We start from the raw sequence: 72,089 nt of genomic DNA on the forward strand, positions 1-72,089 counted from the left end.
TTGAGACAGTCACACCATAGGAAAATTTTGAGATTTGGCTCAAAAATAAAAATACAATTCAAAGACTAGGCCATTTTTATAACAACAGATCCATGTAAGACTAAGAAATGTTTAACATTTACTGCATTTTAAATGATGACAAAACTAATTATATATTCATTTTTATCTTGTGTGACAGTCAAAATGCCATGTCATGTCAACAACCCACTTATAGTGCTGCTAACTATAAGTAACTTTGCAGTCAACTAACTATCGAAATAAAATGTTACCTAATTCTTACAATTTAGACAACAATATAAAGATAAAAGTTCAACTCTGACTGTGAGATAATTTGGAGAAAGGTGCTTTTTGATCGTAGGTTTTTGACATTTAGTGGATGAAATGCATTTTCCTGCAATACACAAGCCTATGTGAAAATAATGACTGTATATTTACAGCATTTTTCAGCACATGGAGTGTCTGTTACAGAGTGATCGGTTCATATGGACCAGCAAAACAGAACGTGCAGTCCTGGTGTAGCCAGCTAGAAAAAAAGATACAGCCTGGCAAAACCAAGAAATGTTTTTCCAGCTGTGACAGCTCAGCCTGGGAAAAATATGTAAGCATTGTTTGAATAACTATGAATTTGTATGGACATCAGTATAATTGACTATTATATGGTTGTATCATAAAAACAAATCCACACATTAAAACAAAAACTAAAAAGTGACTTGGGAAACTTGTGTCTCAGACAGACCTATAGGGCATGGGTTAGGTTGTGCACCTCTAACAGAGATTTAAGAATCAGGGATGAGAACAGCCTTAGGATGGGAGCATCACAGAAAGATACAGACAAGTGAAATAATGACAGGCAGGCTCATTAGACAACAGAGCTGAAACCCGGACCCCCACAGTCGATCCCCTGGGAAAGAGCCAAAGCGAGACATGTTCATTTCGTATCTCTATAGATATAAATACAAATAAATAGAAATGGGACGACTCTGAGAAAGACAAAGAGCAAGAGGTGACGGACAGAGACTGTGAGAAGAGTGTGTGTCTGCAGCTGGGACCGGAGCGGGGCCCGGGGTTGAAGGATCTGACGTCATTGCGTCCTATTTGTCTGTGAGATTTCTCTTTTGATGCGGTTAAATGAATTTGTTTATCGAACTCATGCTGTCTTATGGTTTCCAATGCTTACTGTCTGTATTCACACACATCAACAAACAAGTTAAAGCTCTATACATTTAGGGACACACAAAAAAAATCATATTTGAATTGGTCCAAATAATTTATTTTAAAAAAAATGCCACAGAAATATTGTGTCTTGGAGGAGAATGATAAAATGAAAGCTTATAAAACACAACAAGACTTACAGCAACCAACACCGAAGCTGCCTTTTGTCAGGTAATTAAAGTAGTGAGAATTAATGCATATGCTTAGGGAATATGAGTTTGAATAAAAGATCTGATTCACAATTACATTTACATATTATAATCTTCTCTGGGGGAAAAAAAGGAGGTAACTTAGGTCAAGAGGGTCTATTAGAGCATTGCACAAGTGTTTCAGTTTAGAAGTGTATAGCTCTTATAATGGCTCCAAATAAATACCATAAGTAAAAACTACATAACATAGGCTAAACCAGAACATATAGGCCCAGTTTCACAGACAGGGTTTATTAAACCAGGGTTAGGCCTTAGTTTAATTAGGACAATCTTTTATGTGGTTTAGAAACAAACATTATTGGTGTGCATCCTGAGACAAAACAACGGCACTGCTTTGATTTAAGATAGCCTATGTCAGTGAATCAAGTTGCTTTCAGTTAAAACAGCTCTCAAACAGGCATTTTAGTCTGGGACTATCTTAAACCTGGTCTGTGAACACGCTAATAAATCATGGTAGCACAAACTCACCACTGACCACGAGAGGGCGCCAACGAGCACGTTCGGGAAGATAAGAATCATGTCAATGGCACGGTCGGCAAGGCAACTTAGTTTAGTGAGGAGAAAAGTTTGTCGGTGTTGTGCCGAATTTCGACCCCCCGCCGCCAAATTATTTACCCCCTCATTGAAATCACTACCTGACTGCCTAATCCTAACCCCTCCCCTACTCCTAAACCTACCAATACTAGGGGGGTAATAATCCGACAGGGGGTAAAAATTTGGCAGAAGTAATGGCATTTTGTATGGAATAATATAGACACATCAGCGTTATGGACGAGTTAAAGAGAGTGTTCAATATTGTCGATTAACAGTTTATTAATCAGCTTAGCTCAGTGTGAACTAAACGTGCAATGGTCCCGAAGAATCCAGCAGTCAGTCAGTTTTGACAAAGCTAAGCATGCAGTGTAAATCATATTTCCAGGAAAACTAGCACACCAGACTGCACTGTATACTCCCATTAAAACTACTTTAATAGTTTTACAGCATTTTGAGTAAAATGCTACATGGATGTTTTAACCACATTGCAGGTTTAATCTGGCCAGTTATGACGTTTTTTTTTGCGTGTAAGTGTGATTCTATGATTGCATGAAAAAATACTATATTATAGTAAAATTACTCTGGTAAATACTAGTGTTTTTGAACCGTACTATAGTAAATATACTAGCCTACAGTAAATTAAGTGTAGTAAATACTATAATTTACTGTAGTATAGTACGGTTCAAAAACACTAGTATTTACCAGAGTAATTTTACTATGTTTTCATGTGGGGGATACATATGTCCAGTCGTTTTTCGATGTATTTTTCTATCATGCAATCAACATATCGTATGTAATATTTAATCTATAAAAGCACTATATTAATTTTACATTAGATTGTTTAAATGTGTTCCCATAAGTCTTGTCAATACTGTTGCCATACCATACTTTGTCTATAAATCTTGTTACCAATGTTATTTATACACTGCCTAATTTGTATGTAGGCTTATGAGTTGACATATTACTATTAAAATAAACTCTTTAAATGTAGTGTTTAGCCATCACTGAATTAAAATTGTTTGCAAGATTCTGCCTCAACTTTTTGAAAAGCAGAATATATCTCCAATTATAGAATCAATCATAAATATAATTTTTCATTGCTATAAAATATGGCATCTACACAACGTAGAAAGAGCAAGGCTAACCCTTGCTAAACAAATAAGCTACACATTTGATGACAGCGTTGATGAAAAGATGCGAAACGCAGCAAAACGACACAATCCTGCCATCTTGTGGTGGAAAAAGTCAACACGAAAAACCAGGCAGCTTTACAGGAATAATGACTTCCTGTTTTCAACTAATAAAACACTGACACTGCAGTATAATAGCCCTCATTTTAGTACAACTTAAGCCGTACAATTAAAAGCCAGAATTAAAGCATACGAAAAAAAAAAAAACCAACACCGATTTGAGGTAGAGTAATTTTATTTACAACCCAATGATCAATGTAAAAGATGCGTGATAAATATTTTAAGCATGCAACTAAAGCGGCTTCACAATGAGCTCTACAATGGTTAATCTAGACACTCACTTTAAAAACCTGAGTCTGTAAGGAATGCTTTACAAAATGACTCCAATGTACAAATCCATTGCTTTTACGTTGAGTGTTTCTCATTAAAAGTAAGAAAAAATAAAAACAAAACAAAATTAATTTAGGCCCTCTCTCCTCTGATTCGCCTTGCAAGCTGGATATCCTTGGGCATGATTGTGACTCTCTTGGCATGAATGGCGCACAAGTTGGTGTCCTCAAACAGACCGACAAGGTAGGCCTCACTTGCTTCCTGTAAAGACAAGCAAAAGTTAATATTGGATCAATAGTGAAAATACATTAAAATAATAGAAATATAATCGTAATAATACAGTTTGTGTTAGTGTCACACACCTGAAGTGCACCAATGGCTGCACTCTGGAACCTCAGATCAGTTTTGAAGTCCTGTGCAATCTCCCTAACCAGACGCTGAAATGGCAACTTGCGGATGAGCAACTCTGTTGACTTCTGATAACGACGGATCTCTCTCAGAGCAACAGTTCCAGGCCTAAAATGAGGAAGAAAAACAACAAAAACAAACCCGTTATCATCAACTGTATTAAACATGTGTTTTCAGTTAAAAACAGAACAGTCTCTCAATAAAACCCACCTGTATCTGTGGGGCTTCTTGACGCCACCGGTAGAGGGCGCGCTCTTCCTAGCGGCTTTGGTCGCCAGCTGTTTTCTTGGCGCCTTTCCTCCAGTGGATTTACGCGCGGTCTGCTTGGTACGAGCCATTGTTTCTCAAATCTCTAGATTAAAAAAAACAAAACAAGAATGAGTGTTTAAATACGGAATTCTTCCCGTTTTATAATTAAATTCAAACTGTAACGTAAAATGGCGGCATCATCCGGGTCTTGCGGCTTGTCTTTACCACTTCCGCTCAAAAGCTGCAGCTACCTGATATGAAATGTTTTATTTTATACGGATGTACAGGGTTAAATTCACACAATATGGGAATTTAAACATAAACAGACTAACACCCATGCGTAATTAGTCTTGAACACAACAAAACGAGCATAGCAGGTGTACGTTATATTTTGCATCATACGAAAGGAGCTGCTGTAACGTTAACTATAACAGCCGCTCCGGTATCAGCCTCCATCTGCAGCAGGACCCGGTTCACCCCCTCTATGCAGCAGATTAAATACCACCCCCACAATACAACTCACTTTCAAGCGGGAATATAGCAATTGTATAATGTAGAAAGAGCGGCAAAGTTTGAGCACATGGGAAAGTTAATTGGATGCAAACCCCGAACAACCGGCAACTGGCCTCGATCTCTACAGGAACAAGCTGAACAGACCATTGTCCAAAATGGCGGGCAAAACCATAGATTAACAAACCAGCTCAAAATTATCAAATACCACTTATACTTCAATTAAAAGCCCGCCTAAAATATTAATTTAACGAGTGTAAAACGCCAATGTTTACATTAAACATGTTCAATGAAAATGAGTGTTAGAAATATTAATTCAAACCGCCAAATTTGCCAGTAAATGACCCACCACTAAGCACGAGAAACTGAAAATCTGATCAACTCTGTAAATGGCTCAAGGCTGTGTTTTAAACTAGCACTAGAAGAACTGCGGTCTAATTTCGAAATATCTCACAAATAATTTAAAGTTTACTCACATAAACCTCGTTGAAGCACGATCTTTCTCCCACGGCGGATCTTGTATTTGAAAATGTGAGGGCTGGGTTTCTATTTATATATTTCTGTGGCTTGCCGCGTATACACGCCCATAAATGACGTATTCCTTTATGATTGGCTTAACCCAAAACAAACTCCTCCTCCTCTTAAACCGTTTCGCTTTCTTTGCGGTACATTGTTTACCTTTTAGAAACATTTTTAATATATATTTGTCCCACAACTGAGAATGTAATAATAATAATAAAAATACATTTGGGAACAAAAAGTTGATTTTCAATAGATAAACCGGGAACTGGAGGAATAATATGTACTTGAAGTAGGCTACTTACGACGTTTCCGATATCACATTCAGGGATTTGTTAACGTATTTTTTCCAACTTCTAAAACATACATTTTAATCGCAGGTCAAAGCACAGCGAAAAATAGTCTTAAACCAGAAAACAGTTAATAATATAAGCATCAGCACTGCTCTCGAAATAAGAAATATAGATGCCTTATAAATAAATTAGCAGCAATATTTTGTTGTTTGGTTTTATTTCTGATTAATTTGGTCGAACAACACGTTGCAGTCTAAATAAACACTTGGTTTGCATTACAGCACTGCTGCTATGCAGCATTATGGATATCTATGTGCAGCATGGCCATTGTCTCCTATTTGTTTGTCCCGCCAGTTGCTCATATTGGCCTTGCAGCGGCGCGCGAGAGCATGAGTAGACGAGAGGGTCCCCGCGCACGCGCTATTATTGTTTTGACTGAAAATGCCGTCGGTTTCGAAAACGGCGGCGAGCGCTTCTCCTCAAACCGAGAAACCAACCCACTATACGTAAGTAAAGTAAACATTAAACGGTGGAAAATACGTTTCTGTGGACCGTGATGACTATTCGACAGTCGGATTTATATTTGTAACGCGTGCTGTTTCCTCTCCCCCTGTGCGTTTTAAAATGGTGCTTTTCCTTTTGTAAATTCCTCCGAATGAACGCGCCTCTTAAATCTCAATGTTGATCAAATCAGCAACCCCGTCTCAGCTAAACATTGCATTGTTTTCCGTATGAACGCGTTGGTCGCGCCGTGTGCAATTTAAAACTTGAGAAAGTGCTCTTCGCTTATTTGCTCAAAGCCTGCTTGTGTGTGTGTAAAGGCTTGAAGACATGTACACTGCACAGCAGCAACGCGAGTCGAGACGCTCGCTAGATGTAGCTAGCAGGCTGGTTTGTTAGCTGCATCCGCCTCCTTCGTTCCTCGGCCCGTGTTTCTTACTCTACGCTCTTTTCCTTCCGTACGCACCGTTGGTTTGAATGGAATGTACGTCGAAGATTGTACGTAACTCTGAACGCTAATCGCGGAGTACTTTGCGTAAGCTTCTAATGTTGTAGTGGAGAGCCTTGATCAGTGGCTACAGTTGATGCAGTGGGTTTTTTAAACGCTATAAAACACACTCCGTTTCCATTTAGCTGTTTTTTAAACACATAAAATGAACAATATATGTTTATAGTTGATGAAAAAGGTGGTTTATCACCTCACATATGTATCTAGGGCTTGTTTTGTTGTGGAATGGTAGCGTATGAGAAACTACGCAGTGCAACAGCCATCGCTGATCCAAACTTTGAACGTAGTTTGACATTACTGTGTTTGTTTACATCAGTCAAGCGTAGAGGTGGTTGATTTATGAAGCTTTTGACTATGCCTTTTCCATTTTAATTCTAGATATTTGAAGGAGTTCAGGACCGAGCAGTGCCCATTGTTTTTGCAGCACAAATGCACACAGCATAGACCCTTTACCTGTTTCCACTGGCATTTTCTAAACCAGCGACGACGGAGACCCATACGAAGAAGAGACGGGACTTTTAATTACAGCCCAGATGTATATTGCACGAAGTATGATGAAACAACAGGAATATGCCCCGATGGAGACGAGTAAGTAACTTTTTTTTATTACTATTTGGGAATATACTGCAGTCTGCAGTTGAGAAATCCGTTGTAAATGCGGAGACAATGTTACTGTTTGTGCCTGGGTTGCTCAAAACGAAGCGTGTTTTGTTTCAATATTTGTAATATATTGCGTCACTGATTTCAGTTGGTCTGTAAAAACACTAGAGACATTGGGGCTTTTCGTTAACCATGAGTATGTTATATATTGTGTAGCACACGCCCTCTTTCATAAAACATGGAGTTGAGCAGATCGTTGTCTTGTGAATTCACTATAGTGTTTACTTTATGTTATTTTTTTACTCCAACGTGTATATCGGAAATTGCCTGATGGCTTTCTCCTGTAACGCTAGTTTTTGCCATTCGCTCGATGTGTGTGTTTATCTCGAGTTTTACTTCCACTTTTGACTGATGTCTCGTCTCTCAGTTCCCAGTTTGCCCTGTGTGTAACAGAAACGTATAGATTCAGTTGGGAAATGAAGGCCATGCTGATGTGTGTGTTTCTTGCCATCCTTGTGTTTGTGTGTGTTGCGCCTAGTGAACCCAAAGACACGCCCCCCGTTCTCTGGCTTGTGATTGGCTCTCCTGTGCACGTACTCTTTATTTGATTGGTTCATGTCTGTTACAATGGTCACGATTCCCTCTCTCTTCACAAAAACTCATGTGTTTACAAAGCATAGATGTTGTTCGGAGGATATTTAAACTCATGCCTCTCATCATGTCTAAATTTACGCCAGCTATATATTTTGTTCTCGGTTGATTTGAGATGTTTGAAAATGAACTGAAAGCATTGTGCACAAAATAATTTCTTAAATGAATATTATCGTGTGCTGTTTAAATCTGTTTGTAGTTTAACTGATGTTAGTTTCTTATTTACTCGTTGAAGCTGTATTTTTAACTTTGCTGAGGTAGTACTACAGTGAGTTCAAAGGCTCATTAAAAGTGGATGATACTACTGTTAGTCAGGTGTGTCACTTGTGGATTCTTGTAAACAAGTTTTTATTGTAATGATGGTTACACAATACACTATTGTGCCAATATTAGAGACTTGATAAAATATTGCTGTTCAATATTTTAATATGGATGCTTGTTTCAGCATTTTATATTCCTTGCTTTTGCCTTTATGTAGCTTTAAAGTACAACTTTAGTTTGCGGCTTATTAGGGGTGTAACAATATATTGCGTCACAATATATCGCTTTACAATAATGCAACAATATGTATAATGGATGGTGACGATCTGTATTGTGTGTAGTTTACCCAAAATGAAACATTTTCTGGGTGAGGAAGAAATTCAAGTTTTCTGCGTTTTAGTGTCAGTACGTTAAACTACTATATATAATGTCTTTTAAATGTCTTATGCTACCAGTAAAAGGTGGCCTACAGTAAAATATATCTAAAAATATCTAGTATATGAGAGTGCATATTCATCTAAAATAATTCTGTATTTTCAGCTTCAGAATCATGAATATGTTTATTCTGTGTCGCATTTGTCCTGCGCATTGGGTTACCAGCACAAAGTCCAAGCCTATTAATTTCCACCCCCAATGTAATACCAAATTTAGCATTTTAATCTACAGTAGGGTTGGGTACCGAAACCCGGTGCCAATATAACCGCCTGGTATGTACCGGACCGAATCTGAACGCAGATTTCGGTGCCACTTAAATTCAAACGTGCTTTCGTGCTTTGGCTGGCGCTGAGCCAGAGACAGACGCGCTCAGTGCTCGTCACATATCCCAACTATTCAGTGTTTTCAACCACATCATGTTCATTTTAGGTTTCAGACATTTAAATGCTCATTGTCTATGGAAGCGGCAAAAAAAATCCTTTCAGACAATTATAACTTGAATACGTGTTTTATTCATATCAGATACACATTATATAGTAACTATATAGTTTACTCTATTCTTCTCCCAGTTCAGCGGTCACTTACTTTCATGTATTTCGTGAGACGTGAATTAATTTACGTGATCGTAAATCCGACAGATCCGATTCTCTTAGGTTAGATATATTGTATATATATTCTCTCAGGTTAGATCAACTAACACATATTTGAAAATCAGATAGTTCTTGACATAGTTAGCAAGTTTGTGAATATTTTGAATAAAAAGAAAAAGCGAAATAAACCCGATACAGCTGAGCTGTCATACATCGCTATTGCGGCTGCTGTGTGTCATGTGAGAAGCATGATGCGTCGCCATGGAAACAATAAGGTGATGCGTTCTAAAATATTTAGCCAGAGAATATGGTCATATTTATGCAAAATAAAGCTGAAGCTTGAAGCTGGTTTGTAGCAGACTAAGAATACAGACGACTGCTGTTATTACTGTAACTGTTATTTAGTGTTAAATTAGTTGTAGTTGGGTTAGGTGGCTTTAGTTTTACTGTGAATTTGTTAAGTAAACTGTGTTTTGTATTTATATATTTAAATATACTTTAAACTTGTAATAAAGTTTTAAATTTAAATAATAATAAAACAAATCAATAAAAAGCCATTCTTTAATCTCATCCACCTCGTTTTGTGGCTCTCTTTTTTTTTTTTTTTAAGTATCGGTTCAGGCACAGTTTGGGCACCGGTACCGTTTTAAAAGTATCGGTTTGGCACCGTAATCGGAAAAAAACCCAAACGATACCCAACCCTAATCTACAATAACATTTTTGTTAACCTTTTACCATGTCTTGGAGGATTGCAATAATATTGTATCATGATATTTTTCGAATCGCGTCATGAGCGTGTCATTACACCCCTACGGCTAATATTTAACCTTCTAAGCATATGTTCAGACTGCCAGCAAAAATCTGATTTTATATCCCGATGGGTTTTTGAAAGTCTGATCAGCAAAAAAAACATGAAATCTGATAAAAAAATTATTTTTTTTAAATCTGATTCAAACTAACCATTTTTGGAGATGGTTTAAAATGCGATTCCAATCAGATTTTTTTTGTCCCAGTCTGGGATGCTATGGCTGCTCAAATCGGATTTGAAACTATCTTTTGTGTCATTCGACACAATGCGGCACACAACAATAATGCCAGAACTGGTGACAGAAATGCCAGAAGTATTCATATGGCGTTCAAACGGTATGTCCAAAGATTTCGGCCATGACATACAGCATGGCGTTTTTAGTTCTGCCACTGCAACTCGACAGGGCGCTGTTTAGTGTACGTGTTTAGAGTGCGATAGATAACGCACCTCCAATTTTTCCTGCATCCGTTTTGAAAGCCTCGTCACATACATGCATGTCATTACTAAAGCTACCCATGCAGATAGGTTGGTTATGTTTGGACACACAAATCTTATTTAATCACTTGCAATTGATACTGTAGTGCGGACAGCCCATCTGAAAAGATCTGTTTTGAGAAAGAAAGAAAAAATCTGATTTGCCTGATTTGTTTGAACATAGCTGAAGAGACCCAGAGGAGCCACATTTATTATAGGAATTTTCTTATCTCATTCATTTCAAAATGAGTATTTATCCATCCATACATCTCATACCTTACATAGCAATGTTGTGATCCCTACAGCATTTACATTACATTATTTGATATTTATAAAAACTATTTAGATGTTTATTTTATTGTATTTTTTGTTTTGTTTGTTTGAGCAATTTTATAGTTATCGACCACAACATGAAAATAATGCTAATGCCAGTATTTCTTTACCTACACCTGAATTGAAGCGCATTGGATTACTATTATTATTCTTTGTCTTTTGACACGCTTTGTGTTCTGTCTGACTTTCTCAAAGGAAGCTCCATGGTATGGCTCAATGGTTAAATAATTACAAAAACGATTTGTCCTGTGTCTCTGCCGAATTGAAATGTATGTCACATAGTTTCAGTGTAGGCATAAATCACACATTCATTTATCCAGTAGCAGCCGTCCTATGGTGACATCATTGCTGTTGCCATAGTTACTGTTGCTACCTGAACAAGATGCAGTTGCTATATTTGAGAAGATTATTGGGTATGAAGCATTTTCAGTATAGATCTGCTCTCCTCCAGGCTGCTGTTTGCATTGTCACAGCCCCATTTTCTGTGTGCCTTAAATCCTGTCTTAAAAAATTAAACACATATTTCTTATTAATACCTGCTTCTCCTTACTGATCATTTGTTTTGTGTTGCCATGTATCAGCAATATGCATTACTCAGTCAATTTTAATTCATAAAACTAAAAAGTGCAGTTGTCTGTGAACAGCCCCAAGAATACACATATATTTCATAATGTCATAATGTAATGTACATCCACTGTATACCAACATATCTTGCAAAACAACTTCCATTCGGGAAGTATTTCACAAGTGTTTGACTGTTTTAAAGTTGTGAAAGAGGTTTGCAGTGGCATTGGTGCTTGTTGCTCTTCATGTCGCTTTGTATTAAATGCTACATTTAACATTTATTTAAGTGAAGGAAAAAAAACTGTTCAAATACATTTGTTGATGAATTTTAAAATAATTTGAATATAGTTCTAATTATATAAATGATAATATAGCTGGTTACAGTAAACAATTCTTACTAAAACCAGCAGTAATTTAACTACACATTTGAACAATGATAGCAAGTGTACTTCCTTTACTCTAATCAAACTCATTTTGCCTCTGGAAATGGTAGATTCAGTACTAATTATAGTGTAGTTTGCAGTTGCTGTGCTGGGAATAAAAGGAGTTCTTGCACGTGCTTCCACACATTTTTCCCAACCTGTCATAGCAATGAAAAAGTTTTGTTGTCTGTTTATATCTCTCTCTCTGTTGCTCAGGCACATTGTGGTAAGTTAGAAATAGTTGTAGGCCATGTAAGTGCAGTTACAACACAATCACAATATTTTGTAACAACAAAACTCAATATTAATGAATGTACAGGATGTATTTATTTAATCAGCTGGTGCTTTTCTCCTCACAGTTGCCCTTACTTACACCGGACCACCGGTGACACAGAGCGCAAGTACCATTTACGCTACTACAAGACCGGCACTTGCATCCATGAGACAGATGCCCGTGGACATTGTGTAAAGAACGGCCTCCACTGCGCCTTCGCTCATGGACCACATGACCTGCGGCCCCCAGTTTATGACATTAGGTAGCATTTTTTCCCTTTGTGTCCTTGGCAAATATCCCTTTATATAAATATATATGAATTTAAAAAATGTATGCAAATGATCATGTCCCTTGACTAATGCGTACATTTTTCTACAGGCAAATTAATGTAAATGCAAATTTGTACTCTGTGGCGCTTACAGCAAAACAGAAATACCCCAGCTACTCTGGTGCACAAAAGCGCTACGCAACTTTCCGTTTCAGACACCCGCTTGTCACAGAGAGAATTGGAAGTATGCATTCAGAGTATTTACGTGTTTTCAAATAGCCACTCAAGATTTTCGCATTTGTTACACCAAATACAAGTACAGAGAAAAGAGAGACGGAATCTTCTTCTGATTTTTACTGTCGCTTAGCAAAATAGTCTATTCATGAACGCGACCAAGTGTAACATCAGTAGCTATAAGGGTTGCACGATATTGGACAAAAATTGATATCTTGTTTTTCTGCGATATGAAAAAAAAAATTCACCAGTTGACTTGAATAGCTCTTTTTGAAAATAATTAATAATTCTAGAATGATTAGGGAGATTTTGTAGGGGAGTGAATCTGCATAGAAAATAATAAACTAATTACAAGCATCGATAAACACAATAGAACAAAGATACAAATGAAATAATCATCTCTTTATGTTTTTCAGGTAAATCTAACAGTATTCAGGTACAGAAATTGAATAATCAAATGTAAAATAAATATCACTGCATAGTGTTTACTGTAAAAAATGAAATATAATTGATATTTGTAATATTTAATACAAAAGGGATTTTCTGTTTGTATGACAGCAGCAGGAATATTAGGTTGCTGTCACTTTAAGACCGAATGCAAGGATTCAATATAATGATAATCCATAAGCGTCCATGTTTACAAGGATATTTGCAGAGATGGGCATTTTGAGATAATTTTGCATGGATGTGTCCGTTTAAGCACAAATAGACCCAAAAGAGAACGGAATTCAGTGGTTCGTGTGCTGCCTGCGTCGGCTTTGTGTGTGTTCACTGACAACAGCACGCAAGTTCAGAATTGAGATCTCTTTCGCATCTTTTTGCACTCAAATGGTTTAAAATCATTTGAATGTTTAAACTGACGGGACCTAAAACACGTGCAAATGATAAACTTTCGCTTTGTGATGGTTAAACTTTGCAATTAATCAGAGAATCACGTGCAATTTTGAACCATGTGGTGCCTTGTCCACATGGATTAACAATCGCTATATCGATGCTAAAAAGGATATTTCATGCAGCCCTAATAGCTATGTTTCCATCCACCTATTTTCATATATTAGTGCTGGATGAAAAAGAGCAAGATGTGCATAAATTAAAAAAAATTACGCCAAATAACGGCAATAAAAATAACGCCAATTTCCCAGGAAGTAACAATTTTGTTCTCTTGAACACGAGATGGAATTGCTGCTTTTTGCGCAAATGTTTTATGCGATATTCCAGTTTTGTGCAGAACTTAAATTTGCAACTTTAAATTGAAACATAGCTAGTGGCTCTGTGCATGTGACCAAAAGTGTGAATCTGATTGGTCGGCAGTGCGATGGAAAAGAGGTCTGTCACATGCAAATGAATCTGAACAGACTCGTTAACAGCCGTTCATTCAAATTAAAATGTTAATTGCACTGAATTTCTGGCACAGAACAATCATCTTGGTGTGAATAGGGAACCTTTAGAGAACAAGGAACCCTCACACTAAAGGGCAGGAGTTGGAAAAGGAAGTTCTTTGCCTTATGGCAGGATTTCCAACCCCCAACTAACTAAAGCTGTGAATCCCAAAATAGCAGCAGTTTGCGCTAGACATTGTTTTGTTATGACAATTGCTTTCAGTTGAAAAAAGCTGCTGTGGGCGTGGCTGCACACTGTTTCAGTGGATTAGCACCATATGTATTTGCATATGTATTCAATTTATAAGCGAGCAGTCGCAGCACTTATTAGGGTGCTTAATCTAATTTGCAGATATGTACCTTATTTGTTTTGCTAATGGCATTAATTACACTACTTGCATTGCCGAGCAGTCTGCACAACATAGCCACAAACAATATGATTTTGGCCTGGAAATGTGGCTTACCAGTGATTTTAAATAACAAGAAATATGCCATCTCAGCAGTTGCCTAGCAACGTGGATGTGGAAATAGCTGTTGCATCAAGACCAATCTTGGAGGATTTTTTTTGTGGTGCTTCTGAATGGGTGGGCTGACTTGTGTAATCATGTTCACAGAGAGATCCAAGCACAGGAAGCTCTGCAGAACGGCCAGTTGGGATCTGGGGAGGGGATTCCTGACCTGCAGCCGGGTGTGCTGGCCAGCCAGGCCATGATTGAGAAGACCCTAAATGAGGACCCACGCTGGCAAGGTGACACAAAACCTTCCCACACTAATGCAAGCCCAGTATAACAGAAATAAGATCTATGTGGCAATGGTCACAAAAGTACACCGTATTTCAATCATATTCAGTTTCTGTTCCCCTTTTTTTTTGCAGACACCAATTTTGTTTTGGCCAACTACAAAACCGAGCAGTGCACCAAGCCTCCACGTCTATGCAGGCAGGGCTATGCCTGTCCCCACTATCACAACAGCAGAGATAGGAGAAGAAATCCCAGAAAGTTCAAATACAGGTGGGCTATTGCAAAAACAAATAATCCTAAACAAAACAGAAGTTGACACTGTGTCGCCTAAAACACATCTGAGTATGTAAGATGGATAGCTAGTGGTTGAAATGGGTTCTGCAGTCCAAATTCAAAATATTGGAGAGAGTAGTTTCCCCGCCCCCTCAGACTCAACACTCACGCGAGTTGCCAGTTAGAGGACACGCAACAGGAATGAGCGCAATTGACAATCCAAGGCGAGAAACTATATATATATATATATATATATATATATATATATATATATATATATATATATATATATATATATATATATATATATATATATATATATATATATATATATATATATATATATATATATATATATATAAATATATAAATATATATATAAATTGAGAGAAGGCATCAGAGGGCCGAAATCATTGACCAAAACAGCTTCTCTGATGACTGGTTTTGACTGTCAGTGTCTATTTCATGCACACAATGTGGATAAGCTACAACCGGACACTAGGCCTGCCCCGAATTTTCTAGTCGTCTAGTAGTTGTTCATTTAAGTCATTAGCCGACTAATCGCACATTTACATTAATTAAATTACCTAAAAGGGACATATTATGCCCCTTTTTACAAGATGTAAGATAAGTATCTGATGTCCCCAGAGTGTGTATATGAAATTTTAGCTCAAAATACCCTGCAGATCATGTTTTATAGCCTGTTAAAGTTGCTCCTTTTTGGGGGTAAGCAAAAACGCACCTTTTTTGTGTATGTCTCTTTAAATGCAAACAGGTGTTTTTTAGTTTAATTCTGGTTTTAACTTATGTTTCCGTCTTGCTTTTATCCACTATTAGAAGTGTGCATTAAAGTCTTATCCATTAGCATCAATCATACACAGCGAATTACACAATAACACTCTTTACGACTAACAGTAAACAAATGTATACAGACATTATGCCTTTTCAGGGTGTGCTTGATAAACTGGTAAACTTTATATCCGTAAAACAACTCCAATGAACTGTAATAAAGTGCGTGCTCTCCCTTTCGTTACTGCCGTGACCAGTATCGCTCCGGAGACTATACACTGGATCACGAATAGTTGGTACTATCCATCCTTAAGCTTTAACTTTTTAGCAAAACCTACCTTGAATTGTTCCTCGTTCAGCACCTTCATTGCTTACAAGACAAAAGTAATAATTAGGAATGTGTCTGAAAAAATAGCAAGGAGACATTTTAATGATTTATTATTAAACTAGTGTTTTCTGAGTCATTGTCGGCTATAAAGATGAAGATTACGATGCTGCCTCGCCTTCTCTGCGGTAGCCTAGGCTATAGTGAAAGCACCTATAGAGAAAAATGCACATTTCTTACGGATTAAATAATTTGAGCGTATTAGTTTTCAATTTGATTAGTTTCTTTTTAAAATAGACATTTCAAGATTTCTATAGTTATACAGTATTTCTTTGAGTATACGCTGAGTTTTGGTTCATTTTTGTTAAACGCTCCAGTTCACGGAGACCGAGAGGGCAGAAAGCACATTCCTGTTTGTTTTCTTTATTTACAAAAGCACAATGTTTCCTTGCTATTGTGAGTTTACACAAATATCAGTTTCGAATGATGTATTACTCCTATCTGTATGACAATGTATTTTAAGTTGTTTCCGCTGATATCAGGAAGAAATGCAAGTGATCACGTCTGCGCCTCCATGTCATGCAATAAAGCACACAGAGTAGGAATATGTATAATTTGTTTGGCTGTAATATCAAGAGGAGAACTTTACCATGACAAGTTTATTTTTGGTTTCAGGAGAAAAACACATTTCTGTGCATTACTATTTGTAATTAACATAACACTCAATCCCTGTTGGATTTAACATAAAACTGGATCTCTTTTGGCAGGTCGACGCCCTGTCCGAGTGTAAAGCACGGCGATGAGTGGGGCGAACCCTCCAAGTGTGAGAGTGGGGACAGCTGTCAGTACTGCCACTCTCGCACCGAACAGCAGTTCCACCCAGAGGTGAGACTGCCACACCTTTACAACATTGACTGATTGACTTTGAGTTTACTTTATTTATATTATTTACTTTTTATTTTTATATTATTTCCTCACCAACTTCTATGTCTGTTTCAAGATTTACAAATCTACTAAATGCAACGACATGAGGCAAACTGGATACTGTCCAAGGGGACCATTCTGTGCTTTTGCACATGTGGAAAGTAAGCATGATTATAACGATGACTGATTGCAATGTGTTTGTGTGTTATTAAATACCAGAAATCCAGTGATTTCCTTTAGTTCAAGCATGGCTTATTGTGATTATCAAATCGCAAAGACTGTGATTTAATTCAATAGTTAGGTAAGTGTCCTTTTTACATGTACTTAGTATAGTAATAACTGTAAATTATGCATAATGGCATGCAACTAACCATAAACCAAAAGCTAATCCTATCCCTTATACTATAGTAAGTATATGTTGTTGATTAATATTACTCCGTAGTTAAATGTATAATTACACTTTAACAAGGACACCTTAAAATAAAGTGTAGCCAATAACTTATAACTCGCTTATAACATGCATTTGTGAACGCAAAATGCACCAACCGAACTAATAAGTGCTAATAAACCAGCTGTTGTGGTTTTACGCAAAAATAAAACCTTGGTTAATGGGGTTATATTGTATATTATATTTATTATATTATATTGAGTATGTAACCTGGGTTTGATGTTTCAAAATCAAGAAATTAAGACAGTCATAAATATTAGTATTGTAATTTTGCAGTAATATAAAATAAAATGGTTAAATAACTACAAAAACTACAATAGTAATATTATTATTTATTTTACATTGATATGTAATTACAGCTTTTTTGCCAAATTGTGCAGACCTACAAAAACAAGCACGCAAACCAAAAATACATTTTAAAAGAAAATTTTAATCACAATCAATGTTTTTAGCAGAACAATCACTTTTTTTTCATATTGTGCAGCCCTAAGTTGATGACTCTATAAAGAATATTTGTGTGTTTGTGTGTCTGAAGGAATTCCTTCCACAGAGGAGACCATGAGCACGTTTCTCACAGCAATGCAGTCGGGTTCTCAGTCCAAGCTGGGCTCCCAGCAATATCCAGAGTGTCCAATCAACGAGTGGAGCGCCAACACGAATTGCATCACCAGCAGCGCGAGCAACAATGGCCAGACAGGAAACGTATGTTTCCATTCACCTTCTCACACCTGTCTTGCATCTGTCTTGCATCTGTGGTAGAGAAAAGGTCCTTAATTTAGGAAGCAGCTGATTGTTTCGTTGTTAAAGCTACTGTTTTCCTTTTCATTTCCGCAGTGTCTCATTTAGTTTTCTTTGCATTCATTTCTACGTAATATTGCAGTCTGTGTTGGAAAGCGAGCATACCTCAAATTCAAATCAGAGCTTTCTACTCAAATGCTTCTTGATTCACGGTACACCCAAAATTAGGCCTGATTGAGCTATTTTTTTCTATTTTTGGAAGCTAAATCCTCTCACATCTGCATCCACCTATTTGGCTGGCTCCAAAACCACATTTTTTAAGCTCATTTGTGCTTTTCTCCTTCAGGTATCATGCTCTAATAGTCCGACTGTAACACCAAGCTCAGGGAGCAACAGTTCTTTGTCCCCAATTGGACCCATCGGCAGGCCAAAATGCTTTACTAATGGTAGCTTATGTTCAGAGTCCACCACGTCCAGTGTTTCCTCTCCGACGTCTAACTATCCCAAAGCTCCGGGTTTTGAACGGGAGGATCAGGTACACATGACCGTTTTCTCTAGCCCTTTTTAAAGGGATCTCCTGCAGGACTGCAGGCATGACACACACTGCAAGCTTGCACTTTGATTTGTTTGCCCTTGGGTCATTTTCATTTCACCACTTTCCTCTTGTGTTTTTCAGTGATTTGTTGTCAAGTGAAAATCACTTGTCTTTAGTTGTCAGTATTCAGTTGTTGTTGTTGAAACTTTCACGTCTGTCTTTGAGATTGAGGGTGTGGTATCATTGTGTGCGCAGGTATTAATACTTTGACTTTGAAATGCCACATTAACTTTTTTATATTGTTCATTTATCGTTCATGTTCTGAGGTCTAAAATAATCTTTTTAAATGTTGTGGTAGTCTGAGAATGACATCCAGAGGCCACATATCCATGTTGTGGTCATGGTAAAATATCAAAACGAAGCACGTTGTCATGGCATACTGTAACAAACAAAACAACTTTTTTTTTTTTTGTGGTCTTCTTTTCCTGAGCAGGTAGCAATTCCCTACATAATAACACTGCCTTAACAACATCAGGTCACATGATACGATGTATTATCTGATTTCAGGCAAAGAACCAGAAGAGCCAGTCTGGGGAAAATAATCAAAAGTTAATGGACCAAGACAAACAGGTAAAGCAACCTAGTCCTTGTATTCACTCATTTTACAACCTTACAAGCAACGATTGTCAAGCAAAGCAAAGACATGAAGTGGTTAGAGCAGTGGATCAGGTTATCTGTTTTCATCCTCATTTCCAAGAAACAATATAACATTACATATCATCTGAACATAATACCATAAAAATCATTGTATTTGCATGTGGGTTTTTTTATGCAACAATGTTTAAAACAGTGTTATCACTAACTAAATCTTAAATCGTTTTCCTTAATTGAAATAAAGCTGAAATAAAATAAACTATACATTTATTTATGAAATGCTTAAAATTAAGCGAAAAATTTAAATGTTGCCTTGAAAATAAACTGAAATAAACAAGTATAAGTTCTACGACTACCAACACTAAAACCGAAATATAAATAAATGGAAGCTAAATTATTTATTTATTTTTATTTTAGGTTTATTTGACAGGGTCAATGCACATCAATAATGCATAAATGTACAATGTGCCAATGGACTAATATTATATATTACTAAAACATATGATCAATGAGAATGACAGTAGGGGTGTAACAATAGGCTACATCATTAATCGATATATCGCGGTATAAAAATGCAACGATGTGTGTCGTTGATGTAAGTTGTTTTATCCAAGGCTCTGCTTTCTGTATTTATATGGCATAATTCATTCAAAAATGTAAATTCTGTCATGTACTCACATTCATGTCATTTTGTTGAACTTCCAAACACAAATGATGTGTTTTATGAAAACCAAGAGATTTCCGTTTCTCCATTTAAATTCCAAAAGATCCCAAAAATCTGTAGTAAACACAGACATTCAAATGATTGTGTGACGCACGAAAACAACACGAGTGAGTAAATGCGGAATAACATTTTTTGGAAGAGCCAAACATTTACAGTTTGAGAGTGGTCCTTTTGATATGCTTTCTTGCAATTAGAACTGTGACTGATTGCATTGATCATCTGAAGCGCGCACTCCTCAAAGGCAAAGCGCAAACATTTAAATCACCAGATCACATTTAGTTTTAGTAGCATGATTAGGATCAAATGCCTGCATTGAACGCGCAGAGACTGAGTGAGGGAAAAAATACAGTTTACGGAGTTTCAGTGACATTACCACATTGACTACATATATAATGTTGAATAATGCAATGGGGGAATATTTGTGGGTCCTGATAATACAATGATAATAAAAAAGTAAAAAACCTCTTCTTTATTTTGGCTTAAAATATTGCGATACGTATTGTGAGTTCAGTATCACGATTTGTATAGAATCGTGACTGGGGGTGTATCGTTACACCCCTAAATAATAGTATAAAAATAATACAAAACTTAACTGGTTTTTAAATGTTTTTTTTTTTTTAAAACAAGACTGGTTTTTAAATGTTAGGTTACACTTTTTTAAGGTGTCCTTGTTATAGTGTAATCATACTTTTAAGTACTTTTAAAAAGTACAATTAATGAACTACTTGTACTTACTACATTATTAGGGTTAGCTTCTTGCAAGTGTGCATAATTAAAATAGTAAATTAAAAACAAATAATATTAAGGCAGAAATGTGATGCAACTTTCCTGAACTCAAAATAAAAAAGCCTTATAATGTAAAGTAGTTTGCTATAATCTTTTACATAAACTGCTTAATGTTTAAAAACTTTTTTTCATTTATACCTTAAATAAAACCTTATTAAACCAGCATGAATACAAAAGAGTACATTTCTAAGAACTTGTCACTTGTGTTTTAAACTGGATTTTTCCTACTCTTCATCATGGACACTCTTATTTGACATTGACCCATGTCGCGGCTTATTTATTTATTTATTTATTTTTAAAGGGACAGTGTACATTAATCAACATTCATGAATGTACATGTACCCAAATTACCCCAAAGGCTAGTTTTCAACCATGTAGGAAGACACATCATGGCCGTATTCCAGGTGGACAATGTCAAGACTCAATGACAATTGTCTTCCTACATGGTTGTTTAAAGGGATAGTTCACCCAAAAACGAAAATGTGATGTTTTTCTGCTTACCCCCAGGGGCATCCAAGATGTAGGTGTCTTTGTTTCTTCAGTAGAACACAAATTAAGATTTTTAACTCTAACCGTTGCCGTCTGTCAGTCGTATAATGCATGTAAATGGGGTCCAATTCTATTAGGGTAAAAAAAACATGCACAGACAACTTGAAAATAAACCCTGCGGCTCGTGGCGACACATTGATGTCTGAAGACACGAAACGATCGGTTTCTGCGAGAAACCGAACGGTATTTATGCTATTATTTCACCTATTATCAGATGAATGTCATCAGCTCTCCAGACCGCCATAACTTCCTGCGAGTAAGGTCAAAATACTGGCGCGATCATAGAAATATATACATAGACTATGACTATCTATGACTGCGCATGTATTTTGACCTTATTCGCAGGAAGTTATGGCGGTCTGGAGAGCTGATGACATTCGTCTGATAATAGGTGAAATAATAGCATAAATACTGCTCGGTTTCTCGCAGAAACCGATCGTTTCATATCTTCAGACATCAATGTGTCGCCACGAGCCGCAGGGTTTAATTTGAAGTTGTCTGTGCATGTTTTTTTTACTCTAATAGAATTGGACCCCATTCACATGCATTATACGACTGACAGACGGCAACGGTTGGAGTTAAAAATCTTCATTTGTGTTCTACTGAAGAGACAAAGACACCTCTTGGATGCCTTGGGGGGGGGGGGGGGGGGGGGGAGGTAAGCAGTAAAACATCAAATTTTTGTTTTTGGGTGAACTATCCCTTTAAGAAATGAAAAGCTACACACTCCATCAATTAGCATAGGAAGAACTGTTGCCAAACATATAACATGCTAGAAACACAATAATCACTGCAATAATGATCTAATCATTGACTCTTAAGCATTTGCCTATTTAAATCCAAACAGTGACTTTTTTTGACCGGGCAGTGTATAATATTAACTATAAAGACAAAGTATTGTTATGGGTTAAAAAATAATAATAATGATGATAATAATAATAGTAATAAGAAAGTAAAATCAACATTAATGTTCACATTGTTGATTATGAAGAAGCCATTTCTTAAAATTATACAAATGCTTTTTAAAATGATTATATTGCTTCCTCCCACAGGCTCACGGCGGTGTGTTCTCGGTGGTGAACCCACTAGCGTCCAGCATAACATCAAGCATTACGTCCAGCTTGGCCTCCAGCATCGGCTCTGACAGTTCGTCACCCACCACTTTATCAACCATGAATGCAAAAGCCACGCCTTTCTATCCAGGCAGCAATACTGTGGAGTCAGTAATAGGTAAGGTCCATTGCGGCACTCTTTCTTTCTTTCTTAGAGCCGTCTAGCCAAGGGCTACATCCAAGACTAAAAGTACATGAGACAGACTCAGCCCAGATAAGGCAGTGCAGATAAATGCAGAGCCATTAGTGAAGTCGAAGGAAGTGCATTTGCTGCAATGCATTAGCCACAAGTCAGGGAGTCCACTAAAGCTCACTAGCAGCAGCAATGACTCAGCAGCAGTGGATGGTAAGTGCTTTTGCCTTTTCTTTGAGCTAATTCAAGTTAAATATATGACGGCTACCCAATCACAGTCTTTGATGTATGGTTCTATTATAGACTCGGATTTGGATATGAACTGAAATGTATTGTTTTGCAGGATGGATAACTAAATTATTAAGCCTTTTATCACTTCATGTTTCTGTTTTAGATATACATAACATAACAAAACATCATTAATAGCTTTATGCAGCATTGTCTCTGTAAGTAGCTTCTTTTTTGTATCCACAATAAGGAATCACACAATATTTCTTACTCTTAGGATCTGCACTTGACCTAAATTTTAGTGACATCAATGTTGCCTCCCTCGACAAAGATCTAGAGGACCAAGACAACAATGGCCTTGGTTTAACAAGTAAGACTTTGTTAGTTCGTTTTTGCTTGTATTAGGTGTATGATGCAGTTAATGTTTAAACACTTTTTGTCCACCATAGGTCAGAGGTTATTAGGAGGCTCTGCTCCTGTCAATATTCCTGGCTCTCTGGCTCGGTCTTCCTCTCTGCATTCCTCGTCGTCTCTATCTGCCTCCCCGCTCAGCTCGCTGTCTCAATCCCTGTCTCAGTCTCTCCTCACTGGAATGGCCTCGCAGCAGAGCCAGCCACAGGCACCACCCGTTAAAACTGAGCATGGCCTTCTAGGAACCCCGACGTCTACGCAGAACTCCTTAGGTGAGAACTGAGAGGTTTCAGAATACTGAAGAATATTAGCTGAATAATTAATGAATCTGCTATAAAGCTACAAAACTGATGATATCAAGGCCACGTTTATTTTATTTAATACAAAACAGCAAAAAACATTCGTGGAAAATGCATTTTGTGACTGACTTTGTGCTCAGTCTGTCCTAAAATAAAGTATTTAATGGACATACAAACAAAGTGGAACTGCTTTAAACAAAACTTTGGCAAAACCAACAATACAGTCTCAGGAATAGTTAAGTTGATATAATAATGTTTTGGCTTAGGTCTGAATGGCGGAGCAGGGAGTATATGGGACTTTATGAGTGGCAGCTTCTCTCCCAGCCCGTCTCCAGTGTTCAGCAGCCTTACTTCCAGCACGGTCAGCTCCAGCAGCGCAGACATCGGTCGGCTCCTCCGAGAACTGGACGAAGCCAAGCGCAAGATAAAGCAATGGGAGGAGGCCTGGCACCAAGTCAAACAGGTAAGATGTGCTTGCCTTTTTTTTATGGGCCTTATGAGATGGGTTAAAAAAATGCTTTTGTCAAATAGCCAATTAGATTCTCCTGTCTCAGAGATTCATGCCTAGTTTTATTGTAGAAAATATAGTATGGCACTGCCTTACTTCGCTTATTGATGGCCATTATTTTACAGTGACCCCTTAAAGCTATTGAGTGCTGCAGTGATGATAGGCCCTGGTTTCCTCAACAAAAACCCAGTAGGATTTTTCCATTGGCTTTTGGATTATTGCAGAAAATAAGCTCTATGACCAACAAAAGTTTATGATTCTTACCTATTTTGTTTATCACGATAATCTTCACAAATGAACGCAACTATTATGAATTTTGCAGCCTAAATACAATAGCCAAAAGTAAAAAGCTACCGTTAAGTGTAGACTATAAACTAAATACTGGCTTCAACATCACCACCATTAAGCTTCTGACAACTCTTTCAGTCTAAAGCCCTATTGGGACGGTAATTGTTTCTCATGGTGTCATAAGGTATTTTCATAATTTACAGGCGATAGTCTGAGATTTTATTGCTGTCCGAATCCAGAATGTCTGTGTTTTTCTCACACCACCGCGTAAAAATCCCCGGCCGAATTACCTACTGTTTTTTGACAAACACCAAGGTCGTGTGGTAAATTAATTGCCGTCCGAATCCACATCTCTGAGTTCTCAGGAAGAGATCGCTTCAAAATGCACTGTTTATATCCTTTTTGACCACTGCGGAGCACCTTACTGTTGCGCTTCGTGGTAATGCATTTTAAAGATTTACACTTTTATAACTGAAATGCTGGAAAGTATTTACAAGAACAATATTTCATCACCACTCAAAAGGGAAAGAGAAGAAAAGCACGTAAACATTTGAAATGGGCCGTTATTACGGCAGCAATACGTTAAAATAGCCAAGCAGCATTATGTTTACTTCGTGTAGCCTAAATAAGTATTAACTTATTTCTACATTTTGACGTCCATTTTGAGCTAAAATACAAGACAAAAAAAACTTTAACTATAATGCGTTTATCTTCCTATTTTTAAAACAGGAGATTTAACGAATTAAATAATAATTAGGATATTATTTCTCTATTATTAAATAAAATATGAATTTATTCTTGTTATTCCAAGCCTATGACATTTTATTTACAGCATAGAAAATGCGATTGACGCGTTCCCGGGTTCATCAATAAATCGCCATCAGAATGCACGATTTTTATCACTGAGGTGGCATGCAAATTTATTTTTACGGCCGTCCACATGAGAAACAATTACTGTCCGAAAATGGCTTAAATTTGAAAAGATTTTCCCTGAAAGTGTGGGTTAGTTGCAAGAGCGCGATTATAAACACAATAAGGCTGTAAAAGCAGGCTAGTGGGTAGATTAAACATCATCACATCGAACATAAACTAATCTCTCCGACAACCTTGAAAGTAAAAAAACAAACAAACAAAAAAACACCACAGACCTTATTCACCACAGACCTTATTTCAGACGTGTAAAACCCAAAAACCCATTGACTTTGGGGTGATGGAACCGAAATGCAAACTCGTTTTCACGTTTTGACCTATAAAAAAATGTCACACCTGCAGCACTCCTTTAGCTTTGCAGAAGGTGTAGAATAAGTTTAGTCATTATGATCAGATGGAACGTCTCATTAAAACGCACCTCTCGTAGGCCTGTGAAGCGTGGCAGAAAGACGCTCACGAAGCGAAAGAACAAGCTAAATCGGCAGAGGCAGAGCGGCAGCTGGCGGAACAGAAGCGGGAGGACACCGAGCGCAAGCTGAAGGAACTGCAGGGAGACTTTGACGTTTTGTGTCGCTCCCCCAACACGCCTCTCCTGCGGAGCTACGGCGAGCTGGACCAGCTCCCTCTGCCGAAGCTCCGCTCCATCCAGAGCCAGCTGCGCTCTGACCTAGACCTCATAGACGGGGTAAGAAGGACCAGGTCCCAACACACATACCAGGTCACCATGTCACATTTACACACACTCTAAGTAGACCGTTGTACTCTTCTCGTAAGCGTGGCTTGCGGGGGAAGAGTAGGCAACGTGGTTTAACACCCACATGAGTCAGTCATGCATGACGCACCGCATTGAATCTGTCAGAGTGTGACTGATGTTAACTCTTCTTTTTCTCAACACAGGTAATATATCAGCTTCAGTCAAAGAAATGTATAGTTTGCCAAAAGCATGATCGTTCCATTGTCCTGCAGCCTTGCCAACATTATGTACTTTGTCAGAAGTGTGCGTCTGGTAAAGCGGAATGTCCTTACTGTAAGACGAAAATATTGAAGTGGTGATGTACAGCTATCCAAGGTACTATTTAATGATTTAGCCCTTTGAAGAACTACTAATACATAATATTATTATTATGCTTACGGTTTCTAAAAATAGCATTTTCTTTTGTGTTTCAGTATTTCATATAGTGATTCAATTGATTTGTCTAATCTAAGTGGTGTTTGACTGACACAAATCAAGTACTTTAAATGCAATACCTGTTTTGTACAAGCTAGATTATCCATTTTCATAAAGCATTAAACAATTTCCCCTTAATAACTGCTTTTGGCATTCATAGTCAGTTGGCCCTGATTTGACTGTTAGCAACAAAATCATCGGCCCGACGCCATTCTTGCTACTAGTTGTGTGAAGAGGATTCATTTCTTGTTAAACGCACTTTGTCGACTTGGAAATTTGTCTGAGGGTATTTTTGTTTGTTTTTGTAGACATTTTGCTTTAAGCTGCTTTGTAGGTTATTTTTGTTATTTTCTTAGATGTATATTTTTTTCCCCAAATATGCTAAAGTATGAAGCTTTTGTGTGTACTGTGAAACATAATAGAATATTTCATTTTTTTCTTACTGTTAAATCATGGTATAGTGTATATAACTTGTTAGTTTTCATATAAAAATAGTACTAAATAGTAGTTAATATTACTTTTATTGTTACTTAAATTTTTCAATCAAATAAGTGCAAACTTTGAATGCATTTTAGGCATAACCAGCAGCTGTAATATCAGTAAGGCACATACTGTATGCTAAGGCATTTAGTCGATTTCTCCGTCTTATTGTGACTATTTAGATATACGATATGTAGATGTTAGATGAGCACATGTGTTCTGAAGTCCTCAGCTTTTTTTTCGGACTTTAGCCTTTCAGATATGTCAGAACATGTATCTGATTCCTGGCCACTCCCTCTTAAGTGCCTTGCCTTAAAAACATTCGAAGCATCTGTGAAGATTTTAGGATTGTAGTACAAATCCCATTAGCTCGCGCAAAGTTCTTGCAAGTACATCTTTTTCGGTAGTACCATATTATCGGAGGATTTACCGGCCCAATTCAGTACTGATGTAAGACTTCACCCTGGTCGGTGCCTGAGCTCTTGAGGTTCAGCTAAAGAATCGTTCCCTCTTTTTCATTAACGATGGTGCTTTTTGGGTGCAGCTTCATTATCGTTGGAAATGTCGAATCATCCTTAATTCAAACGTGTGTAAGGATGTTCAGATCAGGAAATGTGTGCGTTTTCTTGGATTGCAAAAACTAAACTGGCGTAGTACATTTCTGTTTCTTGAGATGTGTAGAATTGTAGTGCTCTGTAGTGTTTACAGACAGAAATCATTGGTGTTTTTTTTCGTATCCAAATTCGACAGTGTAATGTGCTTAGGTAATCTAATTGAAATGACCTGCTACTGTGTTATCTGAAACTTTTTTTTTTTTCTCGTTCCTTTCATATTTACAGCAACGAGTTTGTGCGGTAAATTGTCAGGTACACAAAGGTGCAAGTTCTGTTTTCGTCTGAAATCGGGATAAACCGTTTACTTCAAAAGGGATAGTTATTGAGGATCTAATTGTCCAGACCCTCTTTTTTACAGCTTCACGAGGCAAAGACGGTGTATATATGGTTTCTCTCTGCTTTCTTTCTTGCATTGTCTCTAAATCCACAAGGTCTGTATGTAGCTCATGTTCTTGACATTTGGACTGATTTGTCGCTGCATGTGTCAGTGTGTAACTTTTGTTAACCAGCTGAAGCTCTAGATCACACTGCCAAATGTGTTGAGCAGACTTATCCAGTTGTTGTTCGAAGTATTCAAAACTCGTTTTGTGCAGTGCTTCAAACGCATTGACTATGTGCTTATCTCTTCTATTTCGATTAGCAAAGGCATGTTCGTACAATGGTTGGCGTAGATAGGTTGAAATGGATCAAAGCAGCTCCGGGTGTGATGTTTCCAACACTCGAGTGTTCAAGAGCTTTGCGGACGCGTCACTTTGTTGAAGGATTAGTTCCATTATTTGGTTATTGGACCATAACATTTGTCAGCTTTTGTTGAACTATAAAATGTGGTCGAAACGTGTGGGATTTCACACAACATTTATATCTCAAATTAAGAGTGCGGTCGAATCAAATGCGGACTTTACTCAAATGAACCAAAGTGGTATTGTAGTTTATACTTGTTTCAAAGTTCAACTGAAGTGGTGTACAACTTACTATGTCAGTTTTTCAATGTTTAATTTGACTGGACAACTATGCCAACTGCTTTTGCTGACAATATTAATGGACTGAATGCCCATTTTTGTAGTTTCTACCAAAGACCTTTACTATACTTTGTTCTCACTTCAATTTTATAACTGCATTTTCATTTTAACACCGAGGAAATAGTTTGAAAAATGACCGAACCTAGTACCTTATTTACATTTATATGTGCATTAAAAAAAAAAAAAGAAAGAAATCCTAATGATTCACAATTCTTTATTAACTACATATAAAGATTGTGCTTCTTTTTTTTGTTCTTCAATTTTTCAGTAGAACCGATAACATAGTATTGAATTGGCTGTAATCTACAGTGAAGGAATGTCATAGTAATGAATGAATATTTGTGTTAATATACTTAAGTGGCCATATGGATTAGTGCTTATTTGAAGTATATATTTTCTTTTTATACAAATAATACTTGTAAAAGTCTGAAATCAGTTTTGAAACATTAGTTGTTGTGCACTACTTGTATGCTGTCAGGAATTTAAAAGAGTATCTCGTAAGGTGCTTTCTTTAGTTTCCATTTGACTGGTGTTTGTTTTTCTGTCTGTTTAGTTAGGACTCTTCAGAATTTGGATATGAAATGAGAAATCTTTTAACTTATTTGGGTTTTTTTTAACCTTGAAGTCTATTATTGTATTGTCAAATGTCGTCTACCATGGCTGTGTAGAACTTATTTGATTGTGATGTAAAATGGGTCCCTTGTTCATGCTAGTTGAAATGGCTGAGACAGACATTGGGTTACATTTATGAAAACTGTTAAAATATCTACATTTCCTAGCCTTAAACCTCACTTTCTGGCCTAGATATGTTTGCCTGTTATAGTAATAAGTAAAAAAAGAACTGTTCAAAAAAAAAAAAGTGTCTGATTCACAATCAGTTATTCAAATCTTGGAAGGATCGAGTCTCTTCGGAACAAATTTGTGCCTTTAATAAAACCACATTGAAAGTATTTTACATTGAACAAATGGGTAAGCCCAGCTTACGAAATGAGCCGAATTTTAGTGCCTTGGGACATTTTAATCTGTATTTCTCAATGCACGAGAATCTTGTCGCAGACTTTCTACAGACCAGTGTATTAAAATAATACATTATTACTCTGCCATGCCTTTGAATGTTTCACTTTGAGAGAATTTTTGTATCGATTGAAAGTCAGCATGTACACAGTGTCTACTCTCAGAGGAACAGTTAAGGTGTTTTGCAATTGTATTCTTTACCAATGGTGTGTTAAAAGTAGCAGCTCGTCTGAACAGTTTATGAAGCATGACAAAATTAAAGTGGTCAAAAAAACTAGTCATTTCGAGTTTGGGCTTCCAACCGCTTGCTTAACAGTGATTTTCTGTACAAAATGTATAATAATGACTGACAGTAATCTTTTAGTCACATAAATCTAAATGACAGCGTGATTTCACACGCATGAAACCCCTCTGTCTGCATCAGCCATTTTAATACCAACTGTAATCTAAAATGACCATTTGTTGTTGACGTAAGACCAGGCATCTGTAATTAAAGAAGCACCAAGGACTCTTGTTTAGCAATGTGTAAATTAATGTATTGGAAATTTACCATAATGCTCTGCGGTGGAAATAATCCTTTCTTTATTTCTTTTTGCATTCTTGTGGATTTTTTTCTTTGTTCATTTGTTTGTTTTTCTAATTTTGTTCTCTATCAGTAGTGTGATTTATTGAACCTAAGGATTTATGCAATCTTGTATATACATATTACATATGGAACTGGTTAAATTTAGCAAACTAGCCAGGGGGGAAAACCTATTACAATAGTACAATTTTATAAGAGGCTAAAATAAGAAGAAAAAGAAAGGAAAAAAAAAAAAAGCCAGAATTTTTGGAACCACTGTTCCCTATAATTAATGTTATGGTTAATCGAACAATCGAACATTAAGTCCCTGAATATTGAATGTACCATTCACATTAGATATAAAATGGGTCACTGGAATTACTTGGAGAACAGTTAAACTATAATGATGTAGCACTAGTTTTGTGAATTGCGATACATTACAAATAAATTTATAAGTTCAACAACTGCAGTTTTGAAGTTTGTGTATTTATCCGTGTAACAATTTGATGGAAATATGAGATTTATTTTTCTCAGGGTTTTACAGGAGAACTGTAGAATAGAGAGAGATGTCACATTTTCAAAGGAAACTGCAACTCACAGATTTATTAGCTCAAAAGTCCAAATGAGGAAAACGTTTATATTGCGAAGAAGAAACATATCCCTTATTTTGGTACAGTATGCATCAATATATAGAACAGCTTATATTCTAATTAGTGTTGAAATACTATACAATTTGCTGTCAATATAATACTTTTGTGTATGTGTTATCAACACAAGACCTTAAAACATTTACTGGGAGTTATGTGTTTAAGTTATGGAGGCTTCTTTATGGAATAGTTGTACGTTTTGATGCCGTGTAAGGCCAGAGAGCTTTTTCTTCACTAGGATTACTTAAAATGGTATTATTTATAATGCATAATCTTTCTCTTGTAGTGTATCATTTAAAATTGTTAACACTTGTCTACACTACAGCAGTTATGCAATGGTTTACAGAATTCATGGAATTATTTTTGTCATCATGGGAATTAAATAATTTTTGATCTTTAACCCGGCTCGAGTGTTTTGTCTTATTCCCCTCATGTGCTTATGAATCATCAGTTGCTGAGTTGACTGATGACAGTTTTTTATTTTGTTCTAGTGTGGAATTGAAATCAATTTAAGGGTTACAACATTACTACTCTTGACTTCATTTGCAATTTAGGAACACTAAGTGTTTTGTGCACAAGTAAGATTAAAACAGCAGTGTAAAAATAATCAATCACATTGATGTGAATTATCGAAAACAACTAAACATTCACCACTAGATCCCTATTATAGAATAAATCCTGGTTCTTGTGGTGCTATGCGGTGAAGACTGACTCAAGACTGATCATCAAACAGGTAACGCAGCATTTTCACTGCCTGCACACAGAAAAGGGTCAAGGAAATCATTTGGGGAAACAGTTAACAGTACACATTTATATACTATATCAATATTTAGTACTTTTTTGGCATATATGATTTAATGAAGAAACTCATGGAACCTTTCCATTACACAGTAGGTTCTTTCATAGCGGAAAATAGTTCTTTAGATTATTAAAATGTTTAAAAACACTAAGAATCTTTTAACAAACTCTTCATTAGAGGCTTTTGCACTAGGTAGTGATAGGAATTTGGTTAGCCACCAGGACAGTCCCCCAAGAACTACATTTTCAAGGGCCATGTTCCTGCTTTCATTCACACCGACAGTAGGACCTCTAAAGTGACGTAAGCTGGATGACAGCAATGTCATTTAAGTGCGGCAGTCAAAAGAAAGGATGAGAAGTGCCTGGACTTCAGCGTTGGTCCATCTATCACGGTTTTGTTCATGAGTTTGTGGAATAAGTATATGTAAACTGTGTTTATACGGCTTTTTTAAAATGGCGGGTACCAGTGTTTCGTGTGGCATGCGCTCGGCCAATTAACGCACACTTACATCACTGGTAGTTCCTATAGAGTGGTGCAGGTATGACGTCACTTTAGCCCCGTTTCCACCGAAATTACCCGGAACAATTTGTACCAGGAACTTTTTTTCCCCCCGACCTGCTACTGTCTGCGTTTCCACTGCGGTCTAAAGGACAGTGAAGATTAGGCAAAATTAGTCGGTGACGTAGGACTGCGCTGTGCTGCTTTTGCTGGTTATGTATTGGTTTACTAAAGAGGTAATTAACAAAACTGCGGAAAAGAGACGAGCACTGATTCTAAAGCGTATTCTGAAAGCTTGTAAAGCTAGATTTAAAATAAGACAATGTATGTTATCAGCTATTACGGACTTTGACCGTGAGATGGCTCAGACAGAAAGAGCAAGACTGATATTTGCTGAACGCAGAACGATCCTCGCAAAAGACTTTTAAAAATGCCGGTTGAAATAAAATGTTTTGCCTTGAGCTCAACCAATCAGCATGTTCAGCACCCAAGTCCCACCCCCGAAAGTTCCCGAACTTTGAAAAAGTACTACCTCGCAAGCAGGGATTTTCGGAGGGGGAAATATTTACCCGGAACTTAATTTAGACCCTGGTTCCTGCGGCCGAAACACACCGAGTACAACCCCAAAGTTCCTAGTTCCTGGGGAAAGTTCCTGCGGTGGAAACGCGGCTTTTGTAGGCCAACTGGCAGTTAGCATCGCACTGGTTCGTGGTCACAATACCACGGTCCCGCGATTTCAGAGTCACCCTCAGAAACTCCTTCAGTTTTTATCTCAACATTTTTTCCCTGAACGTTTGAGTTAGAATGGTTTATAAGAGCACAATTATGAGCATAATGAGCAGACTTTACCTGAGTTTATCTGTTCTGTTAATCTCCTCAACAGCCTTTGTAGTCCCATTTAGCCACTTGTTAGCAACCGCCTTTTTCGAGACACTTAACAGCTTCAAAAAATCACGATTGGGTAATACTGAAGTATTTTATGTTGTAGAACAAAACGTGAAAGTGTTTTGAGCTTGTGTTCACCACAGACCTTATTTCAGCCATTTAACCAAACCCATTAACTTCAGGACGAGGGAACTGGAAGTGCTAAAATGCTAATTCGCTTCCGCGTTCGGCCTACAAAGTTGTCATACCTGCACCACTCTATTATGGTTAGACTCTGAAGTAGGAGCTAATTTAGTAGACTTAAAATATGTTCCTATTACTAAAATCATTCCCAGTTCCTGCAGTGCGAACATGCCAAAAAGCGGGTACTTCCACCAATAGTTAAATGAAAACTTTCCCCCCAGTGCAAAAGCCCCTATTAAAATGTTCTTTGGAGAACCAAAAATCTAATTAAAAAAAAAAACATTTTGGAACCTTTGTGCTTTTAAGAGTGTAAGATAAATGTTACTGTAGACTCACCCCACATTCGAGTTTGGGTAAAGAAGTTGCATGGTAACTCTCCTAAAGTCTGGTCTCTCCCTGCAAACCCTACAGTAGACGGAAAATACATAATTGTGTTGAATTGCATATGATTTGTATTACAGTCCGCTGTAATCTTTTACATTTTGTTTCCAGCTTTGCTTGTACCTCTCGAGAATGATATCAAAGCATGTGACGGCATTGTCCGCTTGCAAAGCAATGATAAGGCAGGGACCCTCAAGTAGAAGTGCTCCACCAGCAGAGGGCCTCAGTAACTCGGATATGTGCCGCCGTTGTTTTTCATCTGGCGTGCAGAGCTTTCCAGCCACCAGGTGGCAGCCCGTCCTAATCAGCCGCTGCAGTAGCTCCGAGTACAGAGGAGGCTGACTCTGCTGCAGGAGGTTGGAAGGTATCAGCAGGCAGGTGGTCTGATAAAGAGCACTGCAGACCAAAGGCCCTACTGGCACCAAAACAACAAATAAACAACAACGGTTCCCATCCTCATTACAAAGGTCGATCGCAGCTAGTAAAACATCAACAGGTTTTGGTTTATGTTTGTGTCATTGACTTTTCTGGTGTGTTGTTAGAGGGGTGAGGAAGAGGAAGAATGCCTTGCCTTGACCAAATCCTGATGAAAATGTGTTCTTGACAGCGGGTCTAATGGTGTTCAACTGTTCACGGTCCAAACTAGCGTCAGGATCTGAATGCAAGCAGGATATCTGAAATAAGACAGAAGAAATGTTTAACTAATAGCACTAGGTTTTCCCTAGTGGGAAGGAAAAACCGGTTACAATACCTTCTCGTGTCTCATAACTGAAGTTTCACTGCAGCACACACCCTCTGGAAATACCAGTTTTATGTCTTCTACAGCCTTTCGATAAGATGGAGATCCTGTACAAGAATGTGCAAATATTGTTTTAAGCTTTGAGCAGACTTTAACGTTTGATTATTTTTGTCAGAGTGCTGACCATAGATGCCATTCTGCAGCCTGTCAGAGCCGTACTGGGCCCTCCATAGTGTCTGATCTATAGTACGGGCTTCAACAGGGTCCTCAGGACCCATCAGCTCCAACAGCCTCATTATTGCATTCACTCTAAGTAAACCCAAAGCCAGCGAGGGCCCGGATCTCAAGTACTTCAACTCCAGCTCCTGGTCATCAAATAAACATGAACAATTGTTTATTATACACACTCAAGCTGAACTATATCATTAGTAAATGTTCTCTCTGAATAGCATAAACCTTGTAAAATAAGAAGTCCATACAATTGTATTGAATGTGCTCTTGTAGTGTATTTCAAATGTATATTTTTGAAATACTGTACTTGTAGATAATATAATTCATGACGGTTTCTTAGCACACTTAAAGGGGTACTTCACCGCTGGAAAGAAAAGATGAATGTGTATTTAATTTGGGTCATTTATGTAGTAGAAATGTGAAATTATTTTAAAAGTTGGTGCCTAGACTGAAAAAAAGCCAGAACATTTATTTTTGGCTCATATGGATGAAGGACAACAACTCCCAGAATGCACTTGCTTCGCTGCCTACCACGCCACGCCTACCGGTTACATCACTTGCCCACCGTGGCACCGCCTGACCGTCGTGTTCATTTTTATAGTAATAAAATAACTTAGTTCGGTTAGAGAACAGACACTACAATTAAAAACTGAACATGTCTGCTCAATACAGCAAGAGCCGAACGAGAGTCGCAGCACAAACGCAGCAGGAGTCAGATTTCATTCATCAGAGAGTGAGGAGCTGACAGACCAGATGATCACGGAAGATTTGGTTTCACGGAAGTCATTCTACCGTTTTGTTGTAGGGTTTTTCATTAAGAATAATAGGCTAATGAACCCACATTTCAAGCAACCCGCCCCCGGATTGGTGCTAATTCTATACCGAAACTAAAATGAGCACGGCCGCCCGGTATTCATACACGGCCGCACAGTCATTCACGGTGCGTGTCCAGTCTGACGCCTTTTCATTTCATGTCTATGAAAGCTTAACTTTCATAGGAATTCATTGAAAACACTCGCTTTGCTCCGCTCCATTATGAATGCCGGAGCAGCTGTGCGCATTTACATTCTGTGAGTGAGATCCCACCCCCTATGGGCAGGTTGAAAACATGCGGAATTAACTCCTACTACATTGCTCTATTGTTTGAGCTTTCCTGTAGCTCAAACAATAGAGCAATGGCGCTAGCAACGCCAAGGTCATGGGTTTGATTCCCAGGGAAAGCAAGAACTGACAAAAATTTAAAAAATGTGTACCTTGAATGCAATGTAAGTCGCTTTGGATAAAAGCGTCTGCCAAATGCATAAATGTAAATGTACTGGCTGTAGTCTCTTCGAATATACTACCGGGTTTCTACTGATACAAAGCTTAAAGGGGTACTTTAGTGCTGGGAAGATTAATGTGTATTTAAACTGGGTAATATATGTAGTAGAATTTGGTGCCTTCTAGACCGAGAAAAGACAGAAAATGTATGTGTCTCATGTGGATGAAGGACAACTCCCAGAATGCACTTGCTTCGCTGCTCAACGAGGCCACTCCCAAAGCCACGGCCACTGGTTATCACTTGCCCACCATGACACCGCCCCCACCATTGTTTTGATTTTCATAGTAATAAAATAATTTTGTTCAGTTAGAGAATGGACACTATATTGAAAAGACACGTTCCGTTTTTAGTTGAAGTGTGAGTGAGCTGAACGAAAGGAACAGCAGGCACAGATGCAGCAGGAGTCAGATTTCATTCATCACGAGAGCGAAGAGCTGAGCTGAGTCATTCACGTGTCCAGTCTCCAGTCTGGCGCACTTTCAGATCATGCCTATGGAAGCTAAACTTTCATAGGAATTCATTGAAAAGTTGAAACTCACTTTGCTCTGCACCGCTCCGTTATGAATGCCCGAGGTCGAGCTGAGCGCATTCATTTTGTGAGTGAGATCTCTCCCCTGTGGGCGGGTTGAAAACATGCGGAACTAGCTGGAACTGGAAAGTACCATAATTCGAATATACTACCGGATTTCTACTGATACAAAGCTTAATGCTGAAGTAACCCTTTAAGTGCACTCTAATAATTTTAAATTAAAAATGTTTTACTTTAAAGTGCATTTTTGAATCATGTTTTAATATTTTGACATGCTTTAAAAAAATACATCTATTTTGATCTGCTGACTAATACAAGTTTTTGAAGAAAGTGTATATACACCATAAGTTCCTTTCAGTAAATTTCGCATGTGCACAAAAACAGTTTACAATTACAAAAAATTATATTTATTAAGTGGGTCACAAATAATCTCTCTAATGTTAATTGTATCTAATATAAATGTGCACTATAATACATTTTAACTATTTTGCAATGAATAGGCTATTAATTGTCTGAAAACATTACATTCAGTTTGCACTTGTGTGTAATCTTTTAAAAGTATAGGATATTATTTCCATAAGTACTCTTTTTTTTTTTTTAAGTATGTACTTATTTTTCACAATGGTCTTGAATAAATTTGATTTATTTGCTTATTTTTTTAGGATATTTAGGAAGAGGAAAACAGTGACCTGTTGCTCCGGTGAGTGTATCAGTGCATTTGCCATGTTTGAGTCCAGCAGAAGCACACGTAAGCCCACTAGAGTATATCCATTCTGTTTGATTATGGTGAGAATTTTACCAAAGCAGTGTCTCCAGGCTCCAGGCTTGAACAGAGCTAGAGTCAAAAGTGGCTCAGGGCCTGTAGAGTACAGAGGGAGGAAGCTGAGAGAAAAAGCCATTTTCGAAAAGGGCATGTTCTGAAAAGACATCACTTACCCACTGTCATGTAACTGTAAAGCGACTGACTTCTGAGACCTGAGGGTTGTCGGAGATTGACAGTCAGTTCCCAGAGCGCATGGGAGGGTAAAATAGATTTTGCCTTGGTTCTGTACATACCAGGAGTGTCAATGTGATGAAGTGGTAGGAATTTCAATGATGGACGACTGCTGTGATCTGAAGATGAAGATGCGCAAGTTAAGCAAACTGCTTTTAGCACAAAAGTAAAAAGGTCATCCCTACCAAACTGGTATTATCTAGTTGAATCCTCACCAGGGACCAATTCTGTCTCTGAGAAGAAGAGGCAGGTCTGTCTGAAAGCTGTCTCAGGAGTGGGGGACATCAATACATGCAGGTTTCCTGGGTAATTTTGTGGTAAAAGTCTGCGTAGGGTGATGAATGCCCTCACCCTCCTCAGAGCCAAGACCAGGGCAGGAGTGGATGTCAAGCTCTGCACACTGCTCTGCCACTCTCGGTCCCCGATCTCAAAAGGACTCAACTCTTGTGCCTGCCGCTCAGACAGCTTGGGCTCCCACTTCAATGCCAGCAGCTCAAATCCATCTCTTCCTGTTTGTACAAGATCAAATTGGATTCGGTAGCCAGGTGCTGAAACTTATGGCTCGTTTCCACTGAGTGGTACGCTTCAGTACAGTTCACTACGGTACGCAATTTTTGAAGTTTCCATTGCCCTAATTCCGTATCGTACTAATTTTTTGGCACCCTTCCGTTGAGGTACCTAGCAATCGTAGGTACTTAGAGAATCGTCACTTGTGTGTGTGCTTTTTTTTTACGGCTGCGTTTTTCCATGCAGCCTTGGCTCAAACAAAGTGTCTTGTGACAACAGCCACATGCCGAGAAGCAAGAACAAGATCTGCTGTATGTCATCCACTGTTGTTTACTGTGTCGCTTTCTTCTTCTTCTTCTTCGCGCAAGAATGACGTCGATCTCTACACCACGCCTATCATAAGGGTACTGTTGACGGTGGAAACGCAAGTCGTATCAGGGTTTGCGCTCCAGAACCGTACTGTACTTTCAGTGGAAACGAGCCATTACTTCCATTGGTACATTTGTGAAGGTATAGTTTTAGGTCGGGGATGTCCAGTCCTGCTCCTGGAGGGCCACTTTCCTGCAGAGTTTGGCTCTAACATACCTGTCTGGATGTTTCTAGTGATACCGAAGATCTTATTTAGCTGGTCCAGGTGTGCTAAACTCTGCTGGAAGGTTGCCCCTCTTTGAGCAGGATTGGAACCTCTGTTTTAGGTAGAGTTCATGTACCTGCTGCATCTCCCCTGAGAACTTTATGAAGAAAGTCCATTTCATTCTTCATGATGTTTTGACCAGTCAATGTGAGAATCACCACCTGCTCCACATCTGGCCAAGAGGGATATGTGTGTTTGGACAGGACCATGTGGCTACACTCTGGCTTTGTCCACATGAGCCCACCTGTAAGACATCATGTAAATGTCAAAATTCTCTTGGGTGGTAATTGGGTAAATGATAAAAACTCGATGTAATGCGTGTACCTAGAACATTGTGGTGGCTTTTAGAGTAGGGTACAGTGTGAAAGCAGACATGTGGACCAACAACATCTGTGAATCTTGCACGGATTGATCCGATAAGGCCTTGGGCAGCAAGCTCATTCATACAACCTTCATCAGGCAAAGAAACGGGGCGTTCAATTATTGGAGCATCTCTACTGCTTCACATACAGCAAGTGACTGGCACTATATGTGCTATCCTGATGCTCTACCTATCGGCAATCTGGAACAGTGTGTAACTGCACTTTCTCTCCTCATGAGCAGCACAAGACAATGAGAGGACAGCTCAACCTGTTCTCCGACCAGCAACACTGTGGGAGCGTGACAGAATGCTGCAACCTAATGGAGACAGACAGCATTTCCAGACAAATGCAATCAGCATCAATGTCATGGTAATGTTCCACTCTCAGTTTCAATATATCTCTGTACTAGTACAGGCTCACTGTTGAGTTTATTCACCTGCTTGTTGGTGAGGCCTAGAGATTGAGCTTGTTTCCTAGAGATCTGTGCCCTTTGAAGTCCCAACAGACTGAAGCCTGTCTTTGCACATGCAGATAGTATATAGCAGTAACACCGTGGTCCAACCACAGGAGACACGAGGAGAAATATATCCGCTGTACAGGGGCATATGGAAAAGGGGTAGAATGTTTGACTTATTAGATGTTAGGCACTGTTACAATGGCAGAGGTTTTATTTTCTAGACACCTTTCACAGTGGCACATAAAGTTGCTGGAGAAGGGGTCAGAATGTGGGATCTGTCTTCTCTGTAACCCTCCTCTGAGTCCTGAATCCTGTTAAGAGCGATAACCAGAGTCAGCAGATAGTTCAAAGGCATAGTATGAGCAGACATGAAAATAAATTCAGGCATCATTTAATCACATCGTTCCAAACTTGTATAAAATGTTCTTCTTCTACGAAACACAAGATAGAATGAAGATTTTGAAGAATCTTTTTTTATCTGTTTTCATCTATAAAACCAAAAAGACTTCAGAACTTTCCTGTAGCTCAAACAGTAGAGCATGGCGTTAGCAACACCAAGGTCATGGGTTCGATTCCCAGGGAAAGCAAGAACTGACAAAATGTAAAATGTGTACCTTGAATGCAATGTAAGTCGCTTTGGATAAAAGCGTCTGCCAAATGCATAAATGTAATGTAAATGTATGAAGTCAGATGCTCATGTTATATGAGTTTAAATCAAAATCAGACAATACAGACTACATCAAATATCAATTTCATCATTGTCTCATAATCACCAAATGTCATGTTTAAGGTTTGTGATTGTAATTATGTCATATTATGAAAGTCAATGGGAGCCAAAACCTTCAAACTCCAAAGAGGATATGAAAGTAGCATCAAATATGGACAAAATCAGCTGACAGGTTCTTGAAATATCTTTGTGTTTCACATAAGGAAGACAATTAAACAAGTTTGGGATGATACGAGGGTGAGTAAATGATGACAGAATATGGAAACTATATCTTTTTAACGTATTAAACCTACAGTGAGAGTATAAGGTATAAGTAAAGTATAAGGGGGAAGGGGTAAATGGACAAATACCAGTAAATTGACTAGCGCAAACCCCTCTCCTCTCATAAATTTTGCATCTGAAACTACTACAAATGCATATGCAATAAGGTCAGCTGGGAAAATAACTGTCCACACCTTTTCAGCGCTAATTTTTCACTACATGTCTTTAGTAAATCCTGTTTTTTAATGCCAAAAGAGGGTTTGTAAATCTGGCCCTAGCATTCTAAGATACTAACATTGATAGGGTGTTTTTTGCTATTCTACCACCAAACCACAAGCAGAGCCCCAGATGCACAAGACTGGCAAGACGGGGTGAGTAGAGCATGGGCTCGTCTTGACTGTGATGGTACAGGGCGTTGATGGATGCTGGATCTGTCCGCCTTGCCAGCTGGGGGTCTGATGGCCCTGTGATCTCCTGCAACACTGAGTTAGCGCGAGGACCCCGGAAAGCCATGATGAGCACTGGCTGTCCCTCACTGTGCATAAATGACTTGCTGACTAGAAGACAGGATAAGCTTTAACCAATGCAATTTGTGTACATGTGTAATTATGGTGGGAGATGATATGTACCTATAAATTTTCTCAGTAGCTCTTGGGGCGGGTAGAGGAAACGGATACCACATACATCTAGGCTTGATCTGCACATAAGCTCAAGTGTGTGATGCATTGCCAGCGGGTTAAGAAACAGTGCCCTGCCTATCAGAACAAGTGCCGTCTGAAAGCAACAAAAAAAAAGACAATATTTTTAAACCGTTCACTGAAAGATAATATTGGCATTTACGAAAGACTCTTTCACCTCAGTATGACACTCTTGAGAATGTGTGGCTTCTGTCCTTTGACATTTTTGATCTTCAGTTTCCAGAGTTTGCCAGTAGAATCCTGGGATTACACTAAAGGCCTTTTCAACAGCCTGAAGCAAAGTGCATTAAAGGGTTAGTTCACCCGAAAATGAAAATTATCCCATAATTTACTCACCCTCAAGCCATCCTAGGTGTATGTGACATTCTTCTTTCAGACGAATACAATCGGAGTTATATATTTTTTTTTTAAATCCTAGCTAATCCAAGATTTATAATGTCAGCCCAAAATTTGAAGCCCAAAAAAGTGCATCCATCCATTCTAAAAGTAATCCATACGGCTCCGGGGGGTTAATAAAGGCCTTCTGAAGCGAATCGATGGGTTTGTGTAAGAAAAATATCCATTTAACACATTATAAAGTAAAATAACTAGCTTCTGGCGGACCGCCTTTTGTATTTAACTTAACTACCTCTCGTAGTTCAAAACGTTTACGCTACGTCTGACGTCATTGTCGCAGCAGTTACGCTTTTTCCATACGTTTCCAGGATATTTTTTTTATATAACTCTGAATTTATTCGTCTGAAAGAAGAATGTCATATACACCTAGGATGGCTTGAGGGTGAGTAAATCATGGGGTATTTTTATTTTGGGGTGAACTATCACTTTAAAGGGTTAGTTCACCCAAAAATGAAAATTCTGTCATTAATTACTTACCCTCATATCGTTCGACACCCGTAAGACCTCCGTTCATCTTCGGAACACAAATGAAGATATTTTAGTTGAAATCTGATGGCTCTGAAAGGCCTCCATTGGCACAATGCACGGTTCACTCTCAAGACCCTTAAAAGGTACTAAAGACGTCGTTACAAAGTCCATCTCACTACAGTGGTTCTAAAATAACTTTATGAATCGGCGAGAATAGTTTTTGTGCGCAAAAAAACCCTAAATAGCGACTTACATAGTGATGACGATTTCAAAACACGGCCTCATGAAGCGTCGAAGCGTTATGAATCAGTGAGTCGATTCAGCAGTTTGAATCGCCAAATTTCAGCAGTTTGGCGGTTTGGCACGCGATCCGAATCATGCTTTGACTCAATGATTCATAACGCTTCGAAGCTTCATGATGCCTTGTTTTGAAATCGTCATCACTATATAAGTCGTTATTTAGGGTTTTTTTGCACACAAAAACTATTCTCGCCGATTCATAAAGTTATTTTAGAACCACTGTAGTGAGATGGACTTTGTAACAATGTCTTTAGTACCTTTTAAGGGTCTTGAGAGTGAACCGTGCCATTGTGCCAATGGTGCCTTTCAGAGCCATCAGATTTCAACTAAAATATCTTCATTTGTGTTCTGAAGATGAACGGAGGTCTGACGGGTGTCGAACGACATGAGGGTGAGTAATTAATGACAGAATTTTCATTTTTGGGTGAACTAACCCTTTAAGGATTTAGATAATAATGTCTCAATAACAGTAAACAAAACCGATACATAAATCATACAAGACCTCTATATTTGGGTTGACAGAGATGAAGCAGTCCAGGTAAGATGAGGGCATTTGGACATGTGTGGGATAAGCCTGTTCCTCCAGCAGCTGATTAAGCTGAGGTACCCAGAATGCCACACTCTTCAATGACGTCTGAGCCAAAAACTTGCAAACTCGCCTGTAAAACATGCTCTCGTCCTTCCTCATCTATGAGAAAAAAAAATATTAGATTCAAAATTAAACTTGAATAATAGTCAATAAAGCCCTTATGTTTGGCCTACACAGAATCTGTTTTAGTGTTTGTAAATGGGACACCTGCAGAAAGCATTGTTAAATGGGCCAAATATTTAATAAACAAATATGCTGAGGATTATGTTTAGAACTCACCCTGGATTTCCTGCAGCCAGTTTGACCGTCCTCGAGAGACACGGCACAGATGTACAAGGCCAAGCCATCTTCCTTATAAAACTGCTGCAGCCCAGCCACCCAGAAAGGGGCATCAAGATTGTTACTTTTTCTATTGCAGTTGGGATCAGTCTATCACCGAACAGGTAACAGAGAGATTAAATGTAGCGTGACATGTCCAAAATAAAACATTTCACAGCCAAAAATTGTGTGTAAATAATAAGACATACCAAAGATAAGAGCCATGCTATGAGTGCATTGTAAACATGTGATTTGATGAAGACTGAATCCACTGTCTGTGCTTTTCTCTGCATTCTTCCAGCCACCACCCCAGGACTGGACAAGGACACGGTCAGCAGCAAACACTCCCTCATCTGTAGATCCGCAGGTAGGGTGTTCACTGAGGGAAGGTAGGATGCCTGCTAAGGGAAGTGAGTACAGCAGTGTTACTCTAATTATGAAAACAATGTCCATTTTTTAATAATTATTTAATAGAAAAACTGCCAATAGCTCACAGGGTCATAAAGAATATCAGTCCTCTCAGCGTCTCCCTCACAGTTTCTAGCCGAGCGCTGAGGTCCGAATGTTTGCAAGAACTTCAGATCCTTCTGCCATTTGACTTTGTGGCTGTGTTAGTGCATGGCCATACAGTTATTACATTAGATTGTGTATATTCCTGAGAGTTAAGAAAATGTAAGAATACTTTGTACCTTTGTTTGTTTTGAGCAGTCGGAACGTGAGAAGATTGAGAAATGTGTTCACGTTGGTCATATTTTGCAGTAGAACAGTAGACATTGACCTGCTGGATACCAGGTTTACCGCAGCTAGTGTCAAAACCATGAAGCTCGATTTCCTTTATCCTTTTCCCTGAGGAATTTTTCTGCCTAGCCTCAGCAAAATCTTGTGGATTTCTCCAGCCCCCAGGCATCTCGTCCACACTTTGTTTCGACCGTCTGATGTTTTCGAGTAGTAAACTCTTCCCAGCAAATTCTCTAGAGGTTATAAGATGTAGTGGGAGTATATTTTACTCTACAATAGCCGTTCATTACCTAAAATATGATTAATTTTATGATTTAAGTGATCTCTTACCTCTTCTGCCCATTTGCTTTTACACTTTTGTTAGTCGTCCTCTTAGTGGAGCTCATTTCCTTTTCCATGTTTGCTGGACTTATGAGACTAATACTCTGGCTAATAGCTGATTGTTTTGTTGGAAATGTGTTGTTGCGCAAGTCAATATACGTGGTGGGAGACTCTTGATTGAGTTGTAATTTTGCTGAGGTCTCTTTGAAGTCCTTCATCTGTCTCCCAGTACACCTGGGAGAAGTCACACACACATTTAACCTGCAATGCAGAAATCTGTAAACATGAGAATATACGCTATCGTTCAAACGTTTATGGTCGATACGATTTTTTAAATGTTTGTGAAAGAAGTCTCTTATGCTCTCAAGGCTGCTTTTATTTGATCGAAAATACAGTGGGAATGGTAATATTCTGAAATTTTATTACAATTTAAAATAGCTGTTTTCTATTTTGATGTTTTAAAATGTAACTTATGTGTTGCAAAGCTGAGTGTTCATCATAATTACACCAGTCTTTAGTCACATGATCCTTCAGAAATCATTCTAATATGATGATTTGATAATCAAGTAAAACTTCTTCTTATTATTATCAATGTTGAAAACAGTTGTGCTGCTTAATATGTTTGTGGGTACTGAACATTTTTCTCAGGATTCTTTGATGAATAGAAAGTTCAAAAGAACGGTATTTTTTTTTTAAGGTATCTTTTGTAACATTATAAATATCTTTGTCACTTTTGATCAATTTAAAACATCATTGATTAATCAAATTATTAATTCCTAAAATAAAATAAAAATCACTGACCACAAACTTTTGAATAGTAGCAAGATACGATATGACTCTACCTGAGGGATGATTCTTGTGTATTATGGGTCTTTATTTCCATCTCATTTACTTTCTTCTCACAAAAAGCAACCAGCTGCTCCATTAAATCATGTTCATGCATTTCACTGTCGTCGCCTGTAACAACAACGACAAAAATGTTCTTTTACGTTCATCTGAAATGTGTAAATGAATAAAAAACAGTGTCTGCAATCTAACCTTTGAGTATGATTTGTTGAATTGGTTTGACAAGAGGTTTGTGTTGCTTTAGAGTCTTAAGGACTTGGTCGAGATCCGAGGTATCAAGAGGCTATTGAGATAATAATTTGTTACAAACCTTTTATTTAGCTCTGGTCTAATACTTTGGTTATATACAACCTAACTTACTGTTGATAAAACAGGGCACATCTGGGTCTCTATCCATCCAGTATTGTTTGCTTTTTGTTGCAAAGGCACATTGCTTTCATTCAGTGATCCTTCTGTTTTGTGACCCACAGGAAGTTGAAGATTAGAGTCACCTTTCTGGACATCATCAGTCCAGGAAGTGAATCGCTGTGATACAGATTTGTATGCTTTATGTAAGACAATGTGATCTGAGAAATTATTAGAACTTTCTCTCTCTCACACACACACACACACCTCAACTTCTGGCTCTTCCAGCGAAACACACTCCGGGTTCCTCCTGGTCCCTTTCAGCAAGTGAATCACTGGTGGTCTCTGAAGGACATTTTTCTCTTCTTCATTGTCCGACTGCAGTGTGAAATGTTTGTGTTTGCGTTTATTTCAGTTAGTTTACCTTGACTGTAAAGCTTGTGTTATTAAGGATTAGTTCACCTGGATTGACTTGGTCAAATTAATCATTACTTAAATCATAAACACTGGTATAACGATAAAAAGTCACTTGTGAAGAAATATCATCAGTGAACACAGTAGCTTGAACTTACTGATGATGACAGGTCAGAGTCAAGGGATGGTATCTTGGATATAAGGTCGTATATATGCAAATTCCTTTCCATTTCTTGTATTTGGCAGGTGCGTAGTTTTTCTTTCAAAATGTTCCAGTAAACAGCCGCTGCTGTTGACTCTGAATGCGGCCGGTCTGTCCAGTCGGCAACGAAATAAACTGTAGCTGCCATGGTGACCGCACATGACCAGTGGCGAAGCTACGAGTGGGCCCAGGCTATTTTTCCAAACAGATGTATGAAATACATCCCCTCTCTCCCTATATGTGGATATTATATGCTTGTCAAAATGAAATGTTAAATATGATTCGCCAGTTTCGCTTAGTGCCGTCCACAATGTTATCTTTACGACGCAAGGTTAATTAAGATTTGCGCGTTTGTCGAATTAAATTTGGAAATGGCGAAGCAAATATCAATCAGTTGATGCTTTTAAAATCCTAATGCTCTTCTTCTGACAGAGACACGTTTGGTTATGAATAATGAGTTTAAGTTAATCGTTTTTAAGTAGCCTACCTTCAAACATTTTCCCACATATCTAGTACAATTATGTGTTTTTATTTCATTAATACAGTGTATACTTTTTAAAAATGTATTTACCCCGAAAGAATGGAAGTGACATGTGACAACATGCCCCATAGGCGCGGGGTAGGATACATTGTAACATGACCAAATGACACCGTAAAACGTTACCTACCTGATATAATAATAATAAGACAAACTAAAATATTTTGTTGTTTTGTTTTTTTCAAATAAAATAATGGCATTTTAATCATTAAAAATAAACAAAATTTTGAGTTTGACAACAAACACACCGCAAAACACAGTTATACAGCATAGTTCAAAAATGTATAATAATTTAGCATTTCTGAACATTGACTCTCAGTCTTTCTTAAGCTTTTTATCATGGTTTATCAATAGAATTCATAAAAGTATAGAATATAATAGAATAATTCTAATAGGGTCACAATGTAACTCAGTGTTACAACGCACCCCACCAAGTATGGAATTCCAAAGCTGCCAATATTAAAAATAAACAAATATACATAGAGAAGCATTATTTCCTTATTTATGTATATATAATTTTTTTCCATATTTATTTATTTATTATTTTATTTAGTTCTACATTTATTCATTTCTACATTTATTTATTAATACATTTATTTATTTCCACATTTATTTATTCCTACATTTCTTTGTAGGGTAATGAGGAGGGCGTGGTTTACCTCAGACATAGCAATCGAGCTCAGAGTAGGCAAAGGGCGAAGCGTTGGGGCCACAGTGACACCTTGTGGTCGAAATACAATAAGTATATCCTACATACGTTGATATCGTCTGTGACTTGGATAGGTTTATGGCCAAAATCTTACTGTGTCACATGGATAGGCTACTCTTTATTCCAGACATGGCCGTAGAACATTGTCTGGTCTGGATTTGTAAAATGTCCTGGGCCAACACACATGAACAGCAACATCTTCAACAGACAGAAACTCTGAAATGGAAGCACTTGATATTTTCCATTACCAGTCAGAAAACAGAAAGGAAGCCGCGCACATATAGCCTTGCATGGCTACAGTGACATCGACGTGATGCATTTGAAACGAGACCACAAATTCACTTCACATTCATATTTCCTACTTGTACATGCACAACATGTGACAAACGCTTAAAATGCATATTTCAAAGATCCAAAATAGAACGAGGCGTCGGTTACAGTAGAACATTTTGTTGTGTCGCGCAACTTCACGTGTGGACAGTCACAGCATCATTGATTTATATTTAATGTGGCTTTCTTGGTGTGGTCTTATTATTAATCACACGTCAGTAGGATATACTTATTGTATTTCTACCACAAGGTGTCACTGTGGCCTCAACGCTTCGCCCTCGCCTACTCTGAGCTTGATTGCAATGTCTGAGATAAACCACGCCCTCCTCATTACCCTACGCAGAAAATAAATGTAGGAATAAATAAATGTGGAAATAAATAAATGTAAAAATACATAAATGTTTAAATACATAAATGTATGAATTAATAAATGTGGAAATAAAAAAATAAAATAATAAATAAATAATTATGGAAAAATAAATATATATATATATAAATAAGGAAATAAATGAATAGACAAATGTTTATTTTAGTTTTTCTTTGCTTTTCTATGTACATTTAGTTATATTTTTATATATTTATTTTTGCTTTTTTACATTTATTTGTATATTTATTTATGTATTTATTTTAAATATGGTTAGCTTTGGAATTCCATACACCTGCACAGCTGGGATTTAAACCGTGGCTCCTTCTGCTGATTACATCAGCATTAAAGAACTATCTCAACTGTTAAATAACAGATATAAGATTAAAATAATATCAGATTTGTCTTATTTTAAATAAACACAAAAAACAGAGATACAAATAAACTTAAAGCTACTGTGTAACTTTTTTAGTTTATTCTTAGCTAAAAACACTTAGTTCTTTCAAAAATATATGTGCTCATTAATATATATTTACTTCTTTCAAGTAATAAAGTATTCTTGTAAGTTTATAATATGCCATTGAAAATACATACGGGTGAGGGGTTCGAATGCGGGTCGCCATGTTGCCCTTCCATCTTGAAAGCACATTAGCCAAAGAGGGACATACCCGTAAATTCAAGCTTCGCCTTTCGCGTTTTAACACTCGATGGCACCGTGTCGAATGTGGACGAGGTCGAACTGGAAGCCATGTTAATCTTGGACTAAATCGGCCACCGTAGGAGTTAAAACGAAATCAGTTTGTGAGGAACAGAAACTATTATTCACTGGATTTTTTAGTTTTGGCACAATTTTTTCTCAAAATAATTTTGATATGGCAACTACTAAATACACTAAGTTTCGTCATCCTGGCATGTGTGGAAAGTGTTAAACCATACGTGTTACAACTAACAGGTTGTTAGGTTGTGCCCCGCTCTCCCCTACCTGATAGGAAGAGCCATTTTATTGTGTTTGTCATGCACTATAACAAATTAAGTCATGCAACATGCCTTTAGATTACTTTAACTGCTAAAAAATTATTTCAGAAATGTCAACATTTATAAGTTAAACGAGATTTTTTAAGAAGTCAGTGTTAATATGATTTAAGTTTAAAGCAGCAGCATAAGTTTTTTAAGTTGAATAAGTAAACATTTTTACAGGGTTTTTTTTTTTTATAGATTGTTGTTGTTTGCTGTTTTTAAACTTTGAACTTGAGTTGAAACTGTGCTGCGTTGTATTTTTTTCTTGGCGTTGCGGTTTAAAAAAAACAGCCTATTGTTTTTGTTTGTTTGTTATGGTCCCATATTTACAGTTTCAAACTATGAAAACAACAGTGTCCATGAGGAGATTGAGCTGGAATAGGAGATGTGATGTGACAAAAACTAAATTAATATTACTAGCTTATATCTATTGTGTCATTTCACACTGTAATTGTGTCAGTTTGTGCAAATAGTGTGAAAAATATGATTTAATTTAGGTATTTATGATGCACAATATGCTATGGTAAAATATAAATGTGGTGGAGAGATTGTTGTGGGATGGTGGTTGTTAAAAAAAATCATAACATCATTTTTCAGAACGGCAACATTCTAAAATAATTAAATAAAAACATAACATCTTTATACTGATTTGTTGTATAACATTTGTATGTTATATATCCATGTTGTTGTTGGACAAATTCAATAAACCAGTCAGAATCTAGTGAAACTCTTTTATTTTCTAAAAGTCCAATAGTTGAAGAAACACATTAATGTAAAACTTAGCAAAAACCTGTCATGCAACTGGAAACCATAAGTAAATTGAGTTGTATTAACTGCTTTATTAGCAAACTCTACATTGATTGTATTTGTTTAAAAGTAATTGATTGTTTTAAAATGTTTCTGAAGAAGTGGTTGGAATAGGTAACTGACTTATACTAAAACCTGAAGCTGTTGCACAGCAGTCCTTTGGACTCAGAGCACTGACCAATTTTGTGTGCGTATCGCCATATTTGGGTTTGGTTTATCAGAATAAACCTTTGCGCAATGTCCTTTTCATGTTTATGTAGACCATAAACAAACAAAATTTGTTTATTTTTTAAGGAAAAACTAGACATTCTCAAAAAAAACAAAAACCTTTTTTAATCCATAATACTTGTTAGTCGTAATTCGATAATGTTACATTTGATACTTGGTTGTACAAATATTTTTTTAAGGATATATTTCAATTCAAACCACTTAGTATTTTTCTATAATTAAAGTGTTTCACATAGACAAAAAAAAGTTTTGAAATATCTATTTATACGCCACTTTTTATTTTTTACCAAAAAATTAATTACCTGAATATATATTCAATAACTTTGTTATTTTTACATGACTTGGATTAAGTATCTTTTTAAGATCTTTTCACAAAAGAAGATGTTTCTTGAGATAAATAAAAGTCATGAAGGGAAGCTCTGACATGAATTGTAATGGCTGAATAGAAAACGTAATCTGTGGTGTAGTAGAGTTGATATTTTAAAATTTAACAGTTCCGAAAATGTTCACTGCCGATGTTCCGCAGGTCAAGTCCAGAAACGCTGAGTGGGCTGGCACATGTGATGTTATTGTATATAGTGACCAGTGTATGGGGCTCTTCACCTTCCCCAAGCATTTCAACCTGCAGTGGAACCACCTGTGGCTTCTGTTGAATGAAATCTCGAAAGGGCTTAGCACTACAGTCACATTTCCAGTTGTTACCTGAGAGCCAGAGCTGATCCAAGCTATCAGGTATAGAAGCTGGAAGGTTGACCAGTACATTGTCTTTCAGGTTCAAGTAACGCAAACGTGGCAGCATGTATATAGTCGCATTAAGTATGAACTCCAGCCTGTTTCCTGAGAGATCCAGCCAAGAAAGGTGTTGCAGTGCCAGTAGGGCCTCAGCAGGAAGGTTGCGAATTAAGTTGCCCGACAGTAGCAGGTAATCAAGATTCTTCAGGCCATAAAATGTGTGGGAGGTGATGGACGTTAACTGGTTGAACCTTAGATCAAGCTGTTGCAGCCCTTGTAGTTCCACAAAACTCTGGCGCTCCACCGTTGAGATGTTGTTGTGTTGTAGGAAAAGGCGACGAAGACCTGTTAGGCCTACGAAACTTTGGGCTGAGACTTTTGTCAAACAGCTCCTATCAAGGTGAATACTGTGGAGCTTTGACAGACCCTTGAAAACTTGATCCGGTAGGCTGTGAAAACAACTGCCAGTAAGTTTTATCACAGCGAGGTGATTCAGGCCCATAAATGCGCCCATGCGTGCCTCTTGTAGCCGGTTGTTCTCCAAGTTCAGCACCTCTAGATGGCCCAGCCCTTCAAAAACTCTCACTCCCAAGGCTCGTATCTGGTTGTGACAAAGGCAGAGTTCCTCAAGATACTGCAAATCACGGAAAGTCCCAGGTCTTAGACTACTAATGGAGTTATTCGACAGGCGAAGCACGTGTAGGCTGTGTAGACCAAGGAACGTTTCATCGTGAAGTACAGTTAGACGATTTCTGCTTAGATCCAACCATCTCAAAGATTTCATGCCCACAAATGCCCTAGGTGCCACGGTCACGATCTGGTTTTGGGCCAGATAAAGCTTCTGCAGCTTTGGTAGTTTCAGAAACACATTTGCCTTGATTACTTTGAGAGAGTTTCCAGTCAGGTCCAATTCTTTGAGCTCAGTTAGACCCTGAAATAGCTGCGGTTGTAGATAGGCCAGACGATTCCCAGCAAGAACTAACTCTCGTAATCCATGTAGGTCCTGGAACCCCGTCTCAGGCAGGACAGACAGCGAATTCCATCCTAGGTTCAACAACCACATGTGGCTGAGTCCAGTGAACAACCTGTCATCTATACGGGACAGCTGGTTATTGTTGAGACTGAGGGATGCAAGGTTGGGTGTGCCCTGGAAGACTATGCCAGGTAATGAACGAATATTGTTCCTCTCAAGGTGCAGGTGAGCAAGCGAATTCAGACCTCTAAAGACGTGGGCATCGAGGGATACCAGCAGGCTGCTCTGTAGGTTAAGGAACTCCAGTTTGGACAGCTTTTCGAAAGCAGCCGCTGGTATGTTAGCAAACAGGTTTCCATCCAGCCATAGGGAGCGTGTAGACAGAGGGATGTCAGAGGGAACCAGGGTGAAATTGCGTGTGCTGCAGTAGACATTGAGCTCTAAACTGTAGTCATCTTGGAGACAGGTACATCCCTTTGAGCAGGACTCGCTTTTTTGGCCAGAGGGTTCCTCTGAGGGCTTTGGATCTACCGAGAGCCTCGGCTCCTCTGAGGGTCTGGATTCGTCTTTGATGGGGTCTGCCAGCACCACTGATGTCCCCAGTGTGTACAACAATAGCAGTACAAAGGGGCTCATCCCAACTAAGAGACAATTATCAAAATGTCCACATCAAACACTTGCAAGGTAACAAAGCACCTGCCTATCTATACTTTTTCAACATCTGTCAGATTTGAGAAATTAGTTCAGCTGCAATACATTTACACTATCACATTATGATATTACTCTTCTCAAGCATTCTCTGAACATCAATGGAAAAATGCATACATAGTAAAAACAATAGATTTACGAAATTTAGAGTTTTGGCTCTACCGTTTTATTGTGACAGTAGTCCAGCAGGCGTTTGACTAGAAGAGTGGCATGTGTGTGAGAGATCTGAACCACCTCTGCCCCCATATATAACATGGGGGGGGGGGGGGGGGGAGAAAGCCACACAGTGTTCTGGACAGAATTAACCTCTTAATTTCTGCTCTTGTCATTTTCTGCTGTTGCTACTGTTTTCAGTTTTACTGGTTGAATATTAATTTAATCCCAGCCACTTGTTATAGTTACTATTTTCCTTTGATAAATATTATCAAAATGTAATGTAAATATATATTTATTTGTAGAAAAGTGTGTTAGTGGAGTTGTTAAATCATTTTGATTAAAGTAATGCAACTCCATTTGACATATTTTGTAGAAAATTTGTACTCTAATGTGATTGTCAAGGCATTTCCACAGAATGTTCTGTCTAAAACTCCCACACATTTTAGACATTAAAACCCTTTGACTTTCTCTGAATGGTGTTCCAAAGTTCATGTAAATCTGCCGAGCCATCAATGACATTTAACAGATGGTACTCGCTCCAGTTGTGGTTATCTGTTGGAAGACATCCAACTCTAAAAAGTTAACCATGATTAAACAAGCTGAGGAACAAGGTCTGACTGAAAGTCATATAGTCTGTTTTCTGATTTTAGACTGAAACATAAGTTGCAAAGAGAACAATGATGACGCTGAAAAAGAAAGAAAATATGTGTTCTGTTAAATGTTTGGTTTCTTTGAATAACTAGACATTGTGTGTGTCGATATTCAGTGTCATTCAAAGAATGTTGGGAAGTGGTAACTACTGTATAGGCAAACAGAGATAGAATCCCTGCTCTGGCAAACACTGCAGTTCTCTGCCCTCATACACAAATCAATATAGGCATCTCATTCACATACTGTAGTTTTTAAATGCAGGTGCTTGTCTGTCATAGGGTTATTTAACTTATTGACCCAGAGATATGCTTAACCATTTAGAGGAGATTGTGAATGGTTATCTCAAAAAGTTCACAAAAGATGAATGGATGTTCAATAAACCATCTCATTTTCCCCCACAGCAATCATGGTGGAAATATTCAACAGTTTTTCTGTGCGCTGTGAATGATTTCTGTTGTTTTCACAGTAATATTACTGTATTCTCAGCAATCCCTTCTGTAGAATCGTGTACAGTACTAGTACTAGATTTAGATTTTGTAGATTAGATTAGATTTTTTACAGTATTATTACTGTATTCTTATACAGTACCTACTGTATAAGCTGTCTATAAAGTGTTACTGTAGATTTTCAATGCATTCTGGGAAAATATTAGCCTACTGTAAATCTAAATAGAATACTAAATGACTGCGAAAAACAACCACACTCCTCTTCATGCAACGGCTCCGTGATAGACTCATAATGAAGATGAAAGCCTACAAGACTATAAGAAGGTTCCTTAAGAATATCTGATCAAGCGTTCATTTTCTGAATTAAAATTGTGCTCCTCTCTTAGCATTGAGAAGTCCTGGGAGTATGTTAAATTGTAGGCCTATACTTCAAGTTAATAAATATCTGTAAGAACAGGTGCTCATTTGCCGTTTAAGCCGTGCTAACTAGTATTTTCCTCCCGCAGCGGACAATTGTGAGACTGGCGGGAAGTCACAATAAAGAAGACCTTTTTCTACAGCATGTGTTTACACGGTTTAAAGGTCCCATGGCATGAAATTTTCATTTTATGAGGTTTTTCAACATTAATATGAGTTCCCCTAGCCTGAATATTGTCCCCAAGTGGCTAGAAATTTTGATCGGTGTAAAACCGAGTTCTGGCTGTCTTTCTCTGCCTTTGAGAAAATGACAGCCCAGACGAGCTGATCTGGAATTTTCCTGTTATGACGGCATAACAGGAACGGTTACCTCCCTTTCCTCTGCCCAGAGAATTTGGCAAGTCCCATGCGAGTGCCATATTTGTTTGTCCTTGTGAGATCATGGCTTGTGAACGAGTGAATGCTGGCAGTTTCTCAGTGTTTGGATGTACAAATGAAAACAGAAGTCTTTTTTCAGTTCCTTCTGATCTGTGATCAGTGATTTTTGATGTGTAGCTAATTATTCAAGTTCACACAGAACTTTATTATTTGTGCTGCGACTTCTCTCTCTCCCGACAGAACGGTGTTTCTTTCTTGTGAGTCAGTGTTTTTGTACATCCTCGTTGCGTCTATCTGCTCTAAAATGTGCATACAGTCGTGAGTTTCTGCTCAACATCGGCAGAGCCACATCTTTAGAGCGTGAGCGTGAGCGCTCAGCGTGAGCGTATCCGGGCTAGGCTAGCCAGCTATCCCCACAATAAACTGGATTGCATTCGATTACTGCGCTGTTGTCTTTGTTTGCGCTGTGTACTCAATGCGTGTCACTGACGCTTTTCATATGATAGGAAAATATCTAAAAATAATGCTATATTCAACACTTACTCGTAACTCGTTCATCTCGACAGCTGTAATGGTACATTCAGGGCAGGCCCTGACCAATTTGCTGCCCTAGGCAAGATTCTACTTGGTGCCCCTTGTATCAAGGTTAAGCACTACATGTTATCAGTCTAAGTTGTGGAAACACTGGTACTGTTTTATTTTTGTAATGCATTGAGTTTTTTTTTTTATATACTTTTTTAAAAGGCTGATTATAGTTAAACTATACAAAAATAGCACCTACGCCACATTACAGCCTAAACACAAATAGCAATAATTGCAGTAAATTGCATAAGACTAATTGTAGAAATTGCATCTAGCATTCATGCACAAACTGTTCATCGAGAACTAGCAAAAGTTTTCCAGTAGATGGCAGCAATCTTCCACTAAACTATGCATATTCATGTTTTCACCATGAATTAAACTGAGAAATTTAGATATTTCATGTGAATTTTTCATAAAATGTTGGTATTTTATATAATTCAGTATATAAATATCATTACTAATTTCGGCAAATACATTTTAAAATTGCCACATGTCCCCTTGAAACTGCACAACTAACATTAGGCTAGTAAAAATTTATATTACATGCGTTTAAAAAAACGGATATGAATTTTTTTTTTTTACAAAATCACACTGGCTGTGCCCTCTGGAGAACCCAGAACAGCTGCTTGCATATAGTTTAAGGTAAAACTGGAATTAATTAGCGAACATTAGTATTATACTACTATGCAATTAGATAAACTGTTCATTCATTAGACTACATCACTTTACCTCTGTCTTTACACTGCAAAAATTGCTCTTCTTAAAGGGGTCATATAATGCCATTTTTGGAGTTAATATGATTCTTTAGTGTCTAAATGAAAAGTTTGTAATACTTTAATTAAAAATTCTCATTAGTATTGTAAGAAAACACTAATTTTACCTGGTCAAAAACAGCTCTATTTTCAGCAAGACATTTCAGTGCATGTGACTTTAATTGATAATGAGCTTTGCTCACCCCGCCCCTCTGCTCTGTGGGGCGTTCAGTTCGACAACACCACAACACACGTGGAGTGTTGCCTTGACAACAGTTGAGGGTATATTTTCGAGAAATAATGGCAACGGGAGTCTCTGAGGACACATCTGAGCAACCTTATCATTTTGAACCGGAGTCGGACCAGGAACAAGATGACGAACCGTTCAAACAGGACGTTTCTGAATGGTTGGTTAACGTCATGTCACGTTGATCTATCTTTGTACTGGCAGAGTAGCGTAGTGAGATACAAATGCTATGTGTTTACTGATGTATACGCAGAGGTGGGTAGAGTAGCCAAAATCTGTACTCAAGTAAAAGTACAAGTACTTACTGAAATATTTACTCAAGTAAAAGTAAAAGTAACAATCGTAATATTTACTTGAGTAAGAGTAAAAAAGTATTCGATGAGAAAACTACTCAAGTAGTTAGTTACTAGTTACTTTCGATCTGATTGATAAGCGAAAACCCTGAATTTCAGGCTACTTGGAGAGCTTTCACACACCTCTCTGTAACACTTTACAATAAGGTTGTATTAGTTAACATTAGTTAATGTATTAGTTAACATGAACTAACCATGAACAACACCTCTGTTCAGCATTAGTTAATCTTTGTCAACGTTAGTTCATAAAAATCCAGCTGTTCATGGTTTATTCATGTTAGTTCACAGTGCATTGACTAATGTTAACAATATTTTAATAATGCATTAGTAAATGTTTAAATTAACATAAAGATAAATAAGTGCTTTATAAGTGCAGTTCATTATTAGTTCATGTTAACTAATGTAAGCTAATGAACCATATATATATATATATATATATATATATATATGTGTGTGTGTGTGTGTGTGTGTGTGTGTGTGTGTGTGTGTGTGTGTGTGTGTGTGTGTGTGTGTGTGTGTGTGTGTGTGTGATTAATGGTTAAACAGTGTAAATTAATGGTGTGCTGGGCTAACTAGAGCTCTTTTTAAAACATACTTTGTTCTTATATTTTTATAAGTATATAGGCTATTCTTTAGGTAGGAATAAAATACAATACCGTTTTTATTTGTATGTATTTTCTACACTTCAGACAGGTGTCTGTCCGGATTTGTGTATAAATGCAAGACGTCACATTAGGCTATTCAATTTGTTTCGTTTTGTGAAGAAAAGGATATGTAAATGTGAAGATGAGAACGTTTGTTCGTGGACGTGTATTGTTTGGAGGATTCAAACGATTCATTGCTTGCACAAGAGCGCATATGAGGAAAACACTAGGACAGTGTGTGAAATAGTATTATAATAAGGGAAAATTCCCCATAGTTACCAAATGACCGTTAATAGTGTTCAAATATAGGCATCATTGTGACACTTACCGCTACATGTTCTTTTCAGGGTGGAATTCTTGTATGCTGAGAGATGTCAGTTCGTTTTGGTGCACACAACATGCATCGCATTATGAAACTATTCTTTTTGACATCTTGGAGTGAAAACATAGACTGAACTTGAGGCCACGGGCAATCTGCCTCCCGTAGCTCACACACATCTTCCGACTAAACGCGCGCTAATTATAAGCGGGTGATGCGTAGCAACCTCTCGCGAAGCAGCCTCTCCAACGTTTCGCGAGACTTGCGAAAGTCATATTCACTTATTTTAATATATATAATATAATTATTACCATTTGACAGTAACGGAGGAACGCCACCGAATGTAACTAAGTAAAAGTACAGTTTTTTCACAAGAAATTTACTTGAGTAAGAGTAAAAGTACCCATCTTTAAATCTACTCTAAAAGTACAAGTTACCCAAAAAATGTACTCAAGTAAATGTAACGAAGTAAATGTAATTCGTTACTACCCACCTCTGTGTATACGTTAGTTCACTGACAGATTGATGTTATGTTATAAGATTTTTTTTTTTACATTACTTCTTAATCAGTAACAGACACCGTTATAAACCATCTACAAAAGTAAGCTTAGTGTAGTGTTACCACGTTAACTTTATCCCCCGCGTATACAGTTTGTAATAACCATAACGCGTTGTTCATTATGAATTATGATTATGAATTATATTGAGAACGTCATACACAGAAAGCATGCCGTAATGTAACTTACCCTGTAAACTTTAGCCTCATTCATCGTGAAGCGTGCAAGCGATTTGCAAAGATTAATATAAAGGTTAATAAAACGTTACACTCACATCTTCTGAAGGTGCAGCAGGAACACGATCCTTTTTTCATGAGCTGCTTATTAGCAAAACCTGCTTTATACTGACCCTCGTTTATAAAGCAGTCTGCTGAGAAATGATTCGGACTTTGATCGGGGGGGAATATTCCCTTCGAAAACAAAACTCAGCAGCCACTGTGTCTTCAGCGGTTCGGATTTAGGAACATCAAAATGACTGCTGTGTTCGTTATTACACCCAAGAACAGAACACCACAATCGCTTAGACGCCATTCTGCTCCAGCGTGTCAACAATGGCGGACTGATGACAGCTCGCTCAGGGCGGGTCTGTGTTGAAACGCTGCTGTCAATCAACAGTCATGGGAGGGGCGTCCGACCTTGTAACGTCACACGGTCAGGCGGCTCGATTTGAGACAGGGGAAAACATATAAGGAGATAAAAAAAAACACTGGATGGATTTTTATCATTATAGGATGGTTGTGTATAGCCGCACTGCCAACACACATTTCCGTAAAATCAACTTGTAAAAGTGCATGTACCATTATATGACCTCTTTAAGTTTTTTTTTTTCTTGTTTCCAGTCTAAATATCTAAAAATTCTTAAATCAAGATGCATTTACAAGTAAAAAACAAAAAAACTCTTGTTTTCTGGGGGGAAACAAGCAAAATGAACAAGCCAATGGGGTGAGAAAAATAATCTTATTTCTGTTTGGGATAGAAACAAGAAACAAGATTTCAATCAGAAACAAGATTATTTTTCTCACCCCATTGGCTGGTTCTAAGCAAAAACTCACTTTATTTTGATTTTATTTTCAAGAAAACAAGAAAAAATATCTTATGTCATTTTACTTATCTAGTAAATGCATCTTGATTTAAGATTTTTTTTATATTTAGACTAGAAACAAGACAAAAATATTAAGTAAGAAGAGCATTTTTTTGCAGTGTATCCCTTATCTTCCCTGCATCAGAGGGCTTCTGTCTTTTTTGACACTACAATTTGTCCATCCGTCATAAAAAATCAGGCAACTTTCACTGTGTCTACACCAGGCGCGAGCGGCCAAGCACCCTAAAAAATGAAAGCAATCCTGTCTACGTTAGATGCGGTGAGAGGCGACGCGACACAACAAATTCCCAACATTAAAGGTCCTGTTCTTCGTGATCCCATTTTTCAAACTTTAGTTAGTGTGTAATGTTGCTGTTAGAGCATAAATAATACCTGTAAAATTATAAAGCTCAAAGTTCAATGCCAAGCGAGATATTTTATTTAACAGAAGTTCCCTTTCAAAGCCTACAGCGAACGGCCGGTTTGGACTACATCCTGGTACATCCTGCTTTAATTACGTCAGTAGAACAGTTTGTCGACTAACCTCCGCCCACAAGAGTACGCGAAAAAGGGGGCGTGGTCTTGTTGCTCCCGCGTGGAGAAGAGGAAGTGTTGCGTTCGGTTGCGTTTGTATAGTTTGTTTGTCGCCATGTCGTTCAGACGCTGTTATTTTCATCCCGGAGTCAAGTCACCTTTGTTTGGCTTTCCCAGGGACGCTGTACTTAGAGATCATTGAGCGCATGCATCTCCCCGTTATGGTAAGAGGCGTGACCTTTCCGGTAACGTGCGCTCTGCGTGCGCTAAGCTGCTGTCGAATCACAACACGGGAACCGCTGGCACAATCAGAACTCGTTACGTGTTTCTGAAGGAGGGACTTCATAGAACAGGGAAATCTATCAAGCCGTTTTGAGGACAGTGAAAACAGCGGTATACAGATAAGTAAATTGTGTGAAAAATTGTGTTTTTTTACACGCGAAACATGAACACATGTTATATTGCACACTGTAAACACAATCAAAGCTTCAAAAAAACACGAAAAACGGGACCTTTAAACTGATCACGCGTTCTATTTCTGACGCACTTCAAGTAGCTTGGCGGGGGGAGATTGATGCGGCGGACCGGGAAGAACGAGGGGGGGGGGGGGGGTGTAAGAGTGGACTCCTGTAGATGGTTCAATCTACAGGGTTGCCAGAGACTAAAGAAACGTTATCAGAAAGATGGAAGAAAACTGTACATTTCTTGTCTATTTCCACCCACTGCAACTCATACCAACGACGGAGATAAGCGCAGTTACAATAGCAAAATATGTGGGAGAGCGTTGCTATAATATGACTATATTGTATTGCAATAGGGAGCACTTCAAAGTCAATACTAAATCAAAACTAGTTAGCACAGTATTTGTAATAGAAAGGATTTCATAACAAAATCTGGTTATGGTTACACTTAAAATAGTTTCAAAATGGATGGATGAGATGATAAACTTATACCATTAATCGTACACAGCATGAATACAATGTTACCTGAGAGATAGAGAGAGAGAGAGAGAGAGAGGGGGGGGGAGTGGGGGAGAGAGAAGAAGAGAGCAAAGACAAGAAGCCCAGATGACTTCAAGAGCCAGAGGAAAAGAGAGCGAGAGCCTAGTTTCCAATCTTCTTTTATCTACTGTATTCCTTGACCATGTGACTGAAACCAAATGTATTCTTTTAAACTGACCAATCAGACCAAACTCATACATAACATTCAAACTGACCAATCAGACCAAACTTCCCCAACAGTAAAAGGTGTGGCACCCCCTGCGGCCTACAGGCCTGCCTTTTGTCTTCCAGGTCCTTCTGATAAGCAAATGTGTTGACAACAGTAAAGCAAATTTCTTTGTTGGATTTCAAATATCAAATATCTTTGATTATTTTCAATCCCTTCAGGGGCTTAGTTAAGAGTTTTTATGCGCTTTATTTTGTAATATTTCGAATTAATATTAATAAAATAGTATCAGTAATAAATTTTGGCGCCCCTATGGATGAGTGGCGCCCCTAGCATTTGCCTATTCCGCCTATGCCACGGGCCGGCCCTGGGTACATTACATGTGTTACAAAGTTGGTAGAATAAGGAGGAAGACGGGCTCAGCGTGACTGGGACTCGTGTTTATTACAACTCAGTACAATATCACTTTGTTAGCAATCTCTCCGTCTCTGGTCCATTCATGTCCGGTTCGCGAACGAATCGTTCTTTTGAACCGGTTCTTTTTAGTGAAACGGTCGAACCAGTTCACCAAAACAGACTGAATCGTTCTAAGCGGTTTGCATCTCGAGTCAGCGCTGATCCATCAATTACTAAAGTTACTAACTTTCTGACATGAGTGACAGTCCCTCCTACTAGAAATAAACTAATAACCTGAAGTATATGCTGTAACTACAACAGTTCACTGAACTGAGAGAACTGATGAGAAGTAACATCCGTCTCTCTGGCAGCCTTGTGCCTCGTAGACCTTGTTAAACCACGCCCCCTCCGCTCATTTCAAATGCAAAGATGTCAGCCAATCACAACAGTGGGCGTTTTTACTGAAGTCTCACAGCAGACACGCCTCTTGAAACAGGGCATTCAGCCAGAGGGCAAACATCAGTATAGAAAAAATGCCTTTTATTGATAAATTATGACATTTTATGATGTAAAAATCATAGGAACAAAATAAGTACACCTCAGAATATATTATAAAATAAAATAAAAAATACATGCCATGGGACCTTTAAGACGATATGTATTCACTGGTTATTGTTGTATACTGCTACTAATTAAGCTTTAACTCTTCAAACTTTTATTATTTTATTTCCATCGGGTCTGTTTCCTGGTACAAGCTGTCTATGATGTCCTGCCAAGCCCAGCGAACCTCCATGTCTGGGGGAAGAGCGAGACACCTTCCAGCTTTTTTTGCTCTGGAAGAGGCTCTTTAGAAGCTGCCCTAAGGCTCTGGCTGATGGTCGCTATCGTTGCCGTCATGACCAGGTGCTTAAGGCAATTGCTGAGAGCTTAGCTTCAGCCATCAGCACCAGCAAAAACCATCATGCTCCAAAGAAGGCAGTCCCCTTCATAAAAGCTGGAGAGAAACCCCGGGCGCAACCACAATTAACAACAGGCCTCCTCCACAAGGCCTGGGACTGGCAGCTGCAGGTTAACCTGGGGAAACAGGTGAGGTTCCCTCAGCACATTGTAACAACAAATCTCCCCCCAGACATGATAGTTACCTCTGAGGTTTCAAAACATCTGATCATGCTGGAACTTACGGTGCCCTGGGAAGAGTGTATTGAGGAAGCCAATAAGAGGAAATGCGCTTAGTACCAGGAACTGGTGGAGGCGGTCAAGAAGAGGGCCATTCAATCCGCAAGCGGAGCCGCAGAGAAGGCCACAAGGTGGCTTTGGATTAAGAGGGCTGATCCGTGGACTGCTACTGGGACACAAGTCAGGGCTTGATCAACCCCGACTGGGTCGCCTGGGCGAGGGTGTATAATGTTGCGAGACCCGAAACACCTAATGACCCCAGGATACATCACTGAGGATGCATCCCAGTGCATCCATGAGATGCTATTTTTTTGCGTAAGTACTTTAACTCTCCAAAGTTTTATTTTTATATTTCCAACATTTATTTTCCACTGGTACAATGTGTTACTGTGATTTTATTGGTATTTTGTTCACTTATAAAATATGGCTAATATGCTGGTAGATATGTATATTTTATTGAAGTTTAGATGTAAAATTTAAAAGATGAAACCTTTATTTTACAGTATGCTTAAAAGTACTGAATTGAGTTTTACAGTAATTTTACTATGGTAAAAAATACAGAAGCTTGCTGGCTATTTGTTGTCGGTAAGTTATTATCTATCTATTATGCTATTATCAATTTTTTACAGTGTAGTCAAGACTTTTAGACTTATTAACAGGAGCAACACATATGACCACATATATGTTAATGTTACAGTGGTGAAGGAAAAGAAGCATTACAGCAGATGACTGAGTAGCTGATGGACAAGGAGGAAGCAAAGTTTTGTATTTTAAGACACATTGCCATAAAATCACCAGTAGAGGGAAGTGCAGTCTTTTGCTCACCAGATTCCATCAAGTTGAGCTAAGTTACCTCAAGAAATAGTCCAGATATTTTCTGCTGTATTATTGTCATCTAAATGACACACACACAAAACATGAACAAACGAGCATTTCTTTTTTCTTTTTGACAGTGACTATTTTGATTGTTTACTCCCATGTTGAAAGCATGCAGGGTAACTGATGATTCCTCCTCATCGAGTTCACCTTGCCTCAGGTATGTTTTCCACACTTTCCACTGTCTGTTGTAATGTTCTTTCTAAATGTGAGATGTGCATCTACTGAGGACAAAGTAAGGTACCCGAGAGCAAAGAAAAAAAGTTCCTTCCTTCTCAAAAACAGAAAATGCTTACATATTCATAACAGCTCAGGTATGGAAGGCAGTCAGTACTAGAGGGTAATCTGCCACACTGTGGCTTTTAATGATTGCGTCTCTGCTGACAAACAGCACTAATTGACTCATTCTCCTACAGTCAATGATATACAAAGGTTTGGAGCTTTGTCATTTGGCTGTGGCTCAACATGAGCACAAGCGGTGTCAGGATGAATGGCAGTACCAGCTGCTCAAATACACTCAGCCTGTTCAGAGCTGTGCTGCCGGCACGCTTCACAAACGGCCTCTCACGTCAACTGGTTGAGCAAACTAGGCTACTGGGTGTTGTAGTGCTTCTTCAGCGGTGAGCAGGCCTAAAGGACATGGTGTCAGATTGAGTTAGAGGGGAAATGTGTGTGTTCAGTTCTTTATGTGGTCTTCCCTCCATCTCCGTCAGGGAATCCACATATCTTTCATTGCTTTTCTCCTCATGAATAACATACATGATACATAACTAGAATTAAAGCATTAGCAAAAATGCTAGAACTGCCTTTTTCAGTATGTAGAAATCTTCTGCTGTACTCTCTGGATTGAAATCACTGTGTTGAGAGAGAACAGATACAATTGAGACAAAGAACTGTTGCATAACTATTTTAATATACAAGAATGCCAGCATTGAGCAAGAATAAAATCCTTTTCCTAGACATTGAAATTATACTTTAGTGAATGTACTAGGCTGTAATGGGATTTTGTGTTACAGGACTTCGCCAAGCGTTTGATGAAAAAGTGCAGAGCAAGATAAGGACCATTTAAAAGACATTGATAGTCCTCTTAGCAGGGTTGGCCCTAGCATCTGAATGGCTGTTTGAAAACGTAAATACGGCTTTTCAGAATGTTTGTAAACAATAGGCACCATGTCAGATGGTGGTGAGATGGTGGTCCAGTGGGTTAAACCATGGAACTGATACGCAGAAGGTTGCTGGTTCGATCCCAGCGGTCACCAGTGTGTCCTTGCAAGGCACTTTACTCCATGTTGCTCCAGGGGGATTGTCCCTGTAATAAAGGCACTGTAAGTCGCTTTGGATAAAAGCGTGTGCCAAATGCATATATATATATATATATATATATATATATATATATATATATATATATATATATATATATATATATATATATATATATATATATATATATATATATATAAGATACTTCCAGGTGGCAGAATGCGAGCGGCTTCTACTGACCAACTGAAGAGATCCAGACGCAAAGTTGATCAAAGTTGAAACTATGACGAAAACGGTTTGTGTTTGGGGTTGCGCCACCAGATATACAGCAAAAGGTGTAGAATTTTATCGATTTCCTTCAGAAAAAAGTAAATTTATATTCTTTAGTTTGAGTGAATGCCTAGTTTATTAGTGCTATTCTACAGCACGCTATCCTTTTTTTTTACAGTCAAAAGCTCACGTCTGTGCCATCCGAACCGAGCAGCAGAAAACGATCATAGCCTTTTTAGTTATATAACAGGAAATAGACTATCTACCATAGCCTAACATATTGTTAGCCAAACAGCAACAGTCACTAAAATAACTACTCAATGGTAGGCTGAGGCTCATTTAAAAATTATGGTAGTAGACCAGTGCTACATCTACTCATGGGCGTCGGAACCATTGTGGGTGGGACTAGACCCACCCACTTTTTACGATCGATGATATTGGACCCACTCACTTTTATCGTCTCTAATTCAGCACATGTCTGTTTACCTACCCCTAACCAATAAACACTTATTATTAAACATGTTAGACACTTTATTTCCACTTTTCTAATATTTTCTTCATTTTTATTGAAACAAATGCCTTTCCGATTTGATGTGTGATTGGAAAAGGGAGTAGAGTGAGTTCGGCAAAAGGCGGATTCGAACCTTGGGTCAATTTGCGTCAAAACTCCATGCCATGCGTCTTACCCCTACACTATTGCCGCTCTCAATGATACAGTGATTTCCATAATTTTGTATTTCCCAACCAGACGTTTAGCAAACAAGGCTGTATATTTGTATTTAATGTAAATGGCATCTACTGGCATTTACTCCTAACATTTTTCTGAGAGGACCCACCCACATTTTTTCATACATCTACTAGACCAAGGTTAGGCATTTAATGTATTGCTATCTCCTTAATTAGTTAATCAGTCCCTCAATGATCATGTTAACTATGTCTGAATTTCCACCACATCTGTTTTTGAATCAACTTACCTGTTGAAATGTAGATTAGGCTACTGCCAAGTGCCGACGGTGGGTCTCACTTCCAAGCAATTTACTAGCATTGCCAAAGGAACGCTTCGGCTTTTGCCACCCAGAAGAACGTCTATTATTGTTGTGACTTGATGGTGAATTGTTGTATACTGGTTGCCTTTTCATCTCCGTTACGGCGCAGCGCTGCTTTGTGTACAGGGGTAACCATGGTAACTGCCGTATTCTGCTGTTCCATAAGCGCCACCTCCTGCCAGAGAGTGAACTTGCATTTTTTTTCAGCCCGTCTGCTGCTTGTACAGTAGCCTGGTTTTACCAGACTCTCGTACAGTTCATTTGTACAGAGAGTCTGGCCACTCTCCATTGACAAGCGGTAACTTCCTTGAAGGGGGGTACTTTGTTGAAGTTTAAAACTATTGGATCTGCCCAAAGCCACTCTGGATCTGTCATTACCAATCACTAACGTTTGGTCATGACGTATGTCAACTCTAGCCTGGTTTTACCAGACTCTCGTACATTTCATTTGTACATAGAGTCTGGTCACTCTCCATTGACAAGCGTTTACTTCCTTGAAGGCGGGTCCTCTGTTGAAGTTTAAAACTATTGGATCTGCCAAGAGTCACTCTGGTTCTGCCTAACCAATCGCTAACGTTTGGTCGTGACATATGTCACGCGCCGTTCGTTCGCCTTTGATTCTCACATTAAATGTGCACACCACCTCAGTGTCAGTGATAAAACCTTGTGCATTCGGATTGTTATTTATTCACGGTGGAGAGGAGAGTTTTGTGATCGGAACGCACCGCTCTCGTGGTGCAAATCTCATGCAATCATAACATGATTGTATATGCTGTAAATAAAATGTCATGTGCTTGGTATGATAAGAATAAATGCTGCCGTGAATAACTGCCCAATTCAAATGTTTACGTGCTTTTCTTCTTTTATTTTTTGAGCGGTGATGAAATATTTTGCTCTTGTAAACACTTGCCAGTATTTAAAGAAATACAAGTCTAGAAATGCAAATTACAGCTCACGCAGCCGTACGGTGCTCTGCAGGGTTCTAAAAAGGATACAAACAGTGAATTTTGAAGTGATATATTCTTGAAAACTCAGAGATGTGGATTCGGAGAGCAATTACATTACCACACGACCTTGGTGTTTGTCAAAAGCAGTGACGTTAGGTAATTCAGCCTGGGTTTTTCTCGCGGGTGGTGGGAGATGGACGGCTTCAGCCAACTCCTTCACCACTAACGGAGCGAGCTTAAAAATACTTTTCTGACCACAACATCAGCAGTACAGCACTGATTGTTCTTGCTCCGTGTAACAGAGTTTGTTTGTTCAGGGAAGAAGGAGGCAGGAACCGGCAAACGTTTAACAACTTTTAATCAAATACATTTTTTTAAACACAAAATGAAAGTAAAAGTAGCAGCCCCTCATGGACGACTGCCGCGCACAAACATAACAAAACACAACTTAAAATCCAGGCCACGTCCTCTCTCGTCCTTCACCGGTGTCGCTCGTCCTTATATGCCTCCATGCTCCCTCATGAGAGGACTCGAGACAGGTGTGTCTCATTCTCAATCACGCATCGCTCGCTCGTCCACCTTGCCACACTCCGGCTTTAACTTCTGGACATTCGTCAGCGGTGCCACACACTCGCATCTTTCAACGCCGCCATTACTGAACTACAACTCAAACTAGACACTAGAAATTATTAGACACATCGTCTTCAAAGCGCTCATAAATGCCGAATTAAACAATTAAGACATGATGCAGCAACCCCCATTTTAACAATATCTTTTTTTAAATGGAACACTCTTATCTTGTTCACTTTTTCCCCTATTTTCCTCTTCTCTGTACCAGATTGATAGTGTCGCCGCCTCTTCATTTTCAAACATTAACACTCATGACTGGCACAAGCAAACTTTATCAAACGTATGACCATGTATTACTGTCTTAAAGCCTGGCGTGTGGCCCCCATGCAACCGCTTATATCGCTTATTAGGTAGGGCTGGTGTTCTGTCGATTTGTCCTACCTTGTCAGATTTTGCTACCTCCCATTAAAACAGTAGGTAGCACAATTCGACAGCAAAAAATGCTGCCTATCAGATTGTGCTGCCAGTGTTACCCGCATCAGGGCTTGGAAGCCTGAATGGGGCAGTTGAATGAACCACTGTTGCCGGCACTGTAGAACAATAAAAGAAACGCTGTGAGACAGGTGTACTGGCTGCAAGCTCCGGCAAAGTTTAATTAACTCTCCTTCTTTTCTTAGCTTTCAATGTATTCACAACATTAATTTTTCAGAACAACAATTACTGGTTTCTCTGTGACACAGCACATTCCAATAATGCCAATTACATTTCAATAAGTGACTTTTCAGAAGTTATTTTTGTCTTAAGTTCTGTAACACATTAGAATCAAACAATACATTCACCTGCTACCATGTCTTCACATTTTCACATCGTCATAAACATTAACTCCATTTTCACATTGCCACAGAAATGAATCTAGCTTTTGGCTTCATATCGAACCTCATGTTTTACATGCAAGTCGCCATTTTGGCTCTTGTTCACACATACATGCGCCGCCATTTTGGCTCGAGATATCTCCAGTATCAAATTTACATTTAACTCGTTTAAACTTTATCATCCAATTACAATCCACACATAAAACGCTTTGGAAACATTCACCAACTCTTTTCACATGAGTATTTTCCCTCAGTTCACTTCACGTTCACATATTTGTCACTCATGTAATCTGATATCATTACTACAGAATGCGTTCTGATCAACTAACAGTCTTTTTCTGCAACCCGTGAACAATAACCATATACATCTTTGCTAAACAGTGTTTAACATCAGTTTTAAACAGTTTTAAAATCGTTTTTGCTCACCTGTAGAACAATAAAAGAAACGCTGTGAGACAGGTGTACTGGCTGCAAGCTCCGGCAAAGTTTAATTAACTCTCAAGCACCCGGAGCAATACCCTAGTTCAAACAGCGTTAAACGCCCTCTACAGGAGACAATAATAACAAAATTTTCTTAACTCATACCAAATGAATATTGAAGAATTTTAAAGGGGGTGTCCTTTTTTCCTCTCTTTTATTTTAACTTTTCTTTTTTCTTTGAACAAGCATGCATATATTTTCCAACCTACTACACTCTCCCTTATTTTTTTTAGATGGCTCCTGACATCTGAATGACCTTTGAACATGTCATTTGCTTCTATTCTTTTCTTTGTTCCACTAACTCAGTACACATTTTGACACCAATGACAACAAGGGTGAGTGGGCATATACTGAAAGTAATGTGTCCCATTTCGAGATATATAGGGCTGTGTGAGCTGTAGTGAGTTTAGCTCTGCTCTAAAGGGTTGGTAAGATGGAATACCCAGAGTGTCATAAGTGAACATTTCCTTGGGTCTTCCAGTTCTCTGAGACCTTCTTACTTCTCTGTCTCTCATCTCCTCTATCTCTCTTCCTGTCCCATGTCCAACCACCTGTTCTTCCACTCTCACTTGCACATCCTCTATTCCTCTTCGGTCTCCATCCGACACCTGGAACTCAGAATCTGGGCTGCATAACTGATCCTCTGGACCCGACTCCTGATCTTGGTTCTCTGGTAGATCATATCCCCTCACTGGTTGAAACTCCCGGGCAGTTGGACGAAGGTCAGACGGATCTGGAGGTAACACTGGTACCGTATCAGTGACCCTTTGTGGAAGTTTTACCAGTTTGTAACATAGGATTCTCCGCAAATCATATTGGTGAGTATGCTCTTCCTCGTCCGAGGTATCTGTCGCTGAGCATTCTACTGACTGAGTCACTAACTGTCTTTCCTGTCTTCTTCTCTTTGTCTCTTTAGCAATGGACAAGGGTTGTTCCACCGGTAAATCATTCACAGCCATCAAAAGGTTGCGGTGGAGCACACGCAAAGTCTTGTTACCCATCTCCGACTGCACCTTGTACACTGGACCATCTCCGATGCGTTCCACAACCCTGTGCACATTCTTCTCCCAATAGGCACGTAGTTTACCTGGCCCACCTCGCTCTGACAGGTTTCTCACTAATACTCGGTCACCGGGATGAAGAATGGTGCCTCTCACTTTGCGATCATAACATTTCTTGCCTTTAGCAGAAGACTTTTGACTGTTTTCTGAAGCTATCTGGTAAGCTTGTCTCATCCTGTCTGTCCACTTCTGTACAAAGACCTGATGGTTTTCTTTCTCCGTTTCGTCCTTCAGGTTGAACAACAAATCGACCGGCAACCTTGGAGGCCTACCATACAAGAGGAAAAATGGTGAGTATCCAGTCGCCTCATGCCTTGTGCAATTATAGACATGTACAATGTGAGGTAAGTACTCTTTCCATTCACTCTTCTTTTCCTCCTCCAAGGTGCGCAACATCTGAAGGATCGTCCGGTTCAGTCTCTCCACTGGGTTGCATTGAGGGTGATATGGAGTGGTCCGGGAGTGTTTAATACCTGACAACTGTTGTAGTCTTTGAAACAGCTTGTTCTCAAATTCTTTTCCTTGGTCATGGTGGAGTTTCTCAGGGTATCCGAAGCGAGGAATAAAGTCTTGAAAAATCTTTTCGGCAGCAGTTGAACCAGACTTATTCTTTGTGGGATATGCCTGAGCAAACCTGGTGAAGTGGTCTACCAAGACAAGAATATATTCAAACCCACCTTTACTTGGCTCAAGGTGCAGGTAATCTACACTAACCAATTCAAACGGTGCACTTGATGAAATTGAACCCATTGGTGCTCTCTGATGCACATGAGGGTGCTTCTGTTTGATGCAAGCGCATTTTGTTGTCACATATTCCTCAATCTCTTGCTTCATTGAAGGCCAGTAAAACCGCTCACGAGCCAATTGAAGAACCTTCTCAACCCCAACATGCCCCATCTCGTCATGCAACTTCTTCATCACCAAGGTCTTGTACTTCTGAGGGAGTACCAACTGCTTATACTGTCCTGTCTTCCGATACAGGATTCCCTTCCCAAGTTCCAGTTTATTCCATTCGTAGAATAATCGTCGTTTTTCTCTTGTTAGCTGCTGTCCATTGATTCCCTTTGGTGTCAAGCCTCTTTCCTTTAATGAGATGACTTCACCAATCGCCAAATCCTCACGCTGAGCAGCTTGAATGTTTTCCGGCGTCACACTTAGGAAACCACTCTCTCCAGTTACAGTTTCTTCACTAGATGTTTGGAGTTGTAAAGCTGCTACCCAAGGAACGTCATCATCCATAACTGCTCTATTACCCTGCCACACTGCGGCAACAGTTTCTGGTGACACTGTCATGCTATATTCGCTCATGTGATCTTGAAGACTGAGGGGATACCTTGACAAGGTGTCAGCATCAATGTTGGACTTTCCAGGCCGGTATCTTATATCAAAATGGAAGTCTGCTAACTCACCCACCCAGCGATGTCCTACAGCATTTAGCCTGGCAGTGCTGAGAATGTAGGTCAACGGGTTGTTGTCCGTGAACACTGTGAAGGTTGGTGCATAGTAGAGGTAGTCCCGGAATTTGTCACAAATAGACCACTTAAGCGCCAAAAACTCAAGTTTACCGGAGTGGAGGTGATAGTTCTTTTCCGCAGGTGTTAATGTACGGGACCCATAACCAACAACTCGGAGTTGATTGCCCTGCTGCTGGTAAAGGACTGCTCCCAACCCTTCATTTGAAGCGTCCGTGTGCAATACAAATGGCAAATCACAATCTGGGTAAGCTAATATGGGTGGACTGGTCAATCTGTCAATGAATGTAGACACAACCCTCCGATGCTTGTCCGTCCAGGTCACAGGTGTCCTTGAATGAAGTTGTCCCTTTTCTGGTTTCCTGTTTTTACCTCCTCCCTGACGAGACGGTAAGGTGACAACTCCCCTGGCTTCGGATGTGCTTTGGAGAAGCTCGAACAGAGGCTTTGCGAGACGAGAAAAATCTTGGATAAATGATCGGTAATAACTAAAGAATCCAAGCAGTGTCCGTACCTCTCCCACTGTTCGAGGTTCCTTGTTTTGCAGCGTTCTTACAGCTTCCAGATCCCGAGGGTCAATTTCAATTCCTTCTCCTGACACCAAACGACCAATGTATCTAACTTGACTTTTGAAGAGCTCACACTTCTTTGGACGAAGTTTGATTCCATGCTTCCTCATTTGCTGCAGTACTTCCCTAAGATGTTCCACATGATCACTGAATGACTTAGAAAAACACAGTACATCATCTAAATACGGTGTGCAGCACTCATCCCGGATACTCTCTAACACTACCTCCATACATCTCTGAAATGCAGCAGGGGCATTGGTCAGACCAAATGGGATGCGCACCCATTCGTACAGACCCCATGGAGTGCTGAAAGCAGTCACATGTCTTGATTCTTCACTAACGAACCCTTGATGTTAAGCACTACCCTGGTCTAGAATTGAGAACCATGTGTTACCACCGAGGCTGTCTAGGAGATCCTGAATCCTGGGAAGGGGATGGCGATCAGGGATGGTCTTACGATTAAGATCTCGGAAATCGACACACAAGCGCAAGCTGTTGTCTTTTTTTCTAACGCATACCACTGGTGACGAATATGAGGATGATGACTTCTTGATCCAGCCTCTGTTCAACAGGTTTTGCACGTAGTCCTTCACCTCCTTAAAAAGGG

General features: G+C 38.6%; 4 protein-coding genes across 5 annotated transcripts; 1 reads left to right on the plus strand and 3 right to left on the minus strand.

Moving 5' to 3' along the window:
• Nucleotides 1-3,362: 3,362 nt before the first annotated feature.
• h3f3a (H3 histone, family 3A) lies at nt 3,363-6,403 on the minus strand. The gene is made up of 4 exons (XM_079827906.1): nt 5,119-6,403; nt 4,094-4,235; nt 3,838-3,991; nt 3,363-3,736 (listed from the first exon to the last, which is right to left on the minus strand). Exons 2-4 carry the CDS (start codon nt 4,219-4,221, stop codon nt 3,608-3,610), a joined length of 411 nt encoding a protein of 136 aa, XP_079684032.1. The 5' UTR covers nt 4,222-4,235; nt 5,119-6,403; the 3' UTR covers nt 3,363-3,607.
• Nucleotides 5,865-30,223, plus strand: unkl (unk like zinc finger). 2 transcript variants are annotated; one of them, XM_079827878.1, is made up of 16 exons: nt 5,865-5,960; nt 6,842-7,051; nt 11,961-12,137; nt 14,371-14,504; nt 14,631-14,766; nt 16,651-16,768; nt 16,884-16,968; nt 17,791-17,957; nt 18,340-18,528; nt 19,096-19,158; nt 22,294-22,471; nt 22,992-23,084; nt 23,164-23,397; nt 23,691-23,887; nt 25,578-25,835; nt 26,048-30,223. In XM_079827878.1, exons 1-16 carry the CDS (start codon nt 5,896-5,898, stop codon nt 26,201-26,203), a joined length of 2,460 nt encoding a protein of 819 aa, XP_079684004.1. In that variant the 5' UTR covers nt 5,865-5,895; the 3' UTR covers nt 26,204-30,223. The 2 variants fall into 2 exon arrangements, with proteins under 2 accessions (XP_079684004.1, XP_079684005.1); XM_079827879.1 differs by lacking the exon at nt 18,340-18,528.
• On the minus strand, nt 29,342-45,562 carry LOC307133080 (dynein axonemal assembly factor 8). The gene is made up of 28 exons (XM_079827867.1): nt 45,449-45,562; nt 45,197-45,361; nt 45,029-45,119; nt 44,833-44,947; nt 44,000-44,224; nt 43,621-43,902; nt 43,426-43,537; nt 43,141-43,332; nt 42,893-43,042; nt 42,527-42,712; nt 41,018-41,131; nt 40,792-40,936; nt 40,458-40,719; nt 39,400-39,485; nt 39,154-39,308; nt 38,907-39,033; nt 38,680-38,805; nt 38,432-38,599; nt 37,430-37,723; nt 37,277-37,333; nt 37,157-37,195; nt 36,910-37,079; nt 34,324-34,504; nt 34,152-34,246; nt 33,972-34,074; nt 33,524-33,812; nt 33,356-33,424; nt 29,342-31,408 (listed from the first exon to the last, which is right to left on the minus strand). Exons 2-28 carry the CDS (start codon nt 45,215-45,217, stop codon nt 31,402-31,404), a joined length of 3,861 nt encoding a protein of 1,286 aa, XP_079683993.1. The 5' UTR covers nt 45,218-45,361; nt 45,449-45,562; the 3' UTR covers nt 29,342-31,401.
• A 3,513-nt stretch (nt 45,563-49,075) lies between these two features.
• Nucleotides 49,076-52,424, minus strand: igfals (insulin-like growth factor binding protein, acid labile subunit). Its single transcript, XM_079827915.1, has 2 exons — nt 52,366-52,424; nt 49,076-52,136 (listed from the first exon to the last, which is right to left on the minus strand). Exon 2 carries the CDS (start codon nt 52,129-52,131, stop codon nt 50,278-50,280), a length of 1,854 nt encoding a protein of 617 aa, XP_079684041.1. The 5' UTR covers nt 52,132-52,136; nt 52,366-52,424; the 3' UTR covers nt 49,076-50,277.
• Nucleotides 52,425-72,089: the final 19,665 nt, after the last annotated feature.

The sequence above is a fragment of the Gobio gobio genome, assembly GCF_949357685.1.
Source record: "Gobio gobio genome assembly, chromosome: 1".
Classification (NCBI taxonomy): Eukaryota; Metazoa; Chordata; class Actinopteri; order Cypriniformes; family Gobionidae; genus Gobio; species Gobio gobio.

Coding starts and splice junctions, on each gene's coding strand:
- unkl (XM_079827878.1), top strand. CDS start 5,896: ATGCCGTCGGTTTCGAAAACGGCGGCGAGCGCTTCTCCTCAAACCGAG. Junction 16,769..16,883: donor AACAGCAGTTCCACCCAGAG/GTGAGACTGCCA, acceptor GTCTGTTTCAAG/ATTTACAAATCTACTAAATG. Junction 23,888..25,577: donor CCTGGCACCAAGTCAAACAG/GTAAGATGTGCT, acceptor CACCTCTCGTAG/GCCTGTGAAGCGTGGCAGAA.
- h3f3a (XM_079827906.1), bottom strand. CDS start 4,221: ATGGCTCGTACCAAGCAGACCGCGCGTAAATCCACTGGAGGAAAGGCG. Junction 3,992..4,093: donor AAGAAGCCCCACAGATACAG/GTGGGTTTTATT, acceptor TCCTCATTTTAG/GCCTGGAACTGTTGCTCTGA. Junction 3,737..3,837: donor CAGCCATTGGTGCACTTCAG/GTGTGTGACACT, acceptor TTGTCTTTACAG/GAAGCAAGTGAGGCCTACCT.
- LOC307133080 (XM_079827867.1), bottom strand. CDS start 45,217: ATGTGCCCTGTTTTATCAACA. Junction 42,713..42,892: donor CTGGCTGCAGGAAATCCAGG/GTGAGTTCTAAA, acceptor TTTTTCTCATAG/ATGAGGAAGGACGAGAGCAT. Junction 34,075..34,151: donor CAGTTATGAGACACGAGAAG/GTATTGTAACCG, acceptor GTCTTATTTCAG/ATATCCTGCTTGCATTCAGA.
- igfals (XM_079827915.1), bottom strand. CDS start 52,131: ATGAGCCCCTTTGTACTGCTATTGTTGTACACACTGGGGACATCAGTG.